This window comes from Strix uralensis, chromosome 1, assembly GCF_047716275.1.
Source record: "Strix uralensis isolate ZFMK-TIS-50842 chromosome 1, bStrUra1, whole genome shotgun sequence".
Lineage (NCBI taxonomy): Eukaryota > Metazoa > Chordata > Aves > Strigiformes > Strigidae > Strix > Strix uralensis.
Window position 1 is genome coordinate 85,368,862 of NC_133972.1, and position 72,089 is coordinate 85,440,950.

Here is a 72,089-nt window from a genome sequence, read left to right on the forward strand (position 1 = left end):
TAGAGGACACATTGTCTTTTAGCAGGGGATGAAAAAATTCAGAAAGTTGTATTAGCATATCTTTAATTTTGTCCTATTAAAAAACTTAGCTTGGCAACAAAGTTCCTTAATCACCTAATAGAAACTAAAAAAAAAAAAATTCAAATACAAAAAAATATATGGAAACACATATGCAGCTCTCCTTCTTGCAGTATTTATTTTTGATGAAAACCCCCCCCAACCCCCAAACAGCAAAACCACAACCCTTAACAGCTGTAAAGAAAAGCAATTGAAGAGACCATTTCTTGGTTTATAGACCATTCAGTATCACATGTGCAATGGCCCCTCAATTATTTCTAGTTATTTAAGAAACCTTTGATTTCTGAAAGCTCTAGGGAGTTAATTTGGTGATGTCAAAGATACAGGTTAAACTGTGATAATTCAAAGATCCTCCAGGGTCCCACAGATTCAATATGGAACTAATTTCTTGCTTGTTATGTGAATGAAATGCAGTAAGAATTTTTGTTTTCATAAAAAAAAAATGCGTATGTGTGCTTATATTTGTGTTTATATAAATGCATCTGTATGTCTTAGAATAGCTCTTGCAAAAGCTGATAGAAAATGTTTGGAAGGTTGTCAATAATTAGTTGAACAATTTGGAATTCAGTTTATTAATTCTTCCATAAAAAGTTCCCGTTCATAGCAGAAGCTTCCTTGCTCTCCTTTTGCACCTTGGTCTTCACACAGATCTTCAAGTTCTGACCTTCAACGTTCTTTCTTTCCTCTGAAGTTACCAGCTGTGCTTCTTATCTGCATGTGTCAAATATTCAGCCTGCATTACTAGAGTAGATGGTATACATAAATAGTGTTGTTTACTGTGCTGATGAAGTTAAACTACCTTCAAGAGGTCCTTGAAATTTGAGGAAAGGAATAAATGAAATAACTGAAGGATGTATATGGTTCAGGTAAGCCATTTTGTCTATAATCTAAAGCAGAGTTGTTTATGCAAGTCTAATAAAAACTTTTAAGACTGATAGATGACCCTGAAAAATAGAAAATATTAATCTTTATTAAAAAAAAAGATAAAAGGTAAGGTTAAAATGTCTTTTTCATGATCTATCTTTGAATTTAATTTTAAGTATTGGGAGTGCACTTGCAATTCCTGTTGAAGGAGTGGAGGGAACGAGGACTTTCTGTGCTTTGTCAGAGAGTGTAAGAAGATTTGCTTTCCAGAGTCTTCTTACAAAGTAGTTTGGTCTCCATGAAATTTATTCAGATCCAAGATTGAGGAATTGAAGGAAGTTATGGAGTCAGGCAGAAGACCCACTGTGGTGTAAAGCTGCAGATCACTCCAGGCTGCTCTGTTGCCAGTGGATCTTCTTTTGATGGATTCTCTGTTCCCATCTGCTGAGCCCAAGCTATGGATAAATGATTTCAGACTTCTAGCCATTTTATCTCTCTTTGGAGGCCCAAAATTTTTACTTATCATATTTCCATTTTATCCTCAGGTCAGCATTGAATAAGCCAAGAAAATACCTACTACTTGTCCTTATATTCAGTTTGCCAAACCCTAAAAGCATAACCCAGTCCCATTCCCTTCTCTCCATGTTTACAGTCACAATGTGAAATTTATAAACTGCTGCATTGAGTAATGGTATAGCTAATGTAAATTTGAATATTTTATTCATATAAATATTTTCCCATACACAGTATAATTGCAAACAATTTCTTGACAGAATGATAGAATTTTTAGTTTGGTGTGTCTCATGTACTTCCCAGAAAAAAATAGTGTAGTAAAATACCGACTCTATCTTCAAAGTAGCTAAGGAGTTGCCTTTGGAAGAAAAATGGATTTTTAATTGAAAGTATTTTTTTTTTAAATTGAATACATTAAACTTAAAAAAAAAAAAAAAATCCAGTAATACTTTTGGGATTATTTCTTTTATTCTTCTGTGTAATCTGAGTTTTTTGTCCAATATTTATCTCCCATAGTTTATCATGACACAGAGAGGTTATGTAAAAATTATTCTCACAGTGCAAAATGGAAAGCACAAATGAAGGAGAAATAGAATAGAAAAACTAAGTACCAGAACTCCTGTGAAGTACCATGAAATAATTTCCCAAAGAGGACTTTTTTTTTTTTTTTTTTAGTCAAAGTGTTGGGACAGTAATTTTCAATTTTGTGACAATCATCTTTCACTTCCAAGCTTTTACTGGAAGAAAAAATAACGTCTCTATTTTACTCAATGAAATATGGAAAGCAAGTAAGGGTACAAAGTACCCACCCATACTCTTCTGGTTCTTGGTTTCTTGAGCCATATGCTATTACCTGTATACCTGGCACAGTAACATCAATGGTGAGATCTCCTTTTGCATAGTAGAGAACAGTCACATATAAGATTCCCTTACAGTATAAGGCATGGTCCTTCATTATTTGGCCTTTGTTTCTTCAGTTTCTGGAAAGTAAATGTTCATATCCATATCCTGTAGATGTAAGTGCAGATTTCTCATATGAATTATCTACATCTCATATAAACACAAGTAACATTTCTTATGACAAAAGGGTGTTCTGTCTTATTCAAGCTGTGAGTCATAACCCTATCTATGGACAGATTATTGGTTGTAAAGATCTCTTACTGGGATCTACACTAGTGCAAGCTGGTCCAGATGGTGAGCTGTATTTAGAGCATTAATCCAGTAACAAAATGTTAAAAAGCCTTTTGTATTTTTAACAGCTTAAATTCCAGTACTCGTCTTGCAAAGAGAACCAAATGCTTAAATATTTCATGACCTCCATTGTATGCAAAGGTGAAAAGAAATCTATAACCACAGCCAAAACCCTTATGTTTATTCATAACTAAACTACTTACAGACTGCTCATTAAATGCAGTCATTACTTATTAGGTTGTGATCCCTGGCTCCTAGATTGCAGAGTAAGTTTTAGCTTCCACCCCCTTGTTTTAATTAATCTTACGAAAAAAACCATAATTTTATTTAATGTGCCTAAAGGTGAGTAAGTGAGAGCACTTCTAAGGCTTGTCAGCACTGAGAAACTTACAGTTTTGTCAACTACTGACCACTAGTATGTCACAAGAAAACCAGCTCCCCCTGTAAACCACAATCTTCTATCCCAATAGTGTCTAAGACCATCTGTAAGCAAAGCAGTCTTAAACTCAGCCATGGATGTCACAAAGTGACGGAATATTGGGTGTGCCTACAGAGCAAGCACGCAGAAACAGCCTCAAAGACCAGCTTGCACTTATATTTGCTGCCTGTCCATTTAATTCATCTACTCTCTGTGAATAGCTTTTTGTGTAATCTGCACCTTAGAGCATGTACAAGCAGATGCTAAGTAAAGGGACTCTGGTTTCTGCTGTCAGATCGAGGCTACCCTATCTGGCCTTGCAGAGGGGCAACAAAGACAGCTCCATATCCTTCCCACCAGGACCATGATAGATCATCTGCTAGCAGAGCAGGTGGGATTTGTAGGTGGCCTGAATCAAGCTGAATCCTGGCAGCCTGCACAGGAGATACAGAGCCAAGAGACATGCTGGATCGTGAGCACTCTCCCAGGTTTGCCTTGTCAGAGAACACAATAGTGATTAACTTCAGTGGTGTCTCACCTACAAGGAGCAAGACCACAGATGGTAACACACAGCATATGGAATGAATGCAGAAACAACACATTGGAACTGTCGAGCTAGGAAGGTTTTCTGGTTAGGAACTTTAACACCGATTCATTACTCTAAGGAAGAAATGTGTATGTTAGTAATATTACCTGGCTTGACTAGAGCAGGCATGAACTAATTCCCTGTACCTAAGCACACAGTGGAAGTGTAAGTAGAAAGTTTGAAAAATGTGGGATGAATGTAAATCAAGGTAGTTTCTCACTTTCACTGGAGAAAGAAAAAGATTTTGCTGCAATAATGAAGATGACTCATTCTCTCTCTAAGCAAAAGTCTTGTTCACCCCCATCCACCCCTGAAAAGGGAAAAAAAACCCAACCTCAAGCATTGAGTAAAAGCTAGTGTGGGACTGAACTTACCAGCAGGGACAAAACTCTTCTCCCAAGAGCACATGTAGAAAAATATAACAATCCTAAAGGGGAATGCTTATGGGAAACACCATTGGTGAAAAAAATACTTCGTCATCTTGTAGTGTGTACATTGATAGTGCTGGACTTGACAGATAGCTATGAAGTTAACCTTGTACATTACAACACAGGATGATGATTCAAATCTTCTTTATCTTATACATTAAACCAGAAGTGTGTAATGTTCTTTGCGAATAAATAGAATAGTTTTTATCAAGATTAAAGCAGAAATGAAAAAGCAGATGTCTTTACTAATGAGAGTAAAGACAGCTCCCAAGCTAATGGGAGGGTTTCCATCACCACAGGGTTTTACATGAGTGAATAGACCTTTAATAAAGATTAAAGCTTGGTAATACAAACAGTAAGGAGAGTATAATTTTCCTATTAAAAAAAAAATGCAAACCCAAAATTCTTTTATTCTTGAACTTTCTCTTTGTGACTGCCTGTACTCAATTTTATACATAGGTTAAACCCTGCACTTTCACTAATACACATTTTTGGAGTAGTAATTATTTAAGTAGCTTCTACTGTCTAAGAATTAAAGGGTACCATAGGTTGGCTAATTTAATTCCATACCAAGAGCATTTATTAATGACAGAAAAGAGAGAAAAAACATGAACATTAGAGCAGTGGTGACTTATGAAAGGGTATTTTTTCTAATCAGTTTGATAGATGTCTCACAAGAGCATTGGTGTAGTGCAATCTTCTCATTCCATATGACAAAGAGCTCAGAACTGTGTTTCTCACACTTCCAGCTCAGGTTTTCAGTTTGGTGCTTTTTTGAGCGTGTAGTATATTGAAGCAACCAAAACTGAGTACGCAAGGGGCCTTTTTTGTTTGATTGTTTGTTTTTAAAGTGATTGCCAAAATATTTGCAAGAACATGAAAGTGTTCCCCAAATTGTGCACCCACATGGTGGTTCCCACTCAAAAGCAGGTCATAGCTACTCATAAGGGTTTATTAAGTAAAATGTTGACATGGTGAACTATAATTTCTACAATTTTTTAATTAATCTTTACAGTTCTAAAAAATAAATTGACCTCTATAAGGAATAAATAATAATTTAGAAGGTTTTTGTGGTTGTTTTTTTTTTTTTTTTTAGATTTGCTTATTAAGGTATGCAAAGATTTTCTCTCAGCTTACATAGGAAGTGTAAGAATCCCGGTGGAAATTAATGAGATACAACAAAATTATGATGTGGAATTTAGAAGGTGTATTTTATCTTTAAAACATTTACAGGTCTTAATTAACTAAACCAAAACACACCCAATGATATGGCATTGTTTTTATTTGTCCCCTCATTTTTGACAACTAGGAAAATATATAGGAAAACATTTTTTATGTAGAGTGGTAGAGTGTGTCAATGTCAGAGATGTATTTAGAAAACTGGTATTATTTTATTTATTCAGGAACCTTGATGTCATTAGGAAGACATTATCTGATGTTAACAAATACAGCTGAAAATGTTCTACAATAAGAAAATGTTGATCTTTTTACTCTTGCAATGTTTCATCTGTCTTCTACACATGGTATATTGCATTCCTAACAGGCATTCTCTGGTGCATTAAGTAGTTTGCTATTTACAAGTAACTTCCAATTCCTCTGTTCCAGGGAGTGGCACAGATATATGAGATAAAACCTAAATTTTTTTGTTTGTTTCATAATTTTGCCTCTGTGCTTTTTTCCCCAAGGCACTTCTTGTTCAACTCTTCCCACAAATACCAAATCACAAGGTATTTTTTTATTAGGTTACTTGTTTGTTTAGTCATTAGTTATTCTAGCTAAAGCTGTTCCTTCATACTGTGCACCAGCTAGAGCTGATTTTATTTTTTATGCATCTCTGTATGCTGTCCTTCTGCTAGCTATTTCTTTGGCTTCATTATCCCACTGAAAAATCAAAAGCAAAATTTTATATGCAAGCAAACTGATGAAGAAACGTGCTTATCACACCTCAAGATCATGTCTACCTCTGAAAACAGAGACTTCTACATGCTGGATCCAAATCTGCTGCTTTAGCCTGTTCATGCACCACCTTTCAGAGAAAAAAAAAGCCCTGTTTTTGTTTCTTAATTCTGAAACTCACTTTTGTTTTCATACTGTTTGTGAGCAATGAACTGACATTTTAGCAGAACAATCTATCATAAAACCCAAAATATCAGTCCTGAGTGATAACAGACAGTGTAGAGCCCATCCAAGCCTATTGAAATTAAGATTGCATATTTCCATATGCATGGCTTACATTTGTCCATACTAAACTTCATCTGCATTTCTATCACCCAGGCAGTACAACTGGCCTTCACCTTTACCACTCTGTAGTACTGGTTAGTATTAACAATCTTTGTCATCTGACTGTTTCTTTTATATTGAGCAAAAAGTCCCCAGGGCATACTCCTGCAGTCACTTAAAAAAACCCAACAACCCCCCCCAATTATTTATTTCAGTGCTCTGTTTCTTATCTTTTAATAAGTTATTTATCCATGTGAAGATTTTCTCTCTTATCTCATGGAAGCTTGGTTTCTTTAAGAGCCTTTGCTGAGGGATTCTGTTGATTGCCTTTGGAAATCAAAGGATGTCATATCAATCTTTGTGCACAGGCTTATTGTTTCCTTCAGAGAACTCCCATAGATTTGCGAGTTCTGACTCTGAAGAAGACATTAGTTCTATTCTTTACACTAATTCTTACCAGTCTTCTCAGAAGAAAAAAAGATGAGCATCACTGGTCTGTTATGCAGGTGGAAGCTGCTGGGGTCTGCCCTGGAAAGCTTTCAAAATTTGGTGGCATATTTGCTGTCTTCAAGAGGTTGGACACCACAATCAGTAACTTGCCTGTCACCAACTTGAGTTCCTGTAGGTGTGCTAGGTGAATATCTGTTGGTCCTCATTTACTAATATTTAAAAGGACAGGTAGTCAAGAGTCAATTACCTGTACATATTTCTTAGGCCAGTTCACAGGCAGACTGATAGGAGATGCAACTGGTAAAGATTTAGAGGATGATGATAATATGCTATTCAGCATGTTTTCTGGAAACATTTGAAAAATAAAACCCATACTGACTTTAATTGTTTTTGTAAGGTTGATTTATAAAGGTAACTGTTTGGTATAATAGGCTTCTACGGGGCGTTTGACTTAATCCTGCATAACAGCCTGAATTAAATTAGCATCGTACAGTATAAGTGGAAACCTTATTAATAATTTTAAAAGCAGTTTAATGCTAGATCTCAGTGGTAATTTTAATGAGAAACAAGGATAATGTTAATAGAGTTCCACAGGAATCTATTCTTGGCCTCCTGTTATTTTTATCTACAGTTTAAGTAAAAATTTGTAGAATAATACTAATTTTTTAATACTGCCAAAAGTAAGCTTACGTATCTAGGAAGAAAATCCAACTCCTATACGTAAAGGTGGAAAACAGCATCACAGCATCAATGAAAAGACTTTGAAAAACAATTGCTAGTTGATGGTATTGCACTTCAAATTAAAGGGTGAAAGAAATGCATAGATACTCATGTAGTGTCAAATAAGAAAGAGGAGCTACTTTCTGTGAAAAAAATCTGTGACAAAAACAGAACTGATTAAATTATTTCAGGTTTGATATGAATCAAAAAAAAGGGGGTTTGAATAACTGGAATATAGAAAAAATGGCAGCAGAATAACTTGAGAGAGAGAAAAATTGCCTTCTAGTCAAAAACTCGGAGAATTCTATTTGCTTAGTTTACCCATGAGAAGATTAAGAGGTGTTTTTATCTTAGCCTTGAAGTAGCAATTCAGGGAACATATTTCTGAAAGTAGATGACTCTTTAATTTGGATGCAGCAAAAAAAATGTACCAAGGCACAATAGCTGGAGGCTGAACACAGTCAGACTAGAAAAAATGTACATACTTTTAACAGTACAAATAATTAACTAGTAAAAGGTAGCCTACATAAATAGATTTTTCATGATTTGAAGTTACTGGATCAAGATCAAATGTCTTTTTATACGTGAGAAGCTATGTACTTCAGACCATCAGTTCTCTCTTACACAGAGGTTCATATGGTCCATTTTGGCCTTAAAATTTATACATTTCCAGAAACATTGTATACATGAAAAAGAAATCACAGCATATGGAAACAGAAGTATTTAAAGTCACAAACTATACCATTTTAACAACTTCTCCATTTGTTTGCCATTTCTTTTCCCGTTTTCATATCAGAAAAATATTTAAATGAAATCAGTATTGTTTCACTGTAATATAATAAGGAAATAAGTAAAATATATATTCTGAATAAATAGAACAATGTGTGTTAAAGTTCAGATAAAATGTTTAACATTAGAAAAACTTAGTCCTATTTTCATTGTTTGTCTTCTCTATAATTACTTCTGTTTATAATATGCTATTGCCAAAGGATCCAAACTGGAGCAAAGTCTCATTGCTCTAGGTCCCAGAAGAGCTTACAATTAACAATACAACCCATAAAGAATATTAAACACAAAACTCTGTGGCTGCTTTTCTGTTTGTCTACATTCTTAGTAGTGGTTAACAGTTCCTATGAGCCCTGCTTCAGAAAAAGAAAAACATCTCAAATGTTGGAATCTTTACGGAAGTTGCCACTGATGAAGAAGGTTATTGATAGCAAGAATTTTAATGAAAAAAACATGAGGTCAGCACTGTTATAGTGTTAATTATCTTATACACTGATACCCAGTTCAAGATTTTTTTTTTCCTATACCACAAATTTTTATGCATATTATAAATCTCCCCAACAAGTTGCACAGAAGAAACTAAATTGCAGGGATACAGAAAATCAGTAAATATTTGCAATAAATCTGTGGCTGGTTTTGTCTACACAAGTATAAAAGTTTTTGTAAAATGCAAGCTGTCTTTATTGTGTGTGTATATATGTTCCATGGGTAAGACTGGACCAGTTGACAAAACTGTGTAGAACAATGAAAGGATTTAATGCTGATAGCTGTTAGATACCATGACACAAAGAGATCCCAAACTTGAAGGCTGTTGGTATGCCTTTCCGGAAGCAGGCTCTGACAATGTCATTCATGCTAAGGAAATGTTACAGTGGCTGTTCAGGATAAGCACCAGCAAACCCCCATAATGATAATATGGACTAACAAATAGCGCTTTCTCACTTAGTAATATTCTCAAATTGATATGACACATCTTACTGCAAATCTTGCATCTTCTCATTTTCCCATAGTCTAAAGAAAGTGTCCTTTCTCATCCATAACCAACTGTTTTATTGGTGGACAGATTTGACACACCAGAATAACCGGTGTTTTAACCTTCTGGTGCAAACCCTTGAAGGACAAATACTGTCAACAAGAACCGTCAACTCTGAAAGATGGAAAGGAGTAGCTGACTGCAGTTCTACCCCTAAAGAACAGAAAACATCAGGGAAAACAGAACTACATCATTAGTGTGTCCAAATTAATTTTTTTTTTCTTTTGTTCAAGTGTTACTTTTTAGAAAGTTAAGGCTTTCCATAGATTTTTGCATATCTTTTTGAGCATTTCCACATGTACAGATATTGAAGGTTTCAATTCATTCAAATGCATCCAAAGAAAACTGGGGGGGAAGTGACCTCAACACTGAAGAAGAGCAATAAAACATGGAACGGTATGAAGGAAAAATAAGAAAAGTGAAAACCCAGCAAGAGTTTGTTGTGAAATGACATGAAGACAGAAATCTGAAGAATCATGAAATACACCATTTATTATATGAATGTGCTGGTCACCAGCACAGGAATGGCAGATTTTTTGTGCTTGTGATCTGATAATTTTTAAACTATGATATCCTTTGGAGTTGCAATAAAACCAAACAGTTAGTGGAAAACAAGCTGTCTTGAATTAAAAGAGATCCTTGAGAAAGGCAAAAATGAAGAGCCCTATAATATCTCACTCTTGTATCAGTCTGTGCTACATTTTCTATTTTTATGACCTCCAAAACTTTTGCTGCTTTTTCTATTTTTATTACTTGGAAAGTTGATAAGGAAACAGCTGGAAGGTTTATACCCAAACGATAGCTATGGGTTTATATCTATCTCTCTTTATTCTGTTATTCTTCCTTCTGTCACTTGTGCTGCAGAACCTTTTTCTAAGTACAGTACAAATATAGTTTTGGGTTTTCACCAGGAGTCATGGCCTCTAACTTCTGTAGGCATTGCAATTACTTGCTACAGTGTAGTTTAGTGCAGGGCAAATGGAGATCCTGTAACGCTCATTACCTTTGATGCCACACAGCATCCTTCATATGTTATATTCTAGCATAAGATGTTACTTAACCAACAGACGTACTTACCAAAATACAGTCAAGTTTCTGAATGGCAGATATTTACTTCAATATTGGTGATAAGGTATTCCATTTGCAGTTCTATTTACATTGGGGCAGATTTTATTCTACAGCATGCTTAAACATATATTTAGATTCTACTGAAGCTAAGCACTCAGATAAACAACAAACATAATGGTTAACTATGACCTGCCATATCACCAAATCAACAGAAGTGAAATTAAAAGACAGGACAACTTGGGTGTTCAAGATCTGTAGGACAGAGTAAGAACTGATGGGAAAAATGCAGATGAATGGGCAACACCTAAGCAGTCTTTTTTTCCTGAAACAGAAGAAACAAAATTACCAGTGATGTCTTAGGGGACTGTGTTGTCCTATAGTGGGTTTTTTTGTCAGTAGCTGGATAAGTATTCAAGTGAGAAGGTGGGAAGAGATTGCAGAAACTTGTCTAATATGTCTTTCTTATCATACTGATTTTAGCTGAGATGGAATTAATTTTCTTTATAGCATCTTGTACAGTGCTATGTTTTGGATTTATGACCAAGAGTGTTGATAACACAGGGATGTTTGGCTATCAGTTTCTAAGGGAAGCATTAATGTCCTCTCAATTTGGATATGTAAATTTAGTTGTATTGGTGTAGCTAGTCATTGAAACTCCTTCAGTAACAGGTGAAGTATATGAAGATGATTTAAATAGCCTACCTGTTTTAAAATTCTCTTGTATATCATAGATGGGATAAGTCACTCCAGAAACGCCAGGCTATCTGCATTAGCTTTGGAGACATCCCATAGATCTAGTTGAAGTCAAACACCTGGCTTTTACGTAACACAATGTAGGCAAGAAAAATATTGACCTTTATGAACTATTTGTAAAACATAATAATACTTCTCTATATTGCAGGCCCAAAACAGTAAAAGTAATGAAGATCTTGGTGCTCAAATATTATGAAAATTGAAGCCAGAAAAATATTTAAATATTAATTTTAAAGATTTAAAGAAATTCTTTATCCACGTAGGCAATTTTCAGAAAGAAATATCCCTGTTACCTTGCTTGGCCAGATCTAAGAAAGACTTCAGTACTAAATGACAGTTATGTTTAGCGTAACTTTCAAAATTTGGACTCCTGCTTCTGTGTTTCTCTAACTAAAATCTAGCCTTGCTAAAATTCAGCTTAGGCATACATTTGCACACAAAGTATACAGAACTAAATGGGTATAAAAATGTGTCTTCTCACCCTGTAGGGTTAAGACTAAATAGTCAAAATTCCTTTGCAATATGAGGTATAGCAAGTGTGAGCAACACAAATGATAGAAACAATCATTTAAACAAAGTCTATAGTACTCTGAACAACTAGGGAGTGAACACACTAACAACAGCCTCAGTGAGAGAAACTTTGAGTGCTGAAAGTACTGAGAGATTGGCACTATACATTATGTCTGAAAATTACTAAGGGAAAGCTTAGAAGTTAACAAATTAATCCATTTTAAGGGGAATTGGAGCCTATCTATTTCCATTCAAATGTGGTAATTTAACGGTTTTATAGTGTGCTTGCATGTATGAGATAGAGGAGGAAAATGTGATCCTTTCAGGAGAGTAGGACTTGAAAGACGATGCGGAAGTTTATACACTAGCTGCAGATTACCCTCCAAGCAAATATATATAACTGCAAACAAAGATTTCCACTTATTTAATTAGGAAGAAACAAATGAATGTAATAAAACCTTAATTAGTAAATGTAATATATTTTGGTTTTGATTAAAAATCTAACATCTAAATCAACATATTGTATACTGGTAGGAGCTCTACCTCTTTCATTTCTGGATAATAACATCAGTTTTATGTGGAAGAAGGGTCTCTTTTATGGGTGCATCTTATAATTTCCTGTTTTTCTGACTTCTTTTTTGTATTTCTTAGGGAAACTAGAAAATAAAGTTAGTCTAAAATTAAGAATTTTATTCTGAAAATTAATGTATATTATGCAAATTATCAGAAAATACTTAAGTAGGAATTTACTTTTCACACAGTGAAAATAGGCCTAATTCATGAAAAGCCTGCCAAGAAATTATTAGCTTTTATAACCAGCCAGTGATTCTTTTCTTATATGACTGACATCCCAGAACTAGCCAAAAACATGGTCAACTGAATTGGTAGCAGTAGGAGTTCCTGTACAGATCCAAGGAGGAAAAAAACCCCACAACAGCCAAAATAAAGTAATTTGAGTCAATCCTTTGCTCACCCCAAACTTACACCAAGCCTCCAGAAATCAGGTGAACTATTTATGTGAATAAGGACTTAGCTTTAGGAGATCGTTCTAGCTTTCTTAAAAACTCCTGCAATGTATTCTCTAAAATATTGATTAGATTTATAAGGATTAGGTTGTTGTTGTTTTGTTGTTTTTTGTTTTTTTTTTTTTTTTCTTTCATTTCCCATGCAGAACAGAGGGGATTCAGATGTCTGGAAAAGCTTCCAAACCTATGAAATTGGAATTTACATATCGCTTTCACATATACATCTCTGCAAAGACACTAATGATGAGGCCATGCTGTTACAGCTGCAGTGCTCAGAGCTAGGGTAGCAGCTATAATCATTCTGTGGCAACACCTCCTTGGAAAACACAGTGTTAAAAATGTAGAGCCTATAGATTATGTTTCCCTCTAACAACTATGTCTGACAGGAGAGAACAGCAAGTGACTAGGCCATAGCAATACAGGTCAGCAGCCCTCCTTTTAAAATCTGTACTCACACCTACATGAGTGGCAGTATTCCATAATAGTTTAAAACATATATAATTTTTAAAAAGGAAAAAAAAATGGTTTTCTTTCCAATTATATAGTTGCAAAAGAAAACTCTGGTTTAAGTCTGAATCAAAAGAGTTGTCTCTCTAAGAACATACTGTCTTGTATCAGAGTACTGTCAACATGAAGATCTGGTATAAATCCTGACATCTTTAAGATGTGCAACCACATCTTTAAGTAGTGCAACCACATACAGTTATATTGCAGTAGAAAAGTAGTATTGCAATCACTTCACAGTAATTAATTTTCTATCAATGTTTTTCTTGCATATTCTGTTCCCTAAGGATAACCAGCATGTCTATTCTAACATTGTTATAATGCATTCTGGTGCATAAACTTTCAAACAGCACAGTAGCAGAGAGCAACTCCAAGAGCTTGATTAATAAAACACATGCCTTTGCTACATAAGAGAATAAGTCTTGTAACAGTGAGGAAGAAATGAAGAATTGAGCTGTTTGCCCTGTGAAGCAACAAGGGAAAAAAAAATAAGTGTGCATACAGTAAGGTAGTGCTTGATACTGTGAACATTTAGCCCCTTTACTGGTTTTGGGTGGGACAGAGTTAATTTTCTTTATAGCAGCCGCTAAGGTTTGCTTTTGTGACCAAAACACTGTTGATAACATATTTATGTTTTAGCTATTACCGAGCAGTGCTTACACAGCATCAAGGCTTTCTCTATTTCTCATTCTGCCCCCCACAGTGAGTAGGCTGGGGGCAGATAAGAGGCTGAGAGGGAACACATTTGGGACAGCTGATCCAAATTGATAGTCCTTCCCAAAGGGGTAGTTCCTCCTCCGCAATATAACCGAGTTTATGAGGGGTTGCCATTGCCCAGTGACTGACTGGGCATCCATCAGCTGCTTGTGAGTGATTACTTTTACATCACTTGGTTTTCTTTCTTTTGTTTTGTCTTTTTCTCTTTTACTTATTAACTGTCTTTATCTTGACTCATGAGTTTTCTCCCTTTTGCACTTCCAATTCTCTCCCTGGTCCCACTGCAGGGGGAGTGAGCGAGCTTAGCTCCCTAGTGGGATTAACTCACAGCATCCCCTAACGCTATTTTAGTGTAAAGTATACAGTTAATAAACCACACATACATCATTACTCTTATTGGTTGGAGAGGATTTTTATTACTATTTTTATTATTTTTAGAAATAATGGTCTGTTATAGTGCAAGTACTTTTTTAAAGATCATCAAGACGGGGGGGAACATCAAAAGGATACTGGATTCATAAAACCTTTTGTGTTACTTCCTTTGAGGGGAGGTACATATGCATAGTGTCTACTACAAGATGAAGTTGATCTCAGTTGAACTCTTTGAACTTTTATTACCAAATGTTCAAGAGTCGGGTTGACATAGCACGTAGGTATCTGGTGTAGTTGGGATCTGTCAGTGCTAGGTTAACGGTTGGACTAGATGATCTTCAAGGTCCTTTCCAACCTAGATGATTCTGTGATTCTGTGAAAAAAAGGAAAATGATGCGTACCTAATTTGCTGAATTTAGATACAACTGTCAGTAAATCATCAGACCAAGGGCCAAAACTACAGACATCAAAGCAGTTACTTTATCTCAGTTGTAGCATATGCAATTTAAATAGGCATCTGGTAGCACTAGGAAATAGGTAGGTTTAGTAATGACTGATAACAGTAGCTGTTAGAGAGACTAGTACTCGATAGAGCATCTTCCTCTGTCATCTAGGTTGTTTGTTACCATTTACTGTAATTACCTTATGGACATCCAGAAAGAAAGACCGGATATTGACTCTGAAATAACTTCAGTGAACACATACATCAGCAGCAGCTTAACCATGTCCTGGCTAGTGATCCCCTACATGATCTAGCAGTAGAACATGGCAAATTCCTGCTGCGCATATACCTGACTGATCTAAAAAGGAAATTTGCCAAGCATATCAGGTTAGCAAGTGATTGCTTGCAAGCAAGTGATTAAATGGCAGATTATTTTCATTTAGCAAGAGGAAGAATAATGAGTAAAAAGTGTTTCAGACGGCTGAGAACAGTGCAAACTGGCATATTGTGCTTGATGCAAGATGAAGTCACAGGAGCGTGATTTAAGGGCAGAAAGGACTGGAATAATTACTCCCTGTTTGGAAAAATAGTTAGCTGCTGAGGATTTGAAGGAAATATCAGGTGCCAAAGGCACCAGCATTTCTGCTACTTGTGCTGTATCTGTCTGCTTCAAAACGTATTGAGTATGCTTCTTAGTTTCAAAACACAGATCTTCAATATTCATGCTCTCAAATGCAGTCATGGCAGTGATATATGGTAACACCAAGTCCTGAACTGTAACTTGTTGAAAATAAGACAAAAATATATGTTATTACACTAAGGAAAAAGTTTTCCCTTCAGTTTTGTAATGAGAATGGGGGGAGGTTGAAGAAGAAGTTTATAAAGGAAATATGTAGAGCTTCACAAAAATGTTGACCAAGTAAGATTATTATCTAATGGAAATTATTTTTTATTTCATTACATTTTGTAGTGAATATGTTCAGATAGGAATGCTTGATGAAACAGTGAATTCTCGCCTATTATTTATATGAAATGTTACTTAAAAAATCAGAAAACATAGCTAGTCAGAAAATTAATACCATAGGACAAATCAGTACAAATCAGTACAAATCCATCACTTGGCTTTTTAATGGCAATGCCTTGGCAATGTCAGTGATGTGCATGTGAGATACTCAGAGAATGAATGTGGCATCATCATGTCACAGGATTTTTCCAGTCTCACTATACAAACATCTCAGTCATGGTGTTTACTTACTGTTTATGACCTAGATTCCTATTACACAAAGATCCGTGAGGTTGAACACATTTTTCCCGTCTCAAAGTTCTTTTGAGAAACCATCCAGTGCCATGTAAATCAGCAGGTATCCCACAGTCACAACAAAACTGTTCATGTACATCAGCTGACTCTTACTTTTAACTAACTTCAAATAGAAAAATATATTTGAAATAAAAGAAAGAGTTGGAATGACCTTTAGCTTCCAGTGCAAATTTTACAAAATAAAATTTGAGAAAAAAAGTCTATCATTTGCAACCCTTGCCTGGGTTCCAAAGTATTAAGGAGTATAAGAAATATTGTAATAAATCACATGGTGTGAATTATTTATCCATTTGTAGAAATAATATCTGTACTGCCTATAGAATGGAAATATGTGAATACTCATGTAGCATACATAGAATATACATATACATACATACACTCTCTCTTCTTCTCCCAAAAGGAATTTGACTCGTATTCCTTTATGATGATCTAAAGGACATTCAGTGAATTTCATTGTTTTCCAATGGCAACTGTATTGAAACTATCACATGCAATTATTTGACTGGCAACAAAAATGTCCAAAGTATTTTACTATATCTCTGTATTCAGTAACAGCATACATTGCACACAAGAAGGTACAAAATGCCTTTGTGGGCATATTTGTTTCCAAATAAAGACATAATTTGTAATTCAGCTGAAGGACTTAGGGGAATTTGAGTATAATCAAATATGACAGAACAAATATAAAAGCAAATATGTTGGCGACAATCCATGTTAGTGGATGTATGTCTGACTACAAGATTGACTTTCATTTCAAAGCACCTCCATATTCAATCCTGTATTGCTGGTACTATTACAATTACGTGAAATTAAGCTATTTTATGTTTTCATTCGAAACTATTGATAGTGGTCTACATAAAAGTCAGTCTTGCTTTTAATGATACTTTGCACAAGCTGCACTGTGAATATGGGAATAATCCCCAAGGCTTTAGTGAGTCTTACTGCATGTTGAGCTGGCTAGCTGTACTGCAGTTGTCTTTCTTTTTCTTTCTTTTTTACACATAAACACCTGTGCTAGTTGGGGTAGAAATACAGAAGATGTTAAAGGAACACTGCAGCTGTAATGAGACGATGCTGTTAGTACCGTTACCTTGAATGACACTTGGTAGTCCAACAGACATGCTCAAAGACAAGATCTTTCTTTCCTGACATTCTTGTGCCTTATTTTATTCCATATTGTTTTCTAGCAATGTTTTTTGGCATATTACACCTTAAAATATTTCTTCTCCTTCTTCAAGCACCCATTGAAAGAAATCTGCTCTGCCTCCTTAACTGTGGCATATCTTTACTATCTCTTAGGAAGCCATGTTCACATTTGAAAGATTTGGAAAATAATTTGTTATTGCAAAACTCATTTTCTAGCAAGAATGTCAAACCAGTAGTGAAAATCCAAACTGAGAATTAGCATTTGGAAAAATTCAGACTTTTCACACACTGATATTTCTTCTTTTCCAGAGAAAACGTTCTAGAGTGTGCATTTTCCCATGAAATAAACATTTTAGGAAAAAAAAAAAAAAAAAACAACACAAAAAAAACCCCCAAACAAAACCACACAACATTTTGTTACATCTGAATGTTTCGCTTTGTTGAAATGAAATACACTCTGTTGTATCCATCTACAGAGAAGCACATGGAGTATTTCAATCATTCACTGACAGTGCTGGGCTGCCATGTTCACAGAAAAATCCTTTAAGATGAAATATGTGTTCGGAAATGTATACAGGTTCTGACGAGTAAAAGGGACAAAAAATTCACCATGTACACAGTCCAGTGGTAGAACAGGCTGCCCAGAAAGACTATGCAGTCTCTTATCCTTTGAAGTTTCTAAGACCCAACTGGATAAAGCCCTGAGCAGTCTGGACTGAATTCAGTGTTGACCCAGCATTGAGTAGGAGACAAAGTAACAGCCTCACAAAATCCCTTCTCAGCCTGGATAGATCTATGATTATCTGACACAAAAAACTAAAACCAAATACAGACACACAGAACTCCCAACACTATATACAGGCTTGTATTTCCTTCACTTAGGAATAGAGATTATAATTTAAATATTCAGTTTGTGTTATGGGATGTTATCTTCTAACATCAAAGTCAATAATCCAGAGGAATTCAGAGAAAAACCTACCAGTTTTTCTCCTTCTAAAATAATTTTGCCTGAAATGCTCATAATACATAAATTTAAATCTATTAACTCCATATATTATCTTATTGTACTTACTAAATGTGTTACTTGTTGCATATATGTGTGATAGTTAAAATTAATGTACACCTAATAATACCTTAAAAATGTACTATAATAAGTAGATGTTTGATAACATTTCACTTTCTATACCCAAATTATATACCCTCGAAGTAAAACTATTTTAGAAAAAGCACTGTAACTCTTAACACTAGCTCTGATCTTACAGCGATGCCAGCTTTCTAGCATTCTATCCAAGTCCTTCCTACCTCAGCACCACCAACACACATGCACACAAACTTAGGCCTGACATTTATTATGCTTTCTGCACAGTGCTGGAAGAAACATTATAGTCACTCATGTTCTGAAAAGTATAAAGGGATTGATGCAAGAGGAGATTGAGATTGTGCAGCTAAGATAGACTATGAATATTAAAGCAGATCTTGCTTGAACATAAACTGCAAAAGACCTTATTAGTTTGACTTGAGCTTAATGCTTTGGAGATAGTTAACTGTGTCAGGAGCAGTATCCAACATGAGACTTGATCTTTTATACATCATTACAAAGAACTTCAGAGGGGCTAAGGAGCCTGTGGATGAGAGCACCTACTGAGCATGTAGGAGTTCTGCCTATAATTGCATCTCAGCTCAAATACACAGGAAAGCTGGCAGACATTTTCAATATATGAGTTTAATTCCAGTCTGAAGAACCTCAGATACAGGCAGAATATCTGCTCCATAAGTAGTTTATATTCCATAGGTTGTTTTCCCATTTCCTTTTTAAAATTTTCTCCATTTTGCAGTGTAAGCCACACTCACATCCGTATGCTTTCTCTCACAACAGATCATCACAGAAGTTTCCTGTGGAATCAATTGACCATGCTTCTGAGATAAATGAGAGTGAAAGGTATATGAGCTTTATTTCTTTAAAAGGGTGATTAAGATTGATGGAGTTGGTGCTTACATATGAAGACCACCAAAATGGAAATTAATGTGGCTGATTACAGAATGAGCCAACGGTGTAATGCAGTCATGAAAATGATAAGGCTGTCTTATATTTTAACTGACATTACAGATATAGTCCTAACAGTGAGTAAGGAACTAGCAAGTTGTTTAAAGTACTCTGCACACGTTTGGTCATTTTTTTTTTTTTTTTGTAAAAAAAAAAAGGTGACAGGAATAAATAGTTACAAGGGTGAAGAACCGAATAGGAAGCCTCTATTAAAAGAAGTATTTTCTCCCAATACCTATTGATATCTGGATAGTTGATGTAGAACAGCAATGCCATTAAATTTTGCAGATCTATAGTAAATAATGCTAAGAACAAAGCAGTATTGCAAGGTTTGTAGAGAACATGCCTTACTTGGTAACAGAGCCTCAGTTGATCTTACATGTGCAGGTACGTATAAAATCACATTTGAAAACTAAAAATGAAAATTACACTCACCAGCTAGGTTAGCCTACATTTTGGAAAACAGGAAGTCTGAAAAGGCCTTTGCGAAAATATATATGATATGATATGATATGATATGATATGATATGATATGATATGATATGATATGATATGATATATAATTGACCCAAGATGAACTCCTGGTGCAGTATAATACTAAAGCAGCACAGAGTGGTGTGAAAACAGAGATGTATGAAGGAGGAAATACTGCTTGAAAATGAGGACTAGACTTGTCACAAAGGTCACAGAGGACAAGCATATAGGACACATTTTATGGCTCCTGAGAGTGCTTTGGCTGCATGTGTGTAGCAGAGCTCCTTTCCTTCCCTTACAGCTACTCCAAGAAATGGTATCTCAGACAATTTCCTTGACAAACTGTACCAAACCAGCAGAACCCACTGTGATTGGCATGTATGCATCCTTCCACCACAAGCATCTCTGATGCAGCTGATTTAAGTGATGCAGAAACTACATATTGGATACTAGCTTTCAACTCTCAAAGGGTACACAGCACACTACATAGTGAATATGCAACACACTATAGAGTCCCACGTGCATATTTTTCTACTTTTGTCTTACATAACTCATCTATGGCTAAGTTTCCCTCTCTCCACATAGGGAATGAGACTAATGGCTGCAAACCTTGGGTCTCCTGCTCAGTCTGTCCTTTACTCACAGTGTGCTGACAACATGCCATCTTTCCCAACCAACATTTTTAGCATGTAGTCCTCTTTGATTTTTGATTCTGAGCTTTGGAAATAATTAGCCAAATGTAAAATATGCCAAGCTGTACATAACTATTTTCCATGCTATGGGCATAGACACTCTTATCTTGAGTAGTTTGCAGATGCCTACTCCATACATCATGTCTTTGCTATTGTTTGCTCCTTATCTCTGAACAGCCACCTTTGGTTTAACTCCTGGCAGTTAGATTAATTTAAAGTAGATAATTTAGAGACTACTGTATTTATAGAAAAATTGCTTCCCCCCCCCCGTATCTTGTCATTAAAAATCACCTTTTAGAATGGTATATCTTTTTTTGGTGTCCACACCTTAAAAAAGCTACAGACAAACAGAAAGTTTCATAAAAAACACTACTTAAATAATCTGAGGTTTGAAAAAAGGTGGTTTACAAGTTTCTAGTATATCCAGGGTAAGGATAAGAGGTGACTTGATTACAGCCTACAATTACTTACATTGAGAAGATTTCTGATTGCAAATAGCCCTTTAATTTAACAAATGAAGCATAACGAGATCCAATATTTGAAGGTGGAAGCTAGATGACTGACATTAGACTAGGTGCATATTTTTTTCAGTGAATCTAATCAACTATTTGGACTATTTACCTAGGGAAATACTTGGTTCTTCATCACTGAGAACTTTAAATGAGAATTGTGTGTTCCTGAAAGATATGTAACAGCCCAAGCAGAAATGACAGACTTTATGCAGGAAACACTTGAAGGAATTCTGTCCTGTATTATGCTGTAGTTCTGACTAGATGATTATTATGGCCCCTTCCAGCCCTAAACAGTTGAGTGAAACTTATTTCCATTAAAATCAATGTGAATTTTGTCACTGACGAATCAGGATTTCACCATCTGAGTTTACACTAGACAACTTTACAGCCTCACTAACACTGTAAAGATACCTTGAAGTATGCAGAAATGTAATATATTTAATTCCCCTCAACACTTCTCAGGTGATGTAAAAAACCTTTAAATGCAATGCAAATGAGGCCTTCCTAACAACTAGAACTTAGTACTTTTAGCAATGGGCTGAAAGATTGTGCTTCAACTGGTCTCCTACCATGAAGTTTGAAGAAGCACATACTTAAACTTGCCAGTTTCAGAGTTTTGTTGATTACAAGTTAAGGCTGATACAGATGTAAATCAATAGAAGGAAAGCAACTGCCCCCTCTCCCTTGTGCCTTAAACTCACATTGTCTTTGATGACAGTTGCCTTGGACAATATAAAGGAGCCTTTACATAGCACAAAATTGTTCCTCATCTGTAATAAAACAGTAAGCTGCTGTGTCAGAAGACATAAAAAGTTGTACAGTGACATTAATAATTACATGTGTTAAGAAATTTCAATACAAGTAAAAATTAGATTTAGATTTAGGATTTTCATTGCTGCAAGCAAGACATCGTGCAGTTATAAAAAATAATCAGGATACAGACAAGCCAATATGAGTTATACTACTTACCTTTTGTCTTGGTATGAAAATAAAAGGATATACAGTGGAGTGAAGAGGAAAACCACAGATAATTTCATTTCTTGAGTTATTAAAAATAAAAAAGACAAAGAACTCATTCACCACTCATAGATACCAAAGAGACCACAGTGCTTAAAAGCATTAAGTATTATGTCCATTTTGTTTATCTAGATTTTAAAAGTTCTATGTTACTAAGATTACATAGGTTAAATATGTCACTGTTACTGTGGAGCTGGAGCAACATGTTTATCTATGCAACACCTCCTGGGCTAGAGTAGAGCTGTTATCTCCTGTTCTGCAGGTGGGGACTCGTGTGCAAAGAGCCACAAAACTAGACACCCCAAGGATTTCAGCACCTGACTGCAGCCTTTGTCAAGGGACGCCTGGAAGCATCTGTCAAAATGTCAATAGTGTTATGCATCCAACAACTGAGCAAGCATTCAGCCGTAGGGACTGAGAAGCCAAACACTGTTCAACGCCAGTGCTGGCTGAATATGACTGTCCTCAGAAAACAGCAAAAGTGTCTCATCTCAGCTGCAGGAATCCTACAGCCAGCAATGTTGGACTGTAGGATAAAGAACATGTTCTTTAGCCCCCACCTTTCCTTTATGGTCTGGTAGACAGCAGAGACATAGACATAGTGGTAGTGAGTCCACCTCTTGCTAAAGGGGTGAGGAGCACTGTGGATATTACAGAAATTCATTCATCAGATGGATTAATTACATCATGCATCTGCATGACTGAGAGAGGAAAAACAGCTTCCTTATCCACCTCAAATGCCATTAAAAGCTCAGCTATTGAACATATTGCACAATGCAGAAAGATGAGGCATATTCTGTGAGAAAAGCAATGTGTGGGTGTCCATATCCAAAACAGTTCAGGGACAGGAATCATGTTTGGGATGAGGCCCGCAGAGTCTAAGAAAGGTACAATGAGTAAGAACACATCAGTATGGCATTTCCAGCTGCCTATGTACCACACCATACACAGCGTATCATCTTCCTGCAACCTCTTGTGTAGTTGCATCCACTTAATGAAGAGAGGAGATGACGCTATATGGTCAGATTCTTTTTACCCATTTTTTTGGTGCAAAGTCCATAAACCTCTGTCATAGCAGTAGTGCTAAGTGCACTTAGGCTTCATAAATCTAAGACTGGCACTCCAGCATTCCAACTTAGGAAATTTAAATCTCCTTTACAGATAAAAATAACAACTGCCATCATATCCTTTAGTGACAAATTACATGCTAATGGTCCACCATGAGATTTCTTGTATTGAATCATCTAATATTGGAAGTATTTTGGTCAAGAAGATACCACACTAAGGTCCTGTGTCTCTTTGTGAAGATAAGTCTCATTTTAAAATACAAATAACTCAAAGATATTTGTATGTATAATGTGCGCATCATTATAAACGCTACATTATTTAAAAAACCTCAGGTAAGAGAGATTAAAAAGTCCTACTGAACTATTGCAATGAATATGACTTTTATTTATTATTAAATGGATATTAATGGAATAAAGACATGGTAAATATATTTTACATAAAAATCATTTAGTTCTAATAGGGCAAATGGAAAGATGACATGCTAATTTCTAACTTGAAAAATTCTTCCTTTCACATCTTAGCTGCTTCGTTTCCTTTTATATTGATTTTGGGTTTCCAGACAATGAGATTACATTTTGAAGCATTCACACAGCAGAGCATAAGGACAAGGCTATAACAAAACAATTAGATTTGTATAAATGAGTCTCTAAAGACTTGAGTAAAGCATTATTCTTTGCCCAGAAAGTTATAAAATTTTCCTTTCACCCATCCATTACAGCATGTGGTGAGGAAGAGTTTTAAGAAAGCAGGTAAAGCTTTAGTACATCAAAGAAGAAATAATTCAGACTTTTGATGACCCTATGCTGAAACACCCTGTTAAAAAAAGAAAAAAAAAAAAAAAACAGTTTCAGTTATGCTGTCAAACAATACTTAGACAACTTTGTCATTGGGTTACGCCTGTTATTAAGAAAAGATAGAAGAAGTAACACTAAATATAACAGTAACCTCTATATCAATTACAAGACTAAGTACTCATGGCAAACATTTGTGTCAGTATTTCCTGTAATTTAAGTACTCATGCACTTGAGCAATAGGAAATGCAGCAAGAATATAAACTCTACAGAGGAACTCATTTAGATAAAAATGAGATCTTGAGTGCTTAGACTCAAAACTGAATCATGTGCAGACTGAATTATTTTTTTAAAAAATCTAGATTTGTCATTGAAGGCGGAAAAGATTCTTGTATCTCTGCGTTTCCTTGTTCAGTGCTAGAAACATCAAGAGACAAAAATGTGGTGGGCACAGGAAGGGAAGAGGGAAACATCAGAACAGTAGAACTGTGACAAAGGCTATTGCCCTAAAACAAAGCCTTGACTGTGTGAAACGTCTGCTTCAAAACCAAAACATTTTAGCCAGTCAGGGTGGACAGAGCACAAATGGAACACAGGGAAAAGTGGAGCCTGCACTACATAGATTCATACACTGGAAAAGCAGTAAGGGCAGTACTGAGGGACATGCCTCAGTGCGGTTATTTTTTTTACAAATTTACAGCCATAGGTGTCTATAGAAACAAACAAGATCAAATGATAGTTTCAAAATCATTGTCATGTTCCGTTTGAAGTATTACTCTAGTCAAATTATTCTTTGTGTTTTTTATTAGAATAATAATAAAATATATTGATTTTTAAGTATTCAGTGGCCATACAAATGGTAAGAATGGCCACTGAAAACATTCCCATTTCTTGTATTTGCTTATGCCTTCTCTCAGGTGACTGGTTACAGTTACACTGAGGAAGCAAAACATAAGAAACAGGATCATAAGTGGTCTCAACAGAGGTCAGAACTGTAGCAGCTATTTGGACTCCTAAAAGGTAGGAACTACAAAAGCTGAAAAATGGACATGTAGTTGTACCAGGAATATTCACCGAAGCATAGTCATGCTCCTCAGCTCCATGTAAAATTAATGCTGCCTGAAAAGCCCACATCTAAATGAAAAGAAGAAAGAGCTGACCAGGAGTCTGAAACTTTGTCCTGCACAGGTACTCGGGACAAGTGCACAGAGGTGCATATTAGGTACCTTTGTACATTTTGAAAGTACCAAATCAAATGCCTCCAAGGGAGATAGGTGACAGAATACATTGTTTTCAGGCCTTGTTATTGTCTAGAAATAAAATAGGTCAGACGCTATATAATACTGTCAGGACTGAGGCAACCCAGGACATGTGCAGGAGCAGAAATGCTGATGTTGGAGGTTATTTGATGTAAAGAATCCAAGAGGTATTCATTGTTTTCACACATCTATAGGACTTCTGAGAAAGTGAATGGGGATTTGAAAAGCTTGAGAAGGATGTCAGAATTGTGTATGTGGGCATTACATTCTATCTTCATCCCAGTTCACTGATTTTTTCTCATAGATCTCCACTCGCATAGCTGCAGAAGTAGAAGGAGGGACACAACTTGCACTCCCTGGTCAAAGAAACTGTGTGTAAATAGGGCTTATTTATTGTAATTACAATGCATCACCCTGCCATTTGGTCTTCTATCTAGGGAAATGTTGGCTATTTAGCATCAATTTTTGCTTCAGCTTTCTGCTGTATCCCAGAACCACCACTACACCATGCAACAACTAGCTTTGATGTGTAAGTCAACATATGGCCATTAAACTACTGGCTTCAATTATGAACATAAGGACTCAGAAATGTGACTTATTAGCATGAAATTATTAAGTTCCTCCTAGAAATGTAGCTTCATCCTTTCAGTCAAGCAAAAATACACACAGAACTAGACTTACAAGATGCAATTCTCTCAGATGATTCCATTTTTATTTCTTTTATTGCCATATTATGAGCACTGTTTAAAATTCTTCCTTTAATAAAAGTTTTATCAAACTCAGATCTTTTCAACTTCCCACATTTCTGTGCTTCTCTTTTGATCTTTTGATAGATGCTTAACCTGGGGCGGGGGTGTGGGTGCAAAAAAAAGCTTGTAAGTGGCAGCTTCTGAATCTTCATATGTATACAAGATGAGGTTTCATGTAAATTTTCCCCCAAAAATATTGTCATAGAAAGCCCAAACTTTTTACCTCTAAACATTAACCTCAGGAAAGGAAATTCGGAAGTACTTTGGTCTCCTGTTGTGGTGAAAAATCACCCAAAGTTTTTCAATTGCTTGATTAATAGTGAAAAACCAAGAATGTTGTTTCCTATAAGCACTCATCTTGCTTTTTCTATTCTGCATGATGAATCCTTCCTGTCAAGTTTACTATTTCCCTTTGGTATTCTCATTAACATTAGTCATTAGAACAAGATTGGGCAAAACTCTGGAAAATCTACTCTAGAGAAAGATATGCGTTGTGCTTTATATCACTTTATTTAGAAAGAATACACTATTCTACCAGAGTAGTTTAAAATGCTGCAGTTATTTCCCTGCAAGCTTCAGTGTTTAGGATGATTAAAATAGATTACTGCAGTATCTTTATGACCTGCTATAACTTTTCCTGTCTATCCTCTGTCTTTATAAAGACACAAGGACTAGGACACATAGGCATCACCTAGTTAGTTCCACAAAACTTAGAAAGACTTAGGGAGAAAGTGCCACAATGCTCCAGACAGCCCTTGAAGCTTGATTCCCGGTTCCAAAAATCATAGAGAAACAGGGTGGGAGGGATTAAAAAATCACCTAGCTTCTCTGTATCCAAAAGCAGGGTTAACTACAGTTACTATTTCTGATTAATATTGCCCAGTCTTCATACATGTTTCAAAATATTTGTTACCTTTTCCTTGATAAATAAAAATATTACAAACCATAAATTAAATACCTTTCTCTATGTGAAATACTATCTTTTATTTTGACTTGTAGCTAGTTCTAACCTCTTCCTCAGCTAATGCCTCTTGGAAAATAACTACCTACTCCTTTTTTACAGGACTCAATACATTCACATGGTGGAGAACATGCTAGTGAAGATAGTTTGGTGGGAGAGTTACAAGCTAAGAACAACCTGTTTTGGTGCTCTGAAAAGGAAAAGAGAAAGAAGAAAATCTTTTGTGCTTTAATTTTCCCCTTTCCTCAGACAACTTCTACACAGATTGTGACTGGACAGTCATTAAAACAAAATGGGGTCTGGCATAAGACTCCCAGTAGCATATATTTATGATAAATTAAAACAAAATTAATTCTAAACAGAAAATCAATTATTTGGGTACTAGTAATTTCCAAATACTTCACAGATATTTCTGTCTCATAGCTAGGCTCCTCCTTCTCTTTAAAAAATACTTCCCTGAATTAATAATTTTCAATAATGTGTCACTTAGAATAGAGGGTTGGTCACACATATGAATGGAAGGTGGTTTGTATCAGAAAGAAAATGAAGTACTGCTTACTTTGCCAGAAATAATTGTCTTTGCCTCTGCTTCTCTTCCTCTGAAACAGATTTATTATCACCATTATTCATTCCTGTATGTTGTCTTAGGGTACACTTTTATGTGGAAATGTCACTTATTTTCAGATGCCACTAACTTAAATTGCTTTACAGATTCATTAAAAGGCACCATTGCTGCTGGCTGCTCAGTAGACATCTCGGATAGTAAGCTCTGATGTGCTCTTTACAGCCAAGGTGAGAGGCAGTTAACTTGTGCTTTCCAGTTTCCCTATAAATGAAACATTTTTAAGAGGTAAATGGTCCTGTCTCCTCTTTTTCATTACCGGGCTACAAGTACTTGCCATTTTCAGAACTCTGTAGGACTAAGGACCTTTCCAGTTTCTTAAGTTCATAAGCCCCAGCATGACTGCCTGTGGCTGTGAGCATGCAGCGTGCTCACTTGTACTAGACACGCTGCTAGTGTGGCTAGTGACTATCTAGGCACTTAGACCAGCCAGCCTACTAGGGGACACTGAGTACTTTTCCATTCTGTTATACCAATGTAAAACATTATTTTGTCTGTGTTTTACAGAACATGGATGACCAGATATACTTTTGACAGCTAGCTTTATACTTGACTTGGCTTCTATGCTAAAATTTATACCAAAATAGACAACATACTCATTTGGGTTTCAACTACAATCAAGGTTTTCTTATTGGTTTATAATTGCCATTCTGAAAATAAAAGGAGTCATTTATCAGCTTTCAAATGTAACCCAATCATACACATTCAAGACTTAGGTTAGACTTCACCCCAAGCTCTACTTAAATAATTCTATCAGGTTATTAATTAATTGATTTACCAAAACGGGTATTGACCAAGAGGGAAGAAGCCTTCAGGATTCTACAGCACTAATTCTTGTCAGAAATTAAATTGTGTTCTTGATGAATTGAAGTCTGGTATAATAGACAAATCATACCTTTCTATTTCTAGATTATGAGGGATGCTGGCAATAAGTCCTGTCAGAAAAATTAGCTGAGTAAATCGCAGACTCCCTAAACTCCATCAGTAGATTCTTCATTTGATTCTTAAAACATGAGAGTACAAACATATAGGGAAAAGGTGGGGATGTTTATTTTACTTGTTTGCTTGTTTATTTTTTTTTTTTCTCCCAGTGGCTTTAGATAATCAGATAACCATGGGTTAAGATGGATGGAGAGTTGTGGGTTTCTTTTTTTCTCCTTATACTGTTCTGTGGACATCATAAGCCATCAGCAATTCTATTTTTACAACAAACAAATCCCATATCCATAAAAAAAATATTATTACTTCCAGATAAAATGTTGCAAGACTGAAACTTTCTGCAATAAAAACATTTCAGCTGTTCTTGCACCTGACTGAGATGAAATCAATTGAGCCTGTGAATCAGCAAACTCTTTATATGCAGAGACATCGTATGACTTGGTTTGTCATCTCTCCATCTGCTGGCTGGTTAAAACTCTACTAAGCAGCTTGGGTAGTGCAAATAAAGAGGAAATTCAGAGTGTTTGCAAAAAACTTTATTGATGGCATACAGCTTGTATTCACTGTGTGTAAGAAATTAACAAAACTGTTGTTTGTGTTCAATATACCATAAAGTAAATGTACTTGTTTTGTTAAGTCATATAAAGAGTTTGATGGCAGATACTGAGAAATGGAAGCAGTAAAGTAACATTGGTCTTTGCCTATTTGCCATTAAATATTATGCCATGCTGGGTGATCCTGGTCTTCCAAAGTGTATGTTGAATGGGATACAGTGAGCAAAAAGTAAAGGGAACAGCAAGGAGGAGAGTGTTATAGGTATATGGTTGTAATGGTTTAGCCCCTGCCGGGGTCTGAGACCACGCGGCCGCTGCCCCTCCCCCACAAAGGGAGTGAAATACAAAGCCCCAAGACTGAAATAAGGAAAGGTTTAATACAACAGTGCAATAGCAACACAACAAACAACAACAATAACAATAACAGTAATAGTGATAGCAATGAACAGAGCAAAATAGCTACCAAATACAGCAGTGAGAGGAGCAGATGTACAAAACCACGAGTGCACCGTGCTCCCGCGCCAGGAAATGTGACCTGCCAGGATGTGACGTCCGCATGGTATCTGAATAACCCGGCTAGAGCTCCCCCCCCACTGCTGGGGAAACTTAACCCTATCCTGGTTAAACCAGGACAATGGTCACATACCATATTGTGTGATCCGGGGCCTTATAGAAAATAACAATAATAGTAACCTGTTCTTACAGATGTTGCATAATATCACTATCATTTTTCCAATTTGATAAGTGGGTAACCTGAGCCACAAAATGCTGAAGTGACAACAGGTCAGCAATACTTCATTAGGCTGTGCATTCAACAGTTTAGCAGCTAAATCCATTTTAGCTGACATATGTTTATACTGTATGATAATCCAAAACTAAAAAGAAAACATTACTGGGGCATGCTTGCTGACAACATGGGATTAGTTAAAGCTGAGCAGGAGTTTAATGACAAGCTCAAAAGTCCAGAGTTTGGATGACTTTTTATCCATATAAATCAATGTAACTGCAAAACAGTCCTTGTAAAAACACGTGAAAGGGATACTGAGTGTGACATCACTGCAGACTGGGAGAGGCAAGAACAACACAAGATATGGCAATAGTCTCTACCTTCATGTCCCCTTTTTGATTACAAAGAGCTTCTGGCTTCTGCCAGATACACCAGTAGCTGCTGAAAACACATAAGAAATTCTCTTATTTTGTATGTGTTTTCAGCATAAGATACTCTGTTGAGATTTTAAATTTCCACTACTGTCACTTAAATTGACATGGCTATAGCCAATATGTCTGATCTGCTGTTGACTACAACTGTGGAAGGACAAGGACTAAGAGAATAAAGAGGCATCTTAAATGTATCCCACTGCCTTGTGGAAAATTTGTGTAATTATTACTTTCCAGAAAATTTATTGGCATTATTTAGGTCTGACAACTGCTGAGAACAAGTCACATAAACAGCTCTTTGAATCAGATGTGATTTTATTCACCAGATGCTGTACATTGGCTTTCAGGGCAATTTAAACCTCAATTAAGAAATGTTTTCTGTGACATTAGGGCTACTTCTTTCTTCCACCCTATTTTTAATAAAAACCATCATTTCAGTAGGCTCCTTGACATGTTTTTGTAGGAATGCCTTTGACATCCCTTCTTAAGTTGAACTGTAGATATATTTTATTCATGTTGGCTTCTTCCTACAAACACATTTTAAAAGCAACTGGCCTCTTTCATCACCTTTTAGTGCAGTTTCCTAGCACCTGCCAATTTTATAGTGTTGTACGAGTTAAGGATTGTCTTTGTTCATTTGTGTTTGTATACCGCAGACTAATATCACCTTACAGTCAGAAATAAAAAATAAGCATTATTATCCTAGGTTTATCAGATACCTCTTTAAGTAAAGAAAAACATACATTAAATAATTGACCCATTTTTCTTCAAGCATATTGGGGCAGCCCAGGAGTAGCTCCACAGAGATTTGTGAAAGGGTGTTAACATAAAAAGCTAATGAAGATGGATGCAGTGCAAACTTGGATTTTGAAGCTATTCCACAATGGTTAATAGTAGAGAAGACAAATCCCTGAGGTCCCCTTTGGATGCTTCTCCAAAGCGAGTATACTCAGTGGATATCACTAAAAGGAAACAACTTTTTATGAGACAGAAACCTAACAATGGTACTTTCTGGTGAGTGTAGCTTGAGACTATGTCAAATAAAATATCCTATCTTCTACACAATCTAGCTATAAACCAGCAAGAATGTTTGGCTACAGAGAACCTAAACAACTTGATCAGCCACAAAATATATTTTTGTTTTAAAAAGCAGGTGTAGGAGATTTGCTAAAAGATTAAGAGCTCAATGTACAATAACTTGAGTCCATCATACTAGAATATGGAAATTGGTATTTTAGCAATGGTGCTTCTCTGCCAATGTTACATATGCCATTCATGATATGCTGTCAGTATAGCATTCTAGTAATAGCCTCCTATATTTTATATATCCTCCTTACCACTGAAGAAAATAAAAAAAAAACAGAGTATGCCATAAAACATAAGTAAAATAAGATCCTTGGGCAAAGCTTAGAACAATAATAGTAGTAGTAGTAGTAATAATAATAATATTAATAAAATCATTAGGTCCCTTGCAATGAAATATTCATTTATTCTACCTAATATATGAACTTTTGCCCTCAGCTGATATCAATAAAATGTGACACTGAAATGCCATTAACATGACACATCTTGCCCAGATTTTAAAGGAACTCTAATATTCATGCACAAATTCCTGTGGATATGATGTTAAAGAGAGTTTATGTATGACTTATAAGATAGACCATATAGTTTCATTTCACTCTTACTTTTAGACTTCCTGTTTATTGCTTTTGTCATTCCAAAAGATATGTTGCTAAATGTATCTCTGATTTTTTTTTTCCCTAACATCATAATTAAATTCAACCATGTAGTAGATTTTTAATCTATGACAAAATATTATCCAGGTAGAAAATACTGAGAGTCAAGAAAACACTCTGAGTGTCAGTTCACAGGCTTAGATGAGTCTGAGATTCTCAGAGCAATACTGGGCAAAAAGTACCTTTGTCCACTGATGGGCAAAGAACTGACTCTTTCGATATGATGTGCACAATGATCTACATCAAAGAAAATGGGTACAGAAAGCTGATAATTATTTTTAATCTCCTCAGATTACTACTACAGCACCTAACATTTCCAAGACTGGAACAGGAAAAAAAAAGTATTCTTCATATTTAATTTTTAAAACTCCTGTGAAAAAGTAAAAGCTTCCATATAGTTAGAGGCTGAGTCAGTTTCTATTCAGGATTATATCACATCTTCCAATATGGCAGAATTTTAGTCCTATTAAAAAAAAGTACCTTTAACTGCACTTGGAATAATACCTTGTATTTCATAAAAGGATGCATATTTTATACAAATACTGCCAAACATGGTAGAAACAGAAATTCTTCCTCATTCTAAGAACAGACTCCACTCTGACTGGAAGGGACTGCTGGCAGTGTAACAACCATATTTATTATGGCATGCCAGAAGTTGTACTAATATGCATGGAAAACAAAGATCATAACCAGAAATCTGGAAGTGCCCATATAAGTACAACACCCTGTCTGTACCCATAGCAGTCACCAGTGCTTCGGAGGGAAAAAGAAACAAGCACACAAACCCCAAACAAAACAAAACACTCCTCCCAGTTTCTCTGATTTGTTATACCAAAGTGACATTGCATGTTGAGGAGGAGGAAAAAAAAAAAAAAAGGCTTCCAGGTGATCAGCCAAACCTAAGGCGTAAGATTAATGCAGTATGGATACTGGATGTCAACATGTTGGATGTTCAGGGATTCAAATCACAGGTTTTTCTGTGCCACCTTTTTGTCTCTTAAGAAAATCTTACTTTCCTCATTCAAGCATTCTACTCTTTCACCAAATAGTACGTTCCTTTGATTCCTTCTCATCCCTCCACACTGAGACAACTTTTGTACTTTTACATGATGGTAACTAAAGACATAATGTCCCTAAAGAACAAGGACATGACTTAGGGAAGGTGAGGTAGGCCCCATTGACAGAGGTCTACCTTTTTACCTTCTCCTTGCATGCAGGACATCCATACTGGGGAGGTTGTGGGGGAGGGAAAGAGAGAGAGCCATCATCTGATGCTGGGAACCTGCAGCTTAAGGAAAGATTGAAAGACTGCAAAAAGGTGCAGAAGCAGACAGTTTGGCTTCATGGGGGTCAGAAAAGAAAATTTTCCGAGGCCAGACTGCACTGAGCACAGTTGGCTGCAACTCAAGAAGCCACTGGGCTAGCTGACCCCAAGTTAGAGAGCACGGACACAGTGGGCAAGGAAAAAGTAAAGAGAAGCCCTTTGTATTTCCCTTCTGACCTGGTCACTTTGAGATTTTGCTATTTAGAATGTAAATATTAGAGTTTAAATTCTAATTCTTTCTTCTTTTGTACTGTGTGAAAGCCTCTTGGTTGATTTTGGAAAGCACATGCTAAGAAAGTCTAGGCTGTTTTACTCAAAGCAGATGGGTCTTGACAACATCACAACCATTTCCAGTCTTCTACTTGTTTTCTCTTTCAGTGTTCTTCTAAATGGAATGTTACTTGTTTCCTCTAACAAACATGAAACAAAAATGTTGGTTTTGCCTCTCAACAGGTTGATTTAGAGACCCATAAAAAAGATATCTGAGAGCAATAAGGCATTAAAGTCCTTCTGAATACTAGTGACATTGGTCCTGAAGATCCTTGTTGCAATTCCCCTACAAGAGCAACTGATCTTTTATGAAATGTTTACTGCTTTCAAAAAAAGTACCTTACATACGGGCCATCTATTTTACTGCACTGTTTGATGGCATGTTGGCATCCTATTGTGGAAAATACAAAGTAAGGTAAAATAAAGTTCCCCAACATTTAATAATTTGTTTTGTGTAAAAATATCAGCAAGGAAGATATGAAGAAGATTGTTTTTCTTTAGAAGGAGATCACATGAGAGAGCAGAGAAAGAGGACTTTTACAGAAAATCAATGCAGTAAATTTCTTACTGTTAAAAACATTAGAAATGGAGAGTACTACTAATCATGTTCAACAGAATTTCCCTTTTAACTGTGAAAAACCTCAATAAGGGGCTTAAACATCTACCTGAATTAAACTTCTGGCCACAGCTGACCCAGTGGTCATTTCAGCCCGCAGCAGGTCTAAGAGAGCTTTTTATACGCTTTTGCTTCTGTTAAAACAAAACAAGAAAAAAGGCAGTTTGAGGTGGTTAGGCAGAAGTAATTGAAATGAAAACCTCTGCATAATTTCTCTGCTACAATAATCATCTTCATTTTGATGAAGATTTGGATGTCAGTGTTTTTGATACCCTAAATGACTTGTTTATTGCAACAGTTTCCCATAAATCATATAGAAAGGTGTTTTCTGTTTTTTTTTTCTTTTTAAATCAAGGAATATCAACTGTTCCACTGAAATGAATGCTCAAAACAGAGCTAGTTCATGCCCTTCCAATTAAGAAACAAATTAAGAAAGTACATAATGGTTATATGAATACAGAGCAAGATTAACAATGTGTAATACTGTCCTCACAGATTTTTCTCTCCAAGCCCTGGGAGGAGATAGATAGTTCCTCAGCCAACATACTAGGGACAAGAGGTTGCCCTGGAGCGGCAGGTCTTCCTTCAAGAAACCAGACAGTTTTTTAAGGACATGTTCAACTATATGATTGTACAGTATTTCACAATAGTGTGTATGCAGAGGGATGGCACCTCTCAGGATACACCTTGCTATTATATGTGCACTGTCTGCAGAAAATATGAGAAGGTACTCAGCAGAACGTAAACAAAATATACTGAGCTGATACAGGGCAGAGAATTCAAGGTGAAAGTAAGATTTTAATGTAAATATACAGGCAAAATTTAACTAATGTGACCTGGGTGCTGGAGAAGGACAATCCATAAAAGGATTAAAAACTCCTGGCAAATGACACCTGGGGACACACAGGAGGGAAGCAGCCCTGAGTGCCCCAGGGGAACATGCAGGGTTGCCCTGAAAGTTTTGGTCTGAAAAACATGGTGTGGGAAGGCTAGGGAAGCAGTGACTAATGGCACTGGTTTGCAAACAGCAAGTATCACAAATTCTCTGTTTTGTCTCAAGTCTGTATATCTGAGGGGAAAAACAAGTAGAAAGCAACACTGCCAAAGAGAAAAATGAATATTTAGGAGCCCTGTAGTCTGAAGGGATAGTCACCTTTCACAGAATGGTTTTACATTTCCAGAGATTTCTGTGCCTGTTGCCTGTTGATGTGTTGTAGATCTCAGAAAGAGTGAGTTTCCTCTTCAAAGAATCAGGAGTATTTATATGTATAGTCTTCATCCAGTTCTTAAAATATTAACCGCTGACTCATGAAGAGCAAATTGGCAAAACTTAATACTCCTGGAAGAAAATGTATTTTCACTGGAAATAAGTATTTAAATTATTAAAGAGGTGTAATCTTTAAGTCATTATGTTATGTCAAGCCCTATTCCTGTCTTGCCTGCGTTCCCACAAGGGGAATCCTCACCAGCATCCTGAGAAATCTAACTGTGGTACCTTGACCTTAACTGGCTGCCAGACACCCACCCAGCCACTCTCTCACATGCCCTCCTAAACAGGAAGACGAAAGATGATGGAAAAGCTCATGACTCAAGCTAAAAACTGGGATACTTACCAATTACTGTCATGGGCAAAACAGATTCAACGTGGGAAAAATGAATTCAATTTATTGTCAAATAAAATAGTCTGATGGTAAGAAAAAAAGACAAAACCAAAACCCCTTTTCTTCCATTCCTCCTTTTCTCCCAGTCTCAGCTTCATTTCTCCATTCCTGACTCCTCGAATTCCTCCCCTCTAAGTAGCACAGGGCGATGGGGAATGGGGGGCTGCGGTCAGTCCCCCCCAGCTCCTCCCTGCCGCTCCTTCCTCCTCACGCTTCTCCCTGCTCCAGCCCGGGGCCTCTCCAGGGGCTGCAGGGAAACACCCGCCCCAGCGGGGTCTCTGCCGGGGCCGCAGGGACCTCTCTGCCGGGGCTCTGCCTGGAGCCCCTCCTGCCCTCCTGCCGCTCTCCCCTCGGGGCTCGCAGGGCTGTTTCTCCCCCTGTTTCCCTCAGCCCTGGCTGCCGGGCAGCGCTTTGCCCTTCCTTACCCAGGCTTTCCCCGAGGCGCCCGCCCGGGGCTGAGGGGCTCAGCTGTGCCCTGCGCTGGGGCCGTTGGAGCCGCCTGGAACCGGCTGTGTCCGGCGCGGGGCAGCCCCGGCCGCTCCCCGCAGGGGCCCACCCGGCAGAGCCCTCACTGCTGCCCGCACCTGGGCACCTGCACCCCACACAGATGCGAAAGCAAGAAATAAGGACAGATCTATTATTCTGCTTTGTCGGCAAGAGGTATCTTGTGAGATAGGTAGAAGAAAGACTCTGGTATCCAGATTGTCAGAAGAAGCAACATCTTAGACCTATTGATAAATCCTGTAGACAAACTTTCTGCATTCAGAATTTCAAAGCTTTAGTCATGCCTTGTTTCTTTTATAGGTAATAATTTTTACTATTTATTACTATTATTCCATTATATTACAGTATTTTCACTGTAAAATAATAAAAGGGCAATGAAGAGACCACGTGAAGGAGGAGATCAATAAAAAAGACTCATCATAAAATCTGTAAATAAAACAGTGTTGTGGGGAAAGCATCCCTGCTTGAAAAAGAAACTGATACAACCATCAACAAAAACAATAGTTATATTAGGAACAACAGTACTACCTCCTGCAATGAAAATGTAAATGCAATTTGTGTGCCTGATCAGAAATAATAATGTGTTGAGCAGAGTACTTATGAACCTGCATGATTAGGCACAGCATGCATAAAACTGACCACTTCCATTACAGGGGCATTATAAAATGACAGCAGGGTATGTGCAGGATCCACATTTGTCTCTTAAATTCTGAACCTTACATGTATAAATTCAAACTGAAATTGCAAGAAGTCAGACTCTGATATTCAAACACCATTAGTGGCAGTCATCTCAAAAGTAATTTTATCATCTTACAGGTCATGTGATTCTAATACATTAATATAGTTTTGGTTTTCTTCTCCCCTTTTTTTTTTTTTTTTTTTCCTTCTTTTCCCTGATGGTTTCTTATTCTCAGCATTCAATGCACATAGCGGTCAAACTTTGCTCTGTAGACATGAGGCCTAAAAGCCTTCATTAAGAATTAAAGAAAAAACAAAGTGAAAAAAGTTTAAGATTATTCCACATCACAGTACTTGGGAGTTTAAGATAAACGTATAAATCAGGAAGCTTCTAGAAGAATTGTGAGAGCTGAAGAGACTGGAATCTTAGTAGCTTTGAATTGACTCAGATAATACACTTACTGAAGGAGAAAAAGAAAAGCAACAGACTGAATTTCCTTCTGAGCAGGTATTTCCTTTCCATCAGTTTTAGCATAAGATCTAAAACATCATGTCATTTCAGCCGATACCCACTTCACTTTCTGTTTTCACAAAGCTTTTCAGTCAGGCTTCAGCTGGTGTTACATATGAGACACATAAAATTATTTTTATCTGCCTGTCAATGACAAGAGACGATTCAACCTGAGATGTCCAGAGCAGAAATTACAGAATAAAAAGCAAATAGAGGCTTTAGAATATTGTTTTCTGTGGGAACTAAAGAAAATCTGCCTAAAAATGAAGGTTACCTGCCCATTTCTGTAAACCACTTCACTCAGACAATTTAATCACCTGATGAGCAGTTGCCAAGCCAAGAAAACACATTTAATATTCCTTCCTTGATGTCTGACAGTACAATCTTGTTTTCCCTTATACTAAGACAGTCTGTTGCTCTCTGGGATATTAGGGTCTCCTTCAGTTCTGCATTCATTCCACTCTGGTTTCTGATGTGTTTGCAATTCTACTGTTGTGCAAATGTTATCTTGAAATTCTCTCAAGCAGAAAGCGTAGCACGTGAAGCCTGTAAAAATACCATGGCACTGTAACCTTACAATTCCCATACCCATACCTAAGTAGCTCCCTCAACCAAAGTAAAGGATTATAAAGCAAGAAAACCACAAGAAGGATTTCTTCATTAAAAATCCTGTGTTAAATTTTTATTGAAAAACAGTTTAAGAGCAGCATATAAGCTTCTGCTTTCAAAGAAAAGAAAAACAGCTATAGTTTCTCATTCCAAAGGGCTCCATTAAATGAAAGCTACAAACTTTTGACTGAGGAATAAGAAACTTAGTTCACTGATGTGCTCTCAATAATGGTATAGAAAAGCTTAAATGTTCTAGTAACATTGGACTGGCAACTTGATGTTTATAAAATATAAATATAATAAACAGGCACAAAGTTTATATATATATATAGCATAGCTGTAAATATAAATAACGCTTCATACAACAATGCTAGAAGTATTTGTTTTTTTGGAGTTATCTGGACACCTGCTCAACAAATACTTTTAGAAAATACATATAGGGAAAAAAAAATGTACCATCTAGTGCAATTTTCACACCTTTTTGTACCAAATTCTATGTTAAGCCTGATTTTCGGCTAAAGTAGAAAACAATATTTAACATAAATATATAAAAATACTGAAGAAATACTTTGGGGGATAATGGGAGAAACAGGTGTGTTTTGGAGAGCATGTTCATTGCCAGCTGTCACAGTCCAAATAATGTGTTTGTATGTAAATTAATGGTCTTGTACATCTTAGGTCACAGCTGTTCAACAGATATTCGACTTCCATGCTCCTGAGGTGAAAAAATAGCTGAGTGTGGCCAGTTTCCCTGAATTTTTACTGCAGCTGCTTTGGTATCATTGCATGGAGATGCCTGCTTTTTTTCACTAATGTATGAACATAATCAACTGACAAGAGATCCCAGACACTAGTTGTCTCCCCCTCCCTGCCACAATTTATAGGAAAAAAATCCACTGTCATAACAGGACAGTGAGCAGAAATTTCAAATCACAATGTTTGGTTTGGATAACAAGATTTAGACAGTGCAATCAATAGACTACGTACAATAAAATACAAATTCTGTATCCGTGTTTATTTCTATTTTTATCCCTAAATATCTGAACTCTGATAATTAGTAATTTTAGCTGCTGTGTCATAAGAACATAACAGAACAGAGCTGCATGTTCAACCTGTCAAAGCTGCAGAATTTCAGCACAGCACAAAGAAGTGGGGAGGGTTGTGTTGCAATTAGAGATAGGTAGGTTCTCACTTTTTAAGAGAGAGTGCCTCTACTGAATATAAACCCCCATACAATCAACCTGGTAGCCTGTGAATGTATGCAGGATACATTCACTGGGCTTCCTGGCTTGGAGGCAGAGTTCAGCCATGATCCTGTCTTTCCTCATGTCCTCCTACTGACAATAATAGGCTAAATAATCTCTGTGACATTGGCCTGGCAGCTCTGCTCTTCAGACACACAAGATGGGCCACATGATCAGGGCACACTTCTAGGAGTAGGATCTTAGTTATAGCTGTTCCAGTTTTAAAAATCATGCATACACTTCAAATTGTGCATTTTACGTCCATCAGGTGATTAGAATTGTAGATCACCTAAACTGGACTGTGACCTAAAATATTTCTTAAATCTATACTGGGTTTGGGTATAGGTTATTTTTACTGTGATTAATCCTCTAATATGAGTAAACGATCAAGGCCCTACTCCACTAGGCACTATAAAGAAGGAAAAAAAAAGTATTTCCTTTATTTCTCTGTTTCCCTAATAAACTTTGTCATGGTCTGAGCTCAGAGGGCAGTTGAGCACCATGCAGCCGCTCACTCCTTCCCTTCCCCCCAGTGCTGAGGAGGGAAACAAATGATCCAGGAACTTGAGATAAGGACAGAGGGGGATGACCTCATCCATTATTGACACAGGCAAAAGACAGGCTTGTTAGGGGAGATAAAAAAGAACATAAATTTAATACAGACACTAACACAACACCACCACTTAACAGACACAGTAGGACCAAGAGAAGCTTTATGACATCTTGAAAACACCTTCCCCCATCCCTCCCCTCTTCTCAGGCTCAGCTTTGCTCCCAATATCTGTACCTCCTCCTCCCCAGCGGTGCAGGGGGCAGGGAATGGGGGGTGCAGTCAGTCCTGATGCTTCTTCCACCTTGGAAGGGGATCTTCTGTCATCCCTCTCCTGTCACAGCATGGTCCCCCTCTCACAGCAGACAGTCCTCCACAAACCAGCTCTGACATGAATCACTCCCATGGGTGTCTGGGTCACCCCACGTGTTGCAGTGCTCCCAGCGCTGAACTACAACAGTGGGACCTTCTTCCCATGGGGTCCAGCCTTCTTCGGGCACAGTCACCTGAGTCGGCATGGGGCCCCCCACAGGCCACAAGTTGATATGTGCTCCACTGCAGACCCCCATGGGTGGCAGTGGGAGGTGGCCCTGATGTCTCACCATGGGATGCAGGAGAGTCTCTGCTCCAGTGCACCTCTCCCCCTCTTCCTCCTTTCTTCCACTTACTTCGGTGTTAGCACAGATGTTCTCCTCGAAACTTCTCCTCACAACTTCCACAACTCCTCCCAGGTTCCCCTTCTTAAATACGTTATTGCAGAGGCGCAGCTAATTAGCTTGGCCTTGGTGCAAAGGTGGGTCCAACTTGGAGCTGGGGGTGCTTTGAGAAGCTTTTCACAGGGGCCACCGCTGTAGCCCCCTCCCCTGCTACCAAAAACCCCTGCCACTCACTCAGACCGGGGCAATTAACAATGACTGTATTATATGATCAAAATTTACACTGCAGCACCCTGAGAGAAAAGGTTTTAAAAAAAGTTAAATACTTTAACTCATTCAGAAAGTAAAAACATAAAATTAGTGTTACCTTGATGAATAACAAATAAAATCACCTGCCTATGTATAACAAACAGGCAAACTGTTTGATTACCTATGTCCCCGAATTACATCACTGATTAAAACAATTACAGAAACATAAACAGATTTGTACTGTCTCATCCTGGGATTACACACATCCCTTTTGCAGCAATTTTACTCCCCCTACCACAGTAGCCATTAGAAACTAATGTATATGGACCTGTGCTATCTCTAACACTACTTTACACTGTATTATCACCTGCAACACTGATCAGTGCTTGTCCAAGAATTAAAATCCTCATTTAACCCAGAGATTTGCAATGCGTGCTCCTCTTGAGGCATTGCTATGCTGCATATGTTATTACTTCTTGTTCCAGTATAAGACACTGCAAATTTCATTAGTTTTTTCACTTTTTTAAGAACAGAACTAAAAAATGTTATAGAATCAAAGTTACAGTTCATATTTGTAAACATTTTGTATTATGACCGTACATGTTTCATGATCACAACCAGGTGGCTGTTTTCCACAATACCTGAGTTTTTGCAGGATAAAAGGTTGTGGTTTGGAGAGGCAAGGCACTATGTCACTTTATTGTTCTGTGAGGGCAAGGAAGAGTAGCTCTTCTACCTGCCAACTTTCCTTCAAAGCAAAATCCCTCTGGGAAAGAGGTTAGCAGGGGAGATCCCCTAGTGCCACAGGAGGCGTGCACTTAAATCAGGGGCAGGCATTCATCCGCTGAGAATAGGCACAAGGGATAGTGAAAAAAGCAAGATTCAGCAAACTTGCAGCTCCCCTGGGCAGGGATGTCAGAGATTTTCACCCTCCTTTGATCCTTTTCATATGGAATGCCCCATGTTTGTATTTGAGTTTATTTCCTAGGCTCCAAATCAACCAGTTACTTTTATCTATCCCTGTCTCGTAAAGTTTACTACCATTAGTACTACCATATGTAGCAATCCACATTATTACCAATCATGTAAACCACATGATAACTCAAAAAATGAACGCAGTGCTACAACAGAACAAGAAATTTTCTGAAGTTAGAAAATAATAACAATAGTACTTCCACTTCTAGCTATTCACTAGAGGGTCCAAATGTTGTTAAGATTACCTTCATATATCAGTCCTACTGTAGCATTTATTTCAGCCAACTTAAACATCCAGAAATTTCTGAAAGAAACTTTTTTTAATGTTTTAATATTATTTTATTCTCAGAATAAACAAAATATTATGGGCAAAATTATCACAGTAATTAGGTACAAAAACATCTAAGTAAGTCCTTTAGGAGTCTGAATTTCCATTGACTTCCGGGAAAGGATATTGATACTTTTGAAAACACTGACCAAAATATTTCCTAAGTCACACAGGATGTCGGTCACAGAACCAGGGTCTCTGGAGTGTCGGCACCGTCTCTCAACAACAAGACCATCACTACTGGAAAAATCACAATTGTAAAGAGATTACATTTCAATTAATTGTGGAAAAAGTTTTTGCAAAGGAACTGAATTGTAGTGAAGTCTACAACATTTTTCTCCTACAATCAGTTGAGGAAAATGTCACATGGTTGTATAGAATTAGAATCTTCCCTTTGAACAGAGCACAAAATCATTGTCAACTATGTACTTTGGCCAAAACTGTTAAAAGATTTACTAATGTAACAGAATAAATAATTAAATAAATTATATTCTATACCTTATCAGGAAGCTACTGTTTTTTCAGTGTATTAAAGCACTGAAACACCCCTGCTAAGGGAAGCATTCTATCTTTCAATAACATTTTTCAATGTTCTTATCTCCTCAGACGGGTTTCTAAAGAACAATCCGGATTATGGATGCAGAGATAGTGTTGGGTTAAGCAAGTGTGGGGCAACATTTGAACGGATAAGTAAAATGCTTCCCTGCAAATTAACTTACTCTGTACAGGAGAAAGACACTAATAATTATCAATCATCTACACATAAATACCTTTCTGTAGATTTAGGGGAAGGCACACTGAAGCATGAAAAGATTGGCACAAATAAATCCAGTTTATAAGTTATTAAGAAATCAAGCAAAAGCTTTAAAACTGTGTCTAGTTTTCCCTACAGTTCCATTAAAACATATTTGTGGCTTTCTAAATTAATTCTGAACCATTCTCTCTAAAGGTACGCAGAGGAAACAATTCTCTTGTTTTCTGGAGTATGACTCACATAAAGAAAAAATTCCTAAAACAAAGATGTGTTTAAATCAGACTTCTTCTGCAGTCTTGAATACTTCCATGGTTTCAGTGGCAGGACTGATGGCTTCTACCCTTGATCTGCTACCTTTTTAAAAGCATCCTCTCTGCTTTTCATGAACTAGCATTCTCAGTTTGTGAGCAGAGTCCACCCAATTATTTCCCAGCTAAATGAAATCCTAATTGCTCTGTGAAGATTTTCGAGCAAGAACTGCCAGCAGATATCATACTGGTTCCATCAGACTTAACCCTAGAAAAAGCTTTGTGTTCCTCTTTTTCTTTTGCCTTATAGTCCACTTCCCAAAGACCTCTGATTTCCCAGTACACATATTCCCTCCTTTTCCTTTTAAACCTGCCTTTTAAGTCCACAGAGAGACAGTACGGGCATCATCGTATGCCAGGCAACACGATGATTAAAGTACCACTGCTCAGATTGTGCCTTCTCTATTTACTGCTTGTGATAATTATTTATTAACATTTTAAAATATCTAACTACTTCTAGATACTAGTGTAGTAAGAGATTTGTACAGCCTCTACTGTCCAAATATGTCAGTGTATTGATCTACCTTGAGCTCAGTAAATTAAGCAAAATACGCCTTTCCTTTTGTTAAGACTTGTGGTGTTTCATGCCAAAAATTTGAATGTAGTTATTATTACACAACAATAAAATGTTTCCATGTATGTCCTCCCTACTCCCCCAAGGAAGAACTGGTAAAAGTCTCTTCAAATTAGGTGAACCTCTCCTATAAACTATGGATAGATAGCTTTTTTGTTTCTTTAAAAGTTCTCAAATGATGTTTTGCCATTAGCATCTTTAATGGTGTAAAAACCTAACTGCACCCTAATTAAATGTAGCTACTTTATAGATTATGATATACTCTTTATTACTGTAGAAATTTAAAATTAACTTTGCTTTAGAATTTACTTTCTATTAAGAATATTATTATTAACTATAGCCTTGTACCATTATTTGAATTCTTCTGGGCAGAAAACAAAAAGAAAGATGAAAAGAAGGGAAAGAAAAAAAGAGAAATGTGGCAAACAGAGGGGATGGAAACATAAAAAAACCCAGCTACTTTCTTTAAAACATTTTATCTTTAGACTCAATGCCGGTGACATTTGTCATAAATCAGTAAATGTAAGGTGTACAAAGAAAATAAATCTGTTAAATATTGAGCAATGAAAATAGCAATGAGCCAGTATTGAGAAGTGGAAAGTACAGCCATGGATTTTGTCCATAATAATATCCTGGAAACATCCATGCAGTGGAACATTATCTTTCTAAGCAGTCCTGCAGAGTGCAGCTTCCCAAAAAAAGAAAGTATTTTCTAGCCCTCCAGAAATAAAAGCTGTAGTAATGAAATGACTCTGTGTGCCATGTTCTACTGTCTTAAATACCATGGGAGTAACCGCTGTAACTTTGGAGGGAAAAACTGACAACTTCATAGCTACACATAAAATATTGTCAACAAATGCCTTTTGTTGACAAGAATGATTCATCTCACAAGAAACACGCTTATAAGCAGACCTTTCTCACTTTGAAGACTAGACAAATATCTGTAGTAATGTGGATCAACCATAACATAGTTTAGTTTTGGAGGTGTGGTTGGTTTTTTTTTTAAATACTCATGCATGCACACAGAGTTACTTGGCTGGCTCATAGAGCCTTTCAAAGTAATAATGTTTTGCCAAGTTTCTTAACTGATGTGTCTTCAAAATTCTCCAGAGCAGAAGGGAGTATTGTCTTAAAGACAAGATATGCTTCAGTGGGATTTCACCTGCCCAAAGAAATGAGCATGTGATTCTTTGTTTCATCTGGACGCACAGTAAAGTTTAGTAATATAGATGTTCAGCTGGAGGTTCACTGGGTAAATGTTAAAGCAGGGAACTGTAAAATGCCCTTAGACCTAACAACAAATATCAGTGCTGTTTGATGGCAGAATTCAGTAAAGGCCCTGATGAACTTTACTGGTGACGTGTTTTACAGTCTAGACAAGTGTCTCAAACTTTTAAAGGCTGAGCCCAAGCTCCAGAGGGTAGTTACATCAATCATGTCATCATTCTATCTCTGTAAAGACCTATCCCTCTGCATTTATCCCTTCTGCGTTCATCCTCCCTCAACAACACCATTATTCCAGCCAGTGCTTGTATAGGATACTTCCTTCTTTCATACTTTAATGAATTGGTGAATATTAATAGTGACATTTTAAGTATTACCCATCACATCCAAATTAGTGCCTGTTAACTAAGCAGGGTGGTTCACACGGCATCCCCTCATACAATGAAATTAGATAAGATGGTGCTTTCTGGCCTTAAAAAAATCAGTATTGTATTGTCATACTTATTAATTCAGTTATTTATATTATACTCACATTCCAGCAGCTGGTTTTGTTGAGGGAAACAGGAAAGTAATTCAGAGCTGCCTTTCTTCTACAAAAACTCAGAATTTTCATATGAACATTTTTAAAGGATTTGTGCTAAATTGAAAAGCCAAACTAGGGCAGTGAGCAAGGCAAATCAGCAGTTTTGAACTGTGCTCTGCAAAACTCTCAGGGATGATTTGTACGGGCAACTGAATTAAAAACTTATTTTTTGACAGAACACCATGTCTACCAAATTGTCATAAATACATGACCTTAGCTGGCTGCCTCTGGCCTTGGAGTCTTAAGGCCTCCTAACTCCTGTTGATTTTTCATGTTTATTCCTGCTAATAGGTTTTGTGATGTTTATTAAACAAATAACCCTGTTTGTTCCTTTTATTCCAGTGTCCTTTCAGTCTGTTAAAAAAGGAAAAAGAATGTTCTATCGGTCTTGGTTTTATTATGAAACCAACACCAAAAGCATTTATTAAGTTTTTGCCCAACTGGCATTCTTGCTTAACTCACATAAACTGCAATAAATAAGCTCTGAAAAAGCATGAAGATATATTTCAGAATTTGGCTTCCAATGTAGGATTATTTTGCTGAAGTTACTTCAAACTCATGTGGGTAAACTGTTAAATATTTTACTAAATGTGAAAAAATCCATCTTTTTAAGAAAGTAATCTTTGAAGTGGTAAAATACTAAGTCCAGACATTGCTCTGAAACAGCCATATTTACATCACTGTACAAAAGGTTTGTCTTGCCAGCTTTGAAAAAATTTATCATCATTGAGTTTCTTGGTGATACTTTGCCTTGGAATTTTATGGTTTGTAAAATATTGCTTTATGTAATCACCTACAATTATTTATTATCTTGTAAAAGATAAGTCTTCTGTAGAAAATTACTTCTTGCTCAAAACACATGTATTCCTTTTGTGCATGTGGAGTTATGTGTATTTTTTTTTAGTAAATGTACTTTATTTCTCATCACTACACACAGAACACAATTCACTTTCAACCTAAGGTTATATTTTATTTAGTAGATGTTAGAAATTATTTGCTAGATTCATCAGTCCCCTCACAGAGATTCAGAAACAGTACGGTAGAAGGTGATAATTTTAAACACACGTGGTCAAGAGCAAAGTTGGATTCACCACTAACACTGTAATGTGATGGTGTATAAAATGAAAAAACTATAGCTGAAAAATAATTTTCCATTTTAAAGCAATCTTAACTTCCAAGAGCATTCTAAGATAGGTGCATCAAAACTTTCCAGTATTAGCCTGTAATTACTTTTACATTTTTTTTTTAAATTCTTGTATATTGCCCCTTCAAACTGAAATCCAAACTAAAACAAAAACCCTTAAAAATACCCTAAATAATTTCTTTCATTTTTTTCCTCTCTCTATGAAAATGAAGTTTTACTTGAACTGATCCATTCTTAGAAGTATTTTGTTTTTCAGTGACCTGGTACGTTCTGACATTCTCAGATTGTAAATTCAGGAATACAGATATTTAAACTAACATATTTTGAATTGAAAACTGCATACATGGATGCAATAAACAGAGAAACAGAAAAACATGAGACTCTTCCTGCTCAGAGAAAATTTTACATTATAATCTCACACTGAAGTATGCTGAAATTGGATTGAAACTGAGGGGCAAGTGCCCGTCAAATTAAGGTACAACAGAAATTATATATAAAATGCTAATTAATTCTAAATTATACAGAGACCAAAAATAAAATCTGTATCTGTGAGTTAATCAAAACTGTTCAATCTCCACCAAAGATAGTAGTAAAAACCTTTTCCTGCTTTCAGGGTAACCAACCAAGATATGGTACCAACAAACATGTGGTTTAGACTAAATACTTACTCAAGCACACAGGCACAAGTTTTAGGTGGACTGCCTGGGGCAGGGTCTACAAACATAAGCAGAACTGCCTTCAGGTCAGCTCTGGCAGAATAACTGTCACATCAGATGAAACAACCAGGAGAGAGGGAAGGGGGTTATTAGGTTTTCCACTTAAGGGTCCCAAACACTGATTAAACCAAGTGACAAGATAGCTATGGTCCTGCTGTCTACTTTGTATATATCAGAAATCTTTAAAGCCAGGCTTACTTTTACCACACAGACAGAAACCAGGGAGCATGGGGGAAAAAACAGGAAAAACCTTTTCTCAGAGGAAGGAGGAGAATTTGGGATCAGTCAGAAGCAGCAGATGCTATTACTGGGTAAAGAGGAATCCATTTCTTCAAAATTCTCCATGGCTCAGTTTTACCATCTTTCTGGTGTCAGGACAACCCAATCTCCAATCTTCACATTTGTGGTAGTGACAATTCAATTTTGCTTTTAGTGGAGAGACATCTTGAGACAGATCTGGCTAGATACTGGCTTAACCCCCTCCTTGGAACAAGTGAGCAGAAAAAGGTGAGACTGAACTTGGCTCTTTCATGTCCAGAATAATTGATTCAGCTGGGAGAAAGAACTGGATCATATACACTTGGCTCTGACAATTAGCATTCTCACTCCTATCCACCGATATTAGGAAAGTTTTCATTTATTTCAGTGGACTCTAGGGTGACACCTAACTGTACTTACCTAAAAAGATTATTTGTCTCTGAGTTGCATGCTTTGCCTTGGCTTGTGCCTAATATAAAACAGCCCATGCACCATCTGCTTTTGAAGACTCCAGGTAGAGATTCAATATAGCGTTTTGGGTTTATGTTTCTGCTGTCTCTGTTTTGTGAGGACTCCTCCCTCCACACAGAGAATGAAAGACTCTAATTTTAAAAAGAGGAAGGCAGAAAGTGACAGAGACACTTCTTTATTGCAACACAATAAATTTATCAGTGACTCAAATCCACTTTCAATTATCTTTTATTTTTGTTATTTTTCCTCAGTCACCAGGAGCCTCACATCCTTCTCTACATACAAAATGTCAATGTTTCTTTGACTGCACATTAAGCATTTGAATGATAACCATTCAACTGTCTGCATGCATTCACAGCTAGGATTGTAATGCAGCAATCATCTGTGTGGAGCCAATTACTGTAATATGCTACTCGAGGAAGTTGATAATGGAACCTTATTTATTTATTTAGAGCAGGACATTTTAGTTTAAGTATCAAAAGAAAGATGCCATCACTAATATTAACCAGGGGCATTTTTAGTTTATTAAATGTTTTGAATGATATTTGCTAGTTGTAATTAGCTAACTGTTTTTATCATCATATTTTTTAAGGATTTCTATTAGTTCAGGGAAGGAATTTAATTAGAATATGACATTATTTGATACTGCAGGGAGAATTTAGATTCAGTAGGTAAAATTAAATAATGTAGCCTTACCCTTTGAAATGTTTTTCAAATTATTTAATTAGCCAATTACAGCTTATTTAAGCTGTACATGTTATTTACCTTGAGATACAATTCCCACTGTAGTTTGATTCAGCTGATAGGTTTCAGGTTTGCTCAGGCAGTATTTGGACTTGGTGACTTCAGCAATCTTTCTTGTTAAAAATGCTTGCTTGAATAACAGATCCTACAGTGCCATTGGTTTTGTGTATATCCCTGTACTCAAGCTTAAATTCAAAGTTTTATATAGTTCTCATGAACATTCTTACTACGCTGCAGCAAAACATACCTGTTGTCTAACCTTTTTTTCTTTCTTCCATTCATTCAGTCCATCCATGATGGGCACACACTTTGCTGGGTAAAAAACTGACTGGATGGCCGGGCCCAAAGAGTGGAGGTGAACGGAGTTAAATCAGGCTGGCAGACGGTCACGAGTGATGTCCCCCAGGGCTCGGTTTTGGGGCCACTCCTGTTTAACATCTTTATTGATGATCTAGACGAGGGGATCGAGTGCACCCTCAGTAAGTTTGCAGATGACACCAAGTTGGGTGGGAGTGTTGATCTGCTCGAGGGTAGGGAGGCTCTGCAGAGAGACCTGGACAGGCTGGAGCGATGGGCTAAGGCCAACTGTAGGAGTTTCAATAAGACCAAATGCCGGGTGCTGCACTTGGGCCACAACAACCCCCAGCAGCGCTACAGGCCTGGGGAGGAGTGGCTGGAGAGCTGCCAGTCAGAGAGGGACCTGGGGGGTGTTGATTGACAGCCGGCTGAACATGAGCCAGCAGTGTGCCCAGGTGGCCAAGAAGGCCAATGGCATCCTGGCTTGTATCAGAAATAGCCTGGCCAGCAGGAACAGAGAAGTGATCTTACCCCTGTACTCGGCACTGGTGAGGCTGCACCTCGATGACTGTGTTCAGTTTTTGGCCCCTCAGTACAAAAAGGACATTGAATTACTCAAGCGTGTCCAAAGAAGGTCAACGAAGCTGGTGAAGGGTCTGGAGCACATGTCGTATGAGGAGCAGCTGAGGGAACTGGGGTTGTTTAGTCTGGAGAAGAGGAGGCTGAGGGGAGACTTCATCGTCCTCTACAGCTACCTGAAAGGAGGTTGCAGAGAACTGGGGATGAGTCTCTTTAACCGAGTAATGAGTGATAAGACAAGAGGGAATGGCCTCAAATTGAGCCAGGGAAGGTTTAGACTGGATATTAGGAAGCATTTCTTTCCAGAAGGGGTTGTTAGGCGTTGGAATGGGCTGCCCAGGGAGGTGGTGGAGTCCCCATCCCTGGAGGTGTTTAAGGGTAGGGTCGACATAGCGCTTGGGGATATGGTGTAGTTGGGAACTGCCAGTGTTGGGTTGATGGTTGGACTGGATGATCTTAAAGGCCTTTTCCAACCTAGACGATTCTGTCCAAGATGCCATATATACTACCACAGAGAAAATAAATGAAAATAATATTTGAGATCTACAGTTCTACTTCAGTAATTTAGTATGCTTTAAAGAGACTGCATTAACTCTCCCTTCCCCCTCAAAAAAAAAACCAAACCTGAACTGCTAAAACATGTCTGTATTTTTCTTAAAGCATTCAAATGTAGCTCGGTTTAAGTATCAAAAGCCAGGTGAAGAACCAGACTCTCATAGAGAGGCAAAAGTCTTCCCTTGCTTTATATAGATAACAAGAGGCGATGCTCTTTCATCTTTTGAGCACTAGAGAATGCACAGGGGAGCAAGACATTATGACATTCTTATGTCCTGAAAGGTGTATGAATGCACTGCATCTTTGGCTAGGGAATGTTGTACTGCTTTCCAGTTTCCTTAAGAATCACACTTAAGTAAAGCTGGGTTATAGTATTCCTGTAATTCAAAATATGATGTCTGTCAAGTAGTGAAAACAAAAACATGCCCTTTCATTGTAGGCTGAGACCTTGTTCTATGGTTAAATGAGCAACATTAACAGGCTAGAGAAGGCAAGTAGCTCACTCCCTGCTCACAAATTACTTTCTTGCTGAAAGAGTGAGTTAAAGCTGCTGTTCATGAAGGCTGCTGCTGAAGGTGGGCAATGGAAGCAAGCAGATCTAATTCCCCTCAATCCATAGTGAGGAATGAATCCTAAATGTGTCGTTTCACGTTATTTATATCTTAGCCTAACTCGCAGTTTTGTGATAACCAACAAGGGTGATCTCACAGCTATAAGCCTTCATTCTGAAGTTTCAAACAGTGAAGATAAAAGAGAGGTAGAGGAAATAATGAAAATACAAACTATCTTCAGCAGATCTAGAAAGAGCATATGAAAACTTACAAAATAAAAGAAAAAACTAGGTCTTGTTTATCAGTAGTGTTACTGAGAAAGAAAACAAGGAATTCCTAAAGATTTTTGTTTCAGTCAGTGCCCCAAAGAACTTCAAATCCAAATTCATTAAAAAGAAGTAGGCTATAACTACAATTTGCCTTTCATTGGAGAAGAAAGAGGGACATAGAGACAGGGTGTTTAAAGCTGTAAAGAAGACTCCAGGATAGAGTTCACACTGAGCCGAGGTTTCTCATTGTTTAAAAGTGTGATGTATTAATGGGATCATTTTCATCTTTTTGTCCTTGAACAAAATGAGTCTTTTCTGGTTTACTTTTTCAGGCTTCTCCATTCTGGTGAAAGCGAAAAATTACTAAAACCTTGCTGTCTGCAGCACACAACACAACAGCTCCTCAGCCTCCTCCTTTATATAAACATGCAATAAAAATTATAGGGTGCAAGATGTTAATAATAATGTCATGGTTGGAGCTCAGAGGGCAACTGAACAGCATGCAGCTGTTCACTCACCCTTTCCCACTCAGCGCTGGGAAGGAGGAGAATGTATCAAAAGGCTCAGGAATGGAGATAAGGACAGAGAGGGGTCACTCACCCATTAATGGTCACAGACAAAAGACAGGCTTGTTAGGGGAGAGAAAAAAAAAAAGTCACTTTAATTCAAAACAGTAACAATCATGACACTTAACAGACAGAATGGGACAGTGAGAAGCGTTACCATGTTTTAAAAACACCTTCCCCCATCCCTCCCTTCTTCTGGGCTCAGTTTTGTTTCCCATATCTCTATCTCCATCCCCAGGGGTGCAGGGACAGGGGATGGAGGGTGTGGTCAGTCCTGCCACTTCTTCCTGCAAGGCGGGGAAGCACTTTTCTGCATTCTTCCCCCTGCTCCATGTGGCATCCCTCTCACAGGAGACAGTCCTCCACAAACCTTCTCTGGTGTGAGTCCTCCCCACAGGATGCATTCTTATCAAGATGCTCTGGTATGGATCACCTCCACATGTTTGTTGCACTCCTCTGAACTACAACAGCAGCGGCTTCTTCTTCCCACAGAGTTCTGGGGGTCCTCCACAGGCTGCAGGCAAATCTCTGCTCCTCCAGTGACCTCCGTGGTGGCGGCCCTGCTCTGGCTTACCTCCTCCGCTTTCTCCTCCTTCCTTCCACTGACCTTGGTGTTTGCATAGGTGTCCTTCTCATGACTTGTCCTCAAAGTCCCAACCCCCTCTCATGTTTCCCTTCTTAAATACATTATTGCAGAGGCATGGCCACCATCACTAATTGGCTCAGCCTTGGCCAGAGACGGGTCCGACTTGGAGCCAAGGGAGCTTCAAGAAGCTTCTCACAGGGGGCCACTGCTGTAGCCCCCTCCCCTGCTACCACAAATCCCACCATACAAACCCAGCACAAATAACACAAAAGTCTAGAGTTTCACTGGCAAGTTTCTTAAAGCACTACAGTTCTGTGAATATTTCATACTGTTAATTATCTAGTTAAACCAGAAAGAAACATTTTCTCGCATACGTTACAGTCACGATATGCTATTGTATTAACCTGCAGTGATATTTGCATTGACCTATAATGGCATCCCATATCCAATGCAGCCATCTCAGTCTCCTTGTACATCCTAACAGCGAAGAAAAATCATGGCATACAGCTGGAGCTGTACTTCTGGTGCTTCACTGATGTGAATGGCAGGATTATGTGTCTGACACTCCTCATGATCACAGTAGGATTTCCAAATAAGTTTATCTTTTTCTAACTTTGTATGGAAATAAACAAGAAAAACAATGAGGGTCTGTGCTTGAGGATCATTCTCTAATGTGCTTTTTATCGCAAAGATCCAAAGCAAATCAGTGACAGATTTCTCCCAGCTAGAGTGTTACAATATGCTTTATCCTTGGGGGTTGTGCTTAAGGCTGCAATTGTACTGACTACAAAGCTTTTGCCCTTATGAATTTCTCAAAATGGGGGCATGCCTCTCTCATGAGGGGACGTGCAGGAGATGCTTACTGAAGGGCTGTGAAATCAATAAATTGGTTTGCAACAGCAGAGCATACTAGTTACATTTCGGGGAGGGGAGAGGATGTAGGACTTAGGTGATCCCTTTTTTTAAGAAAATCAAAAGAATGAGGTTCTTCTATCTCATCAAATCTTCCAGATTACCATGGCTGGTCATATGACAAATACCAACTACATGTAAATACATGCACAAACTATATGGAGTATGTCACATCTCATCTTCAGCTCTGTACTGCGTAATGCTTCACAACTGGTGGCAGTAACACAAAGCAGCCTTTCAGGTAAAGTGCAAATTTGAGTTTCTCTGTAACAGAGTAAGTTGTGTACATAGGAAAAAACCTAAGTTACCTACACATTGGCCTATGCTCTGCAAAATGGCATTGATTGACTTACAAAAGGTAATTGTGAATTTCCTTATTCTGTTCAGTTTACATTCAAAGAACTCTGAAAAAGACCATTGTAAGAGGTAGTAACATTTAGAGAAAAGTTTCACTGCATATGTAAATGCATGAGCTCAGATTTTGTGTGTACTAATGAGTTCTTTTTTATTTTACTGAATTTTTAAAAACTAAAATGAACATTTATGAACCCACCATGAAAGGGAAATGTAGAAGGAAGCTGCATTATACATTATGAATAACTGCAACTTGGAGGGGTTAATGATTTAGAACTAGCTCTAACAGTCTGTATAAATGCCTACATAGAGAAGGAATTTTTCATGATTTGTAAGAAATTAGATATGCAGTAAAATGAATTGTACATTAATTTAAACATCTGCCTTTGACATACTTCTGAGATCAGTGTTCTGCTTATTGGCCTTTCCATACAATAGTCTTTGCAAAGCAAGAACTCAGGTAAAATCATTTCAAGCAGAAATCATTTGTCACTAGAGCTCAGTAAAACATCTTAACAACATAACTTGCTTTATGAAAATTCTGCATTAAAAAATCTACAACATTTTCGGATAGTAGACCACATTATACAGGAAATAACTTCACGAACGGATCTCTTTTCTTATTCATAGCCACATGGACCTTGCTGCTTATTTGCAATTCTGTAGGATCATTATGGCAATGTCACCAGTTGCAAATGTGGAATGGTAATCTGAGGACAGCAGTTCTGCAGCATGTCAGGTTAGTCCATGTTTCTCATATGGGTTGTATAATGACCTTCTCTCCAGAAGTCCAAGACATCTGCATCTTAAATTTTGATCCAAGACCTTTGGCACACAGAGAGTTAAGAGCAGCACCCTCCCACCTACAGCAGCACAGGTCATTCCCCGTCTTTCCTCTATCCTTGCCATGAGAAAGCGAAGTTCTTCCGAACCTCTCTCCTGTCTCTTGAAGGCAAGAGAAGAGTTTTGCTTTCACTTTGCACAAGCTTTAATAAGCTACTTTTCCCCGGTATGCAGGAAAGCAGAGCAGACAGAAGGCTTTCAGCAAAAGACTGGATTTTGTATTACAATCGAAACTATAGGAATCATAATTTTCTCTATCTCCAATGATTATTAATAAAAACCTATAACAACATTAATGACTCAAAGCAATATTCGTATTACTAAAATGCTAGGAAATCCTTAATGACTTCATTTCCCTTGAGATTTCAAGCATATTTAAATGCTAGGCCACATCCTGGACTGTTGTGCATTTTGAAATCAAATTATTAAATCTCTGAGTTATTTCAGTAATTTTATGCAGTACAGTTGAAGACAGAATTTATTATATTTATAGTTACCCCAAAAGTCACTCTATTATCTTAAAGTTTAACTTCAACTGCTGGATTCAGCAGAAATTATATGGAGGTATGAGAACACGCGTATGTATGCCAAGACACCGGAGAGACCAGAAACTAAGAAGAAAAGAATACATTACATGAAATGGTTATTTTCCTGAACTTTCTAATTTGTGAAAATGAAAGCCTTCAGTGGGGTCGCATATCTCTTAGCAGCCCTCTGCTGGAAAACTGACCCGGATAGAACGGGTTGCGCTGGACATCAGTGGGGCTGCCTGTCAGTGTGCCTGTGTGAGGTCCTGGGTTGCTGGCTCTGCTGTGAGCTACTCAGGAGGCTGATTGCCCTGGAAGCCTGAAGCCTTGGTTGTCTTCCCCCCCTCCCTGCCTTGCAGTTTCTTAGCTGTCTGGGCTTCCAGAGATTAGAAGAAACCCTGGCTCCTGGGAAAAAGCGATACAGCGTGATTAATTCTCCCCCACAAAGAATTACAGCATTTGGAATTTTTGTTGCAAAGTGGAGTAGAATCAATTTGTTATAATCTTGTACACTCTAATAAATATTTCATCTTTTTAATCAGAAACAGAAATACATGTTGTAAAAATACACAGCCACAAATGAAATGTGTTTTGATGTGAATGTATACAAGTCCTTAAAACTGATTTTTTTTCTATTACTTGCTATGCACAAATACCCTGCTAAAGTTAACAAGTACAAATGTTTTTTATTATACCTACAGTTTTGGTTTTGTTATGGGACAAGTAAAGGTAAAGATTGGCTATAGATTACATATTCTGATTTGGAGTTGGAGATACTTGAACAATTTATATTTCGTTATGTATAATTTTCCTTATTCTCAAACATAAGGCATGTATGCTTGACACACAAATGGCAAAAAAGGAGAATTATGTTTCTCACTTTACTATGCATACATATATGTATGCACACAGACACACACACACTCATACATCATATTTGTATTCTAATTCCCTTTCTTTATGAGCATTTAAAAAGCTTCAATTTTGAAAAGAAAAACAAATTTGGTTTTGTGCAGAACATATATCTGTCCTACTCCAGTCCACTCAAAAACCCCATATCCAACAGCCTAACTTGCTGTTGCTTGTAACTGAATTCAAAGTCATCTCTGTTGAGAAGACAGACAAACAAGCTGCTCATCCAACAGCCATGTAATGGGTTGTCTACTATTTCTCTTCTGGGTGAGCTACTGTTACAGTACTAGTACACTGGTTCTGCTTCTGGGAGGAGCTGCAATTCACATTAAAAATTGATTATTTCAAATATAATTTCAATAGGACTGTGGGCAGTAATCTCAGAGAAAGGTACCCTTTTATGGGATGTCAATACTTTGACCCTAAAAGAAGACTCTAAGATCAGATTTAAATTAATATTCTGTGTTTCTACCAACACTAAAATGGATTCCAGTATAGCTCTGAAGACTGAACCTGCTTCAGGCTCAGAATAAGCTCCCTAGTTAGGAAGTAGCAGTTGTTTCAACACGTTATCTCTTCATGTTATTTTATTATGATGATTTATAGTTGATACTGCTTTTGTCTCACCTTGATGGCTGCAAAGACACTATTCACAAAGACACTGTGCCTTCTGTCCCCTTTTCTCAGTGTCACTACTGAGAGAAACTATGCAAAGCATTTTAATTAATACTGAACACAATCAAAGTAAGGGGAGAATATTCATTGCACTGCTTCAGAAGAAAAAAGAGTTATAATAAATGAACCCCTTCATGTTGCCATTTGTAGTATACCAGTGAACTATAGAGGTTATTCAAAAAGGGTGATTTCCATTTTCATCATTCAGAAAGTATCTAGTTTTAGAACATTTTAGAATATTTTGTTTGTTATGATGTAAGTGTATAACCTATGCTTATTTAGTTTTGTAAATTCCATACTTCCAAAAGAAAAGGTGAAGTGAAACTATAGAGAAGGAGCATGAAAGAAAATATTAGAAGTTAGTCATGCTATGAATTTTCTAATTATGGTGCTAATAAAGGTTTATTAAAATGCTAACATTGTGACAGAGAGATATCTTCTGACCTTCCTTATCGTCATTTTCAGTTCACCTACTATAACTTTCACATAAAGTTTCTGCTAGCACTGTTTAGTTTGGTCAGATTATTTTATCTAGGCATTTGTTTGCTGGATTTTGCTAGTAATTTATCTGACAGCTCTGGCATTTATGACTATACCTGGGGAAGAACTTCAGCATACATTTCCCACTATACCAGTGCCACATTACATTTGTGCTATGACTTTTTATGTTTAGTTCTTTTATCCATACCTATGCTTCTTACTACAAAATTGTCAGAGCTGCAACTTGAAATGACCCAAATTTATTGTATAAATACCCTGAGAGGAAAAATCTTGAACTAGAAGTGCTGCAGCCAGTAGTCTGAAGATAAGATTTTTCTCCAGAGTGTCAAGAGTTTTAATTTTTGTTCTCTTCACATTCTTAGAGTGGAATTATAAAGAATAATGCTACCTTGCAGATTTCTCAAAAACCTTTATATGGAATTTTAAAATCTACAGATGTAATCATGATTATTATTGCCATTGTTTGTTACACCCATGAGAAGAGATATCTAAACCTGGTGTATCAGCCCTGCAAATTAGTGCACAAGCTAAAGGTATGTTTTCTTCCTCCTTCTCTTTTTTTGTCTTTTCCCAACCCCATCTTAAATACAAAGGTCAACAGAGGGACTATTTTGAAACGATATTTTTAAGACATCTCAGATTTCTTAAAATCAAATTTGAAATTTTCAGAGAAATTTGAAACTATTTTAGAGGGGAAAGGCCAAGTGAAGATTCACCCTGGATGAACTTGTGGACATTGTGCCTTTACAATATTTCACTGAATGCTGAACATCTATTAAACTGACTGGAACTGAGAAATGGACCAAATTTTACCCTTATCTACACCTTCTGCAATTCATGGTAGTGGAGATTTTAGAGATATGAAACCGGTTCATTAGAAAAACCCCTAAAAACAGGCCTGAGGCTAACTTTAATTGTTAACCAGTCTTTCCTCCTTCTTCTTTGCTTCTCCCTTCAATATTGCCAACTTCTTTATTTATTCAAGTTCCAAGATGCTCAGCTGGTGGATGGAGCCTCCTAGTCTAGTAATGATGTGAGTCTTCATTCGTTTTTGTAAAGAAAATAAATTATCCCTGAATAAATGAAATTATCTCTCTGCTGCCATGTCAGTCTTGTAATACTTTTCATCTGGATCTCTTTGACAGTGGTACCAAAGTGACATTCCTCTAAGAGCTTCATAATTCCTGTTTGGGAATTATATACTTTCTCTACAATGCAGGACAGTCCTTCTCTGTCCCAGAGTAAATCACGTCCACATACAGGGGGAATCTGTATATCCACTCACTTCTTACTCATCATATATTTTCTCTGTGGAGGAAGACCAAGTCTCAAGCAAAATTTGGACTTCTAATTTATGTTTCTGTATGTTTAGGTACTACAATAGGTATATAAAACTACTTAAGAGAAAAAAAATCTTCTTGCCAGTGAGATACTGTAAACTCCCTTCCATTCAAATTTAATACAGAGCAAATGGTTAGGATAGTAGGGATGGACTGACTCAGGGCAGGCCATGGGAGATAAACAGAGAGATGGAGCTTGGAGTTAATAATTGAGAAGGATGATGTATCTCAGCACACAGAAAGAAGGCTATTGTCTAACTGAAGAGTCAAAGAAAGGGTACGGTTAAAAGAGCATAAAGATGAAAGGATTGAATTTGTGACATCCCCTAGGAGAGTTTTCCCTGTTACCAGAGGTGAGTTGCATGTGTAAATGGGTTGTACAACAAGCCACAAAGAGTAAAGCTGTGATCATGAAACTGTTTTGGTCACATTGACCTCATCAAACAACTGATGCTCATAGGAGGATGGGTTTGTACATGCTGAACAGCAGTTGCAATGTGAAAGGGAAAATATTGCTAGTCTATAAACTCAGGACATACTTAACGAAGAGTCTGAGTTTACCTGGTGTGGAAATAGGCAATGGAAATGAAGTGTGGTAACCGCTAAGTGTTTTACAAGAATACTATAGAACTGGTGATGATTGTCTTTTGTTGAGAAGGAACTTACCAAGGCTAATGCAGGACTGTTGGTGAGCCATGTAAAGTTTCACTCCCACAGTTTTAGATGCTTCAGTCTATGTACTCTGAAATATATTCAAGGCTTCATATTAAAGCATGTACTAAACAGAAAGAGCCAATCATTTTTATCATAATAATTTGCTAAGTAGGATTAGGACTAGCCAGTTAAAGATACGATATTCACAGATATAAGGGTCTGTATATTCACTGTAAATTGAAACACATTAAGGCAGGTCAACATTGCGTCCTTCATTTACCTAACTCAAAATTGGACCATGTATTAAACACTTCAGACTAACTGTTAAAGACTGAACTTAGTAAAAGAAAAAAAAACAAAAACCCTCAAATTTAAAATAGGAACATTAGTAAAAAAATGGAGTTCATTTACTTTAAATGTTCACTAAAACATCAGTAAAGGAAGATTTTCATTAAATATATATTACAAGACAGTTTTATCAAAAAATTACACCTCTTCTCCTTTTGAATTAAAATACAGCCAGCAGTGTTCATTATTTATATTTCAGGCAATATGTGAAACATCTGCATATTATTTTGGTCTAAAGTAGGATTCAGTAATGCAAAAATGAATGTAAGTTCAATACATTATATAGTTTCACACATATAGAATTTTTGTATGCATAAATAAAACATTAACTTTGTGAGAAAAGAAAGTACATGCTACAATATTTTGGAAAAAAATATTTGAACCTAAGTTCTCAAGGCGATAATTCATGCCACAAAAACTTTATACCATATTGTTGTATGGCTTTTTCAGAGAGTCAGTGGGGAATAGACCAGGCACAAATAGTTGAGAACAGCGACATGACAATGAGTTTTGGGAAGGTTTATGTGGTGTCTGTTTTTAGGCATTTATTGCAGTGGAGATAAACTCAACTTATACCTTTAGGGTGTCAGTTGCAATACAGTTGGCCAGAATGTTCCCAGATACCTGATTTAAGAAGAACTAGGTAAAGATAAAAACAGAAGGAAGAATGAGAATGAAGTTTGAAGACTAGAGGCACAGAACATGACTGAAACACCATTCAATATTTGTTCAATTGTTATGACAAACGAGATTAAAACTGAAGCTTTGCTGTCCAGTGATAGTGATATGAGGAAAAAAATGTTTCAAAGAAAATATTTGCTGTAGTCAGTCAATAGCTAGAAAAAATAGTCAAACATAGATGAGAGGAGGAGAAAGAGGACACAGATAGCATCATGGTAATTAGTAATGCTTATCAGAAATGGTTACTTATGGGACAAATCTCCAAAGAGAGGAGCAAGATGGACAATCTAGAGTAGGGTAATTAAGAGGAACAAGACTGACATTCTTGTTCAGCACACATCTCCTGTTCTAGCTGAGGCAGATCAATATTTATGTGTCTGACATAAACAACTAAAGAACTCCCTCCTCCTCCACCCAGAGCACCTCCTCCAGAGACTCCATTAGAGATGATTAAAGGAAAAGGCAGATGCAACTATGAGAGGGAGAGAGACTGAGGAAATACGTTTAGAGCAGAGTCATATCTGACTTTGGCAAGAATTTAAGGAGGCTGCTTTCCATTTTTATAAAAATTTCTATGGTAGTAACAAGTGATATTGAAGTGAAAGCAGAACAAATTAATTACTACCATCTTTTGATAACAGATCCAGTGATGATAATTTTCATCAACCATCCATCAACAAAAGCCTGACCAGAAAGATACCAAAACAATGAAGTGATTAAAGGAAAAGTATGTACACATCCAAGATGCTACTACCCATACACAAACCAAAATCTTTTGTGGACTTCGATTGCCATCTTTTGGTGGAGGTCATAATGGACATGACATTTGCAAGGAGGAGAGGAACAGGTGCAACACACCACCTTTTTCGTTTCCTTTTCAAAGGGAACGCTTCAGAATGGATCACCCTTAAGTTACTCCACTGTACATGCAATGGCCACATCACTGAAATTCAGATGTCGTATCAGAAAGATATGCTTTTGTTCTGAAAATGCCATATTCTTGCAATAAGCATAAAGTTTCCATTAGAAGGTAATAGCGATATTTGTTTTATGCTCACAGTGTGTAGAATAATTCTCTTGAGTAACGTGCAAGAAGTGAGGTAAGGAAAATATGAAGGAAGAACCACTAGGCTGCAAAGACTTGTACATTTCCAAACAACCATTTTGAGATGTAGAATGTTATAGTATCCTAAAAATTGTCAATTTATTAAGAAAAAAAACCCTTTCTCCAGTTGGCTTCAGTTCCATTTCAACTCTATCCTAAAATACACAGTACAACATTATTTGTTTCAGAAGATGATGTGTATTTGTGTTTCATTATTAATAAAACATCTAAATTTTTCTAGAATTGGTAGTGTATTTCTCTCTAAACTCTCATATTTTTCTGAGACTTACCTTTCACCTTGATTATTTCAAAAAGGCCAAAGTTCAGACCTGACTCTGACTCTACAGTAATTCATTTTGCTTTAGAAAATAATGGAAAAGATGTCTGTGATGGGTTGACCTTGGATGGCCTCCAGGTGCCCACTCAGCCACTCTATCACTCCCCTTCTCAGCAGAACAGGGGAGACTAAATATTGCAAAAGGCTTGTGGGTCAAGATGGGGAGATCACTCAGCAATTACTGTCAAGGGCAAAACAGACTTGATTTGGGGAAATTATTGACAATCAAAAGTCAGAGTAGGATAATGAGAAACAAAAGTGAATCTTAAAACACCCTTCACCCCACCCCTCCCTTCTTCCCAGGTTCAACTTCACTCCCAAATTCTCTACCTCCTCCCCCACCAGCAGCACAGGGGGAGAGGGAATGGGGGTTGTGGTCAGTTCATCACACATTGTCTCTGCCGGTCATTCCTCCTCAGGAGGAGGACTCCTCGCACTCTTCCCCTGATCCAGTGTGTCCCTCCCACGGCAGACAGTCCTTCATGATCTTCTGCAATGTGGGACCTTCCTGTAGGCAGGAGTTCTTCATGAACTGTTCCAGCATGGGTCCTTTCCATGGAGTGCAGTCCTTCAGGAACGGACTGCTCCAGTGTGGGCTCCTCTCCACAGGGTCACAGCCTCCTTTGGGCGCATCCACCTGCTCTGGCGTGGGGTCCTCCACAGGCTGCAGGTGGATCTCTGCTCCACTGTTAACCTCCATGGGCTGCAGGGGCACAGGCTGCCTCACCATGGTCTTCACCATGAGCTGCAGGGGAATCTCTGCTCCGGCGCCTGGAGCACCTCCTCCCCCTCCTTCTTCACTGGCCTAGGTGTCTGCACAGTTGTTTCCCACATATTCTCACTCCCCTCTTCGGCTGCTGTTGTGCAGCAGTTTCTTCCCCCTTCTTAAATATGTTATCACAGAGGCCCTATCACCATTGCTGATGGGCTCAGCTTTCGCCAGCAGCAGGTCCATCTTGGAGCCGACTAACATTGGCTCTATCTGACACAGGTGAAGCTTCTAGCAGCTTTTCACATAACAACCCCCTGCAAACCCCTGCTACAAAAACCTTGCCATGGAAACCCAATACAATCTCTAACATGTTTATCAGAAAATTCTCCAGAATGATAGGAAATATTTAATGAGAGCTACAGACGAGGTCTATGTATTTATAATTTTTTCCCACGTAACAGGCTATTAATAATTAGGAAATTAGACAATTCATTAAAAATAGGATGTTTTGGAGATGCACTCTCCTCACAAATTTATTATGAAGTGATGTCCTTAAGAGAAAATAAATCCCAACTTAATAATCTAGAAAGTTTTTGAACTCTATTTTCCACCATTTTTTTTAATTACACCTTTTAAAGTTTATAATTCCATCTTTTCTGTGAATTAAATCCTTACCTAATCCAGTATTCTTTAATCAATAATTCTTTTCTAATACAGAAGTCTCTCATATCGTAGAACCTTACACAAACTGCTACTATTCTCTTCACTAGTTAAACAGGTAATTTTAGAAGAAGTATTTTAAGTATGTTTTCAGGCAAATATATGTTTCTGGATAACCTGACAACTGAACACCATGATCTATTGGAGACTATAGGTCTTTCTTTGATGAAAACCTTAACTTGCCAAAGAACACAGCAAATGGTAAAACTCCCACTAAACTCCTTGCAGGAAAACTGCACCTCAGATTGTGTTGATGGCAGAGGGAGGAAAGATGCTACACTACTGGTTTCAGATCTACCTGCCCAAAGTACTCTGAAGGTGCCCTAACCAGAAATTGTGTATTACATCCCCAACAAAAAGAATTTATATGGGTCTATTCATTACCTGACTTTAAAACCTTGTTAAATTAAATGCCCAAATCACGTAAAGTTCTTCTTGTATGCACATCTCTATGACTTGTGTTTAAAAGTTATAATCTCTATGGTAACACAAATGTCTTTTTCTAATTTGAGAGTTCATATTAAGCAATATTTTGCACTGTGGGCAGTTTCAACAACTTCAGTGCAGAGTAGTGTTCTTTCCAAGATGAAGGTGGCAAAATCTGGTGCTTTTTCAGTGAAAATGAGAACTTGGACTATGCTGTGGTAACATTTTCATGTTCTGCAGAAAACTCCATTATATTGTCTTAGCTCTGCCCTACTGAACCTGGAGTATTTGCAATAATCAGTGCCCTTTTTAGCCCATTTTTTCTGCAAATTATGTAAAATCAATCTTAAAGGATTTGCTTCTAGACTTTTATGTAATGTTTACAAACACGGAAATGCTACGTAAATTAATGTAAATCACTTGTGTATATGCACAGTAGAAACTACCTAAATCTCATTTTTTAGGCAGCAGAAGGGAAGGAAGTCACAAAATGGTGGAACGGTAGCAAACTGACGTAGAGGCTTATCAGTGCAAAATAAGTTATTTGACAATAGGGAAAAAATGGGGGGGGGGGGGGGGGGATCTATAATCTTGGTTTTTACCCAGAACAATAGCAATAATCAGTGAAAAGACAACTGACCTATTCCATAGCATGTTTTACCATGGAAAGTGTTAGATATTTCCTAAGCACATCTTGTTGATGGTAGGTACTGAATACAATGTGTCTGAAATCCTTTACCTCTTTCTTCTAATTGATTAAATTAATTATACTGGCAGAAAAAAATGGAGGAAAAAATGGTGATTTTTTTTTTTTTTTTCATATCCAACAAAGTAACAGGAAATACATTAACAGACTACTACAGATTTCTGTGAGTTTGTCTGGGGACTGAATTTGACATTGTGTTATTAGAACCATTTGTGACTTAAAAAAACCTGCTGGCTTTGAGAAGCTTTCATTTTTTGAAAACTGTTTTATACAGTTGGTCAGAATCTTCCCTACAGCATGTTGTTTTTCAAGAAACTGTTTACATATCTTCCTTTATACCACTCCGGCAGCACATCGGGACTTAAAATGAAAGTTATTTACCTGCAGGTCTGTAACAGACACAAGGCAGATTATAAGGAACTACTCAAGAATCTTGAAAACTCAGGATCAATATCCATTACCCACTGACTGTTTTGCAAAGCATACATAAAAATATAAAGACAAGAAAAATGAGAAAAAGAAAGACCTTCACTTGTTTAGGTAAAAAGCTTTGCAGTAGCAACACTAGGAAGGCAGTGTGCAGAAGTTTCAAGATCTTATATAGATGGCATTTTTTCCTATTGAAACACAAACACCATCCCGCTGGTATTAGCTGTGAACAGATTATGTGCAAATGTGTTCAACTTGGACCTTGTTCCCAAGTGTGTGACATACTCTTCATCTGTTCCTGAGAAATTAGTCTGTTTCTCCATGAGATAACATCCTTTAAATACATTCGTGTCTTTCATATGACATTTGCCAAGAAAAGTTTCAAGGCTTACTTTCCTTGCTTTCCTCTCATCCTCAACACTCAAAGCATGCTGCAATTGGGGGAAAATGTACGTTCTCATGTAAGCATCAGCAAGATTTCCCCCATTTAATTCACCTGCTTGCATAAGTAATTTTGATTTTATTTCAGATTCTGATTTTCTCTGTTCCAGAAAACATTGGCAAATGCAAAATATAGGGCCCATAACTTTGTGCATGAAGTGCTAAGGCTTGGACAACAGGCCCAAGCCAGAGCTGACCTATAGATGAATCCTGTATATTTTATAACTGATAACCATTGTGCTAATAGGTATTATACTAAGTTATAACAAACCACCTATTCTGATGTAAAAAGTGGAAGCACTGAAGCCTGAGCAACAGGCCCTGAGCCAAAGCTGCTAACTCAGTGTGTAATCATTAGTGAAATATGTGTGGAAGATGTAACTATCTTGAATGTATCTTTATCTTTCTTTGTGTGTGGATAAAATAACAGGGTCATGGAGACAGTTGTCTGTCACTGTGGCCTGATGTGAGACCTTGCGCATAATCCAGATAGATAAGCAGAGGAACTCCCTTAGCTTCTCCCCTGAGCCCTGGCCAGGCTCTGGGGGAATCTAATGTGAGACTGAAACCGGATATTTCTGCTTAAAACAATGGTGCCAGCTATTCTGGCTTGCTGATTTTTGGGTATATAAGGCTGGACCCGCTCACAGCGACTTTGGATGCCTCACCTACGGGTGGACGCACCGTGTAGGATTTCCCACTTGCCGGGACAGGCTCTCCAAATCCTCGCTGTAACCGGGGCTCCCCAGCGACTGCGGATCTGGGTGATGGTAACATATGCAAGTGGTGATGCATCTCTCTTAATCCCTATTCTCTCTCTCAGGCAGTAATGATTTGATGCATTACCCTGTATTTTCCTATTTGTTTAAGTGCACTATTCTGTCTTTTCTTACTGTATGTTTTCTGTATTATTCTGTTACATCATTTAGTTATTTTGAGTAAAATACACCTGCTCTTTTCACTCTGGTGTCTGAGTTTAATTGGTATCCCTAATCAGCAAAACAGTGTATGAACATACCACTGACTTGTAGGTTTGGAAAAAACCCTTCTCCTACCATGAAATGCTAAAATAGATTAATCTAGAAACTGTGTGTTAGTAGAGTTCTTAATTTTCTTTACTGAAATATCAAGTGTTGTAATCTACTTCCTACATTATTATTTATTTGGATTTCTCCTGAAGTTTCAAAAATTGAATTTCTTTGAGGGTTTTCTTCTTTCTTTACTAACATCTTACTTTGGAAATGGAAGCAGTTAATAAATATCTGGTCGTTGACCAAGCACACAGAAAGAGTAACATACTGGCAAAACATAACATCATAGTTTAAGTCACAAAAATGTTAATGCTAAATAGTTCTTGACACTATTTTAATGATCAGAGTTAATTGTCAGCCCCATGTTTGAAGAGGGAGAAGAATGGAAAAGTTGTTGAACTGTTGAATTAACTTAGATCAGTTCATAAAATCAGCCAGCATTCCAGTACAGGATGGGCAGCTTGCAAGGAGTTAACATGTTCTTAGTACTTTGTCGTCTAAATTACTTTTAGAACGTAATATCCATATTGTACCTTGAAGGAAGGCCTAAGCAGTAAACTTTAATGGCTGCCTGAGTTGGCAATCATTTCACAGAGACAAGACACTGCACGAGAAATTGCTCTATAAATAAGATCCCTTACAGAAGAATTAAAATGAAATTCATATTATTGATGTTCACTAGGAGCCATAAAAAACGCAAGACAGCCAGGAAGTGGCACTTGTTTCAAATCACTGTCAGAAGCACCTGAAGGACACCCTCAAAGTCAGTTTGATCAATGATGATGAATACGTTGGTCAAGCTTTCTGTGCAACTGTAATGCATTTGGAAGCCTTGAGGAAATATATCTGGCAAAGGGAAATAGGACAGATATGAGATATCCCTACTGCAAAACCTTTCCTATGACCATTAATCCAGGAATGTGCCCTACCTTACTGAGCAAAGTCTCTCTAAATTCTTCTCTGTCCCTTCCTCAACTCTGTTTATGGGTCTTGGGATCTCCCCTGTCCTCATCTCCTTGATATAAGTTCTCTGAAGAGTGACCATCTTCTTGTGGTTTGAAGGGAGACCAGCAATTATGCTGTCTGAATGAGACTTATGATCCCTACTGCCAAAGCATACATTCTGCTAGCAGTGTCAAGAAAGAAACCATTGTGTGATGATTGCACTGGATCTCTGACTGGTGTGGCTGGACACTAACATTCTGTGAGATTTACACAAAGCTGTCAGTACTGGAAAAATGTCACATGAAAGTTTAAAGGTTTAACCTGTAAATCTGATGGGGACGATGGCTGCAGGTAGGTTGAGGTGGGAGGGAAAGAGATTGAAAAGTGTATACCACCTGTTTGAATGAAGGCTTCAATCTATCATGGAAGAGGCAGAGATAAATAGAAAAGAAATCAAATTGCTGGAACCAATGTCAGAAGCTTAAAGAATTCAAACCAGAAAGCAAGAAATGATATATCATTACCTAAACTGAGTTGGATTACTGGAGCCCTTCCATGAAAGTCATGATTTGTTCTCCTCTATAATTTAGTCTTTTCTTCAGACACCACAAAGCATGAGCAAAATATTCTGAACTACTACAGCGTATGGCACTTTGTGAGGAGAGGTGATTGATATTCTGCAGTTAGTAGTGACATTGATGGCACTGCATAGCAACAGGAACCTGCAAATATTTGAATTTTGTTTAAAACAAAACATTTCTATTTGCTGCTTTTTTGAAAATTATTTTCAGTCAGCTTCATACCCATGAAAAGTGACAGATTAATGTCACCAGGGCTATCAACCTGCTATTACCACACACAACAGGTATGGTTCTGTCAGCTGGCATAGCTGTGAACTTTAACCACATTCCTTAGGGGTGCCAGGATAGCATCCAAATTGCTTAAGTACTTTGATACCTGAAGAGTATGTTTGGAAGTGTAATCAGAATACCATACCTGACAAAAGAGACTACAACAATTTGATTAGAATTTCTGTTTATTCTTCTATTTGTTGATTGTTAGAGAAGAGCTAATCAAAATAGCCTAAACAATTTAAATACATGTGCAAAAAATTACTAAAATGTTTAATAAAAAAATATGTTTTCCCTTGATGTTTTTCAATATCTAAAAATGTACTGTAAGCACATTTATGATTTATGTTCTTTGTTGTTTTTTTTTTAAAAAAACCTGTGCAATTCTGGGAAAAGAATTTTTTTTTTTTTTTGTAGATGACATCATATGTTTTTAAACATTGCAGTAACTTATGTTTACTGACCTTACTTCTTGATACTGGATTTTTTTGTTCTTTCCCCATCAAGTGTTTCATTTGAATTCAGGCTCCCTAAGAGCAGTAAAACCATGCACATGAACTTTTGCTCATGGAGCCACAGAACATGGATTTCAGCATCATGTCTTCCCTATACTGCAGGTCCTGTTCCTGAATTTATATCAGGTATAGAGAAAAGCAGTGAGTAGCCAACTAAATGCTAATGTCTTACTCAATTATAAATGGTCTTTGATGGAATTTAAACATACCTTTTAAATTTTCATTAAATTAGAACCTAAAAGAACTTAGTCTTATTAATAATGCTGCTAATAAAAGCATCAATTAGTGTTAATTTTGGCAATGTAGTCCCTGAAAACTGCTTCTTAATTCGCACACTCATAAGATGCCAGACAGATAGCAGGCAGCAATAACTTTCAGTTTCTTTTGCCCTGCAGCCTGATTCTGCACTCTCACATATACTACCAGCAATGTGCTTACTGTTGTGCATTAAACAGTCTCCAGTCAATAGCCTGGATCTGAACTGACAGCTATGCTATATATTTCTCCATTAGCTGAGGCTGATTTTAACAGATATCTCTACAAGCAAGGGAAACTAAAAACATTTGAACTCTGCAATTTTATGCATCACTGAAACACAAAGAATCATTATTTACTGTAGGCTTTCTAATGTTGGAATTAAATATGTCATTCTGCAACTACATTTCCCTCAGTGCTGACACATTGGGAAATTATACTATTTAAAACTCAAACAAATAACTTAATGATTCAGGGCAAAATCAGTGATTTGTATTGAAAGAGTCAAGCTCATTCACGTTCTGAACATTCTTGCAAGAGCATTTAATTTCTGGAGAAGCAAACTTTGACATGAATGACAGAAAGTAGTTAGGATCAAATATAGATCTCATCATCATGCTTCATTACTTTAAGGATAGTAAGTACTGTATGAGGTTTCCAAAGTTGGTTTATTTTGCACATTAGTCACAACCATGCTCTTTTTGATAGGACAATTAAATAGACCATTAGTCATTTTATAGAGTATTTATTCACCAGCCAAGAGGAAATTGTTATTCTGCTCTGAGATGAGCTGGGTAATTTCTGACAGATAAAATCAGAAAGCTTCTTCAGAGATGTGTGCATATCCAGGTGCCCACCTTCAATTAATTCCAGCAGCAAGGTTTATTACCCTGTCCTTATAGAGTGCTTAAGTACCTACACAGTAAAGTTCCTTTCAGCTCTGTAGCAAATTAGTTGCTGGATCGCAGAACTTGCCTCTCAGGAAAGGCAGTACAAAAACTAAGGTCAATTAAATTTGATTTGGCTTAGCTTAGAGATTCACCTTTAGATAGGCTAAAATTACACCAATCCACAAACCCACTTCTGATGTCTTTAAAGTATGGTGTGAAAGATGCCTAGCATCCTTGTAGAGAGGTAAAATATTCAAGGTCTTCGACTTTATGTCTTCTTTGGCCAAGGCAAGCCTAGTGGCCTCTTTGCAAGGTCACGGCTAGCAGATTGCAACAACTTTAAGCAAGCAACTCTATATGAAATATCTGTTCATACAGATAGACTGTACATCTAATTGAAGAAGACCATGTTCCAGGCTGATACTCAGCACACAAATCCAAGTTTTTTTCATGGAGAAACTGTACCTTACTCCATGATCAAAAACAACAAGACTAGTTGTATTGAGGGAATCCAGCCTCCTCAACCAGAGGACAGAGACTGGGAGAACGACCCCCCCGCAATCCAGGAGACAGTCAGTGCCCTACTGCATCACATAGACACACACAAGTCTATGGGACTGGATGGGATACACCCGAGGGTGCTGAAGGAGCTGGCTGGGGTGCTCGCCAAGCCGCTTTCCATCATTTACCAGCAGTCCTGGCTGACCGAAGAGGTCCCGACAGATTGGAAACTGGCCAATGTGACGCCCATCTATAAGAAGGGTCAGAGGGATGATCGAGGAAATTACAGGCCTGTCAGCTTGACGTCGGTGCCCGGGAAGCTGATGGAGCAGCTCATCCTGAGTACCATCATACAACACATGCGGGACAACCAGATGATCAGGCCCAGTCAGCATGGGTTTATGAAAGGCAGGTCCTGCTTGACAAACCTGATCTCCTTCTACAACAGGGTGACCTGCTTATTGGATGAGGGAAAGGCTGTGGATGTTGTTTAGCTTGACTTCAGTAAGGCCTTTGACACCGTTTCCCACAGCATTCTCCTGGCAAAACTGGCTGCTCAAGGCTTGGATGATCGCACGCTTCGCTGGGTAAAAAACTGGCTGGACGGCCGGACCCAAAGAGTTGTGGTGAACGGAGTTAAATCCAGTTGGAGGCCGGTCACGAGTGGTGTCCCCCAGGGCTCGGTTTTGGGGCCACTCCTGTTTAACATCTTTATTGATGATCTGGACCAGGGGATCGAGTGCACCCTCAGTAAGTTTGCAGATGACACCAAGTTGGGTGGGAGTGTTGATCTGCTCAAGGGTAGGGAGGCTCTGCAGAGAGACCTGGACAGGCTGGAGCAATGGGCTAAGGCCAACTGCATGAGTTTCAATAAGGCCAAATGCCGGGTGCTGCACTTGGGCCACAACAACCCCCAGCAGCGCTACAGGCCTGGGGAGGAGTGGCTGGAGAGCTGCCAGTCAGAGAGGGACCTGGGGGGTGTTGATTGACAGCCGGCTGAACATGAGCCAGCAGTGTGCTCAGGTGGCCAAGAAGGCCAATGGCATCCTGGCTTGTATCAGCAATAGCGTGGCCAGCAGGGACAGGGAAGTGATCTTACCCCTGTACTCGGCACTGGTGAGGCTGCACCTTGATGACTGTGTTCAGTTTTGGGCCCCTCTCTACAAAAAGGACATTGAATTACTCAAGCGTGTCCAGAGAAGGGCAACAAAGCTGGTGAAGGGTCTGGAGCACATGTTGTATGAGGAGCGGCTGAGGGAACTGGGGTTGTTTAGTCTGGAGAAGAGGAGGCTGAGGGGAGACCTCATCGCCCTCTACAACTACCTGAAAGGAGGTTGCAGAGAGCTGGAGATGAGTCTCTTTAACCAAGTAATAAGTGATAGAACAAGAGGTAATGGCCTCAAGTTGCACCAGGGAAGGTTTAGACTAGATGTCAGGAAGTATTTGTTTACAGAATGGGTTGTTAGGCGTTGGAATGGGCTGCCCAGGGAGGTGGTGCAGTCCCCATCTCTGGAGGTGTTTAAGAGTAGAGTTGACATAGCGCTTGCGGATATGGTGTAGTTGGAAACTGTCAGTGCTAGGATAACGGTTGGACTAGATGATCTTCAAGGTCCTTTCCAACCTTGATGATTCTGTGATTCTGTGATACTAGTGTAACATCAAACATACATTTAGAGGCTTTCAGTTGTGTCTGTTATACCTCAGTTTTGATAGTGCTGATCTGAGAGGAAGAGAAAGAGGGAAAATAAGGGGACTGCTGTAGAAAAATGTACCAACAAATGTATCCAGTTTATGAACACAAAAACTTTACAGATAAAGAGATTTCCATCAGCCTGCACCTTACATTATGCAACAAAGCATGATAAACTGCTTATGGTGGGTTGACCTTGGATGGATGCCAGATGCCCAGCCAGCAGGTCTTCCTCTCCCCCTCCTCAACAAGACAGAGGAAGAAAATAAGATGTAAAAGCCTGTGGGTCGAGGTAGAGGTAAGAACACTTACCAATTACTGTCATGGGCAAAACAGACTCAGTGTGCGGAAAACTAATCTATTGCCAAGTAAAATAGGGTTGAATGGTGGGAAAAAAAAAAAAAAAAGACAATAAACCACTTTCCTCCCCATATCCCCTTTTTTTCCACAGGTTAAACTTCACTCCTTCATTCCCGACTCCTCTACCTCGTCCTGCTCCAAGAAGTGCAATTATATGGGGAATGGGGGGCTGCGGTCAGTCCCCCCCAGCTCCTCCCTGCCGCTCCTTCCTCCTCACGCTTCTCCCTGCTCCAGCCTGGGGCCTCTCCAGGGGCTGCAGGGAAACACCCGCCCCAGCGGGGTCTCTGCCGGGGCCGCAGGGGCCTCTCTGCCGGGGCTCTGCCTGGAGCCCCTCCTGCCCTCCTGCCGCTCTCCCC